Source organism: Rattus rattus, chromosome 7, assembly GCF_011064425.1.
Source record: "Rattus rattus isolate New Zealand chromosome 7, Rrattus_CSIRO_v1, whole genome shotgun sequence".
Classification (NCBI taxonomy): domain Eukaryota; kingdom Metazoa; phylum Chordata; class Mammalia; order Rodentia; family Muridae; genus Rattus; species Rattus rattus.
Genome location: NC_046160.1, coordinates 114,681,030 through 114,750,565, shown reverse-complemented (window position 1 = coordinate 114,750,565; position 69,536 = coordinate 114,681,030). Strand labels below are relative to the sequence as shown.

At 48.3% G+C, this 69,536-nt stretch overlaps 4 protein-coding genes and 1 long non-coding RNA gene across 7 annotated transcripts; 3 read left to right on the top strand and 2 right to left on the bottom strand.

Moving 5' to 3' along the window:
• The first annotated feature begins 10,392 nt into the window (after window positions 1-10,392).
• Window positions 10,393-11,955, top strand: LOC116905868 (interferon alpha-inducible protein 27-like protein 2A). Its single transcript, XM_032908857.1, has 4 exons — window positions 10,393-10,522; window positions 10,631-10,660; window positions 11,153-11,314; window positions 11,747-11,955. Exons 1-4 carry the CDS (start codon window positions 10,516-10,518, stop codon window positions 11,833-11,835), a joined length of 288 nt encoding a protein of 95 aa, XP_032764748.1. The 5' UTR covers window positions 10,393-10,515; the 3' UTR covers window positions 11,836-11,955.
• Window positions 11,956-13,830: 1,875 nt separating this feature from the next.
• On the bottom strand, window positions 13,831-20,218 carry LOC116905373 (interferon alpha-inducible protein 27, mitochondrial-like). Its single transcript, XM_032908311.1, has 6 exons — window positions 20,085-20,218; window positions 18,957-19,108; window positions 18,107-18,238; window positions 16,327-16,356; window positions 14,493-14,654; window positions 13,831-14,100 (listed from the first exon to the last, which is right to left on the bottom strand). The coding sequence occupies exons 2-6, from the start codon at window positions 19,072-19,074 to the stop codon at window positions 13,991-13,993; spliced, it is 552 nt and encodes a 183-aa protein (XP_032764202.1). The 5' UTR covers window positions 19,075-19,108; window positions 20,085-20,218; the 3' UTR covers window positions 13,831-13,990.
• Window positions 20,219-28,849: 8,631 nt separating this feature from the next.
• Window positions 28,850-46,493, top strand: Ddx24 (DEAD-box helicase 24). Of its 2 annotated transcripts, none has more exons than XM_032908309.1 (9): window positions 28,850-28,958; window positions 30,280-31,002; window positions 35,124-35,642; window positions 36,386-36,539; window positions 36,797-37,312; window positions 38,311-38,386; window positions 43,326-43,514; window positions 44,510-44,639; window positions 46,018-46,493. In XM_032908309.1, exons 2-9 carry the CDS (start codon window positions 30,285-30,287, stop codon window positions 46,278-46,280), a joined length of 2,565 nt encoding a protein of 854 aa, XP_032764200.1. In that variant the 5' UTR covers window positions 28,850-28,958; window positions 30,280-30,284; the 3' UTR covers window positions 46,281-46,493. The 2 variants fall into 2 exon arrangements, with proteins under 2 accessions (XP_032764200.1, XP_032764201.1); XM_032908310.1 differs by having other exon boundaries at window positions 28,911-29,362.
• A 2,722-nt stretch (window positions 46,494-49,215) lies between these two features.
• Window positions 49,216-66,262, bottom strand: Otub2 (OTU deubiquitinase, ubiquitin aldehyde binding 2). Of its 2 annotated transcripts, none has more exons than XM_032908306.1 (6): window positions 66,069-66,262; window positions 53,625-53,720; window positions 52,858-52,976; window positions 50,998-51,082; window positions 50,471-50,665; window positions 49,216-49,697 (listed from the first exon to the last, which is right to left on the bottom strand). In XM_032908306.1, exons 1-6 carry the CDS (start codon window positions 66,069-66,071, stop codon window positions 49,491-49,493), a joined length of 705 nt encoding a protein of 234 aa, XP_032764197.1. In that variant the 5' UTR covers window positions 66,072-66,262; the 3' UTR covers window positions 49,216-49,490. The 2 variants fall into 2 exon arrangements, with proteins under 2 accessions (XP_032764197.1, XP_032764198.1); XM_032908307.1 differs by lacking the exon at window positions 66,069-66,262 and adding an exon at window positions 60,949-61,218.
• Window positions 50,664-53,984, top strand: LOC116905371. Its single transcript, XR_004388518.1, has 2 exons — window positions 50,664-50,751; window positions 53,703-53,984. It is a non-coding gene; the product is annotated as an uncharacterized LOC116905371 (long non-coding RNA).
• Window positions 66,263-69,536: the final 3,274 nt, after the last annotated feature.

The following is a 69,536-nucleotide window of genomic DNA, read 5'->3' as shown; positions in this document are numbered from 1 at the left end:
CTGCTTGAGCAGAGGCTACAGATGGAGCTGTCCAACAGGTGGAAGCTAGAAATGGTGGAACACCTCAGGAGAGGGCAGCTTAGAGTCCCTGGGAGACTGAGCAGGGAAGAGCGGGTCCCCAGGTGAGGCTGGAGGCCAAGGGAGCAGGGGAGGGGGCAGTACTCAATGAGCTCCTTTTCCCAGCCAGCCTTGGGAGCTCTAGTGAGCAGCTGATGCTGAAGAACAGCAGCAAACCGACCTCCTGGTGATCAAGGTGGTGTGGAAACACTGGAGCCCCGAGAATCCTCAGCCATGGCCCAGCGCTCAGGAGTCCACAGCCGTGGGCTGTAAGGACAAAATCCGATAAAGGAGATGGACCTAGATGGTCCAGGACAGGGACGCGGGAGCCTACACAGGAAGGCACGGTCACAGGCCGGCTGTTATGTCCCACTCTGGAAGGAGAAAAACTGAGGCAGCTTGTGTGAGGTGGAGGCCACTGTGCTCCCGACATGGGGAGGGTTGCTCCGGCTGCTCTCTCGACACACACAGCACATTGTGAGAAGGGAGCAAGATGTTCTGTAGGATCAGGGACCTTCAGCTGAAAGGTGTGGTCATAACTCAAGTGGGCCATGTAGGAGGCTCCTTCCCTCTGGGCCGGCTTAGACTTGAGATGGCGAGAGCCTTGGAAGACACTGAGGGAGAGGGCCAGTGACAGGGAATGGGGTTTGTAGGAGCTGGACCAGGGAGCTGACACCATCTGAGGCACCTATGCTACAACTGGAGGGTTGGCCCTAAAAATAGTCTAAACTTACCAGGCTCATAGGCGGACATTAGGACCTCACAGACAAGGAAGGACCAGTGCTTCTCAAGGGCTCGTTCAGGTATCTCCTTCCGAGCCAAAAAGAGCAGAGACTCACCATCTGAAGAGTCATCCCTGGCCCATGAGACAACAGTACCATATGCGAGGAGGAATGAGCTGCCTAGGGTTAGCTTCCCACCAGCTCTCCATACCCTGCAGCATGAGAGGGGCTGGGGGACACGGGGGACAGAAGCAGACATTCCAGCGCCCTTCTGGTCACACCTTAGGTATGTGGGTTCCTGACCTCCAGCTCCAGAGATTCGAGAAACCTGAATGGCAGAAGGACCGGATCCCTTGGGTCACATAGAAACATCAAAGGCTGAAGCACAGAGAAGCCCACGTGGCCGCCAGGGCACAAATAGAAACCAGTCACAATGTGACATCCAAGCCATAAACACGATGGCCTCTCAGTATTCCAAACCCCTAGTTCTAGGTTTTAGCAGAGAGTCTCAAGGCAGATGAGGTCCAGGCAAAGTCTAGACCAGGTTTAATGTATGAGAAGAGCAGTCCCCAGGACTGTCTGCCCCAGAACTGCTCCCCAGGAGTATCCCTCCACCAGGGAGGCCCCTCCCAAGACTGACCCAAAGCGGTGTGTACGGCAGACTGCCAACATCTCACCAGAGGTTCATCCACCTAGCCATATGGAGGGAACACTCTCAGTCAGTAAGGATTCAAGCATGTGACCTGAGGCTTCTTATAGCATGCCTCGGCCATGAGTGGATTCACGTGGGAATGGTTCCACCTCTCAGTCAGAATGCACAGAGCTTAGAGAGTTCAAGGGTGGGAGGACCAGCAGCTGGGGACAGTTTCTGCCTAAAGGGGTAAAACCTGAGCCAGGTCTGTAACTGGGATGACCAGAGACAGGTGGGGAGCAGAGCTACATGTGTCTTGAGAGAAGTGGGTCTAACCCTGGGCCACGCGCCTCTCTGCAGCTGCCCTACCTTTTCCTGACCTCAAGACTCCTTAATGCTTGTCTCTTGAATCTCACATCACAGAGCCTGCCTGGAGATTCTGGGTGGCCCTTCTCTCTGAGTTCTGTCTCTCTTAGACATCGACAGGTTCTCCCTGCTAATTCTGTACCTGCTAATTCTACATCCATGTATTTGCTCGGCTCCGTGTGTGCTTGTAAGAGATCTTAGTGTAGTTCTCTTTTTCTGAAATGCTGGTGTCTGGAAATGGGTGTCAGGCTCATGCTGACAGCACGGCAGGAACTAGAAACATTCTCTCTCGTTTTCTAAAAGAGCTCACATAGAGCAAGTAGAAGAGTTCTTCCCTAAGTGTATGGTACATTTCATGTGTTCATCTCCCGGGGCTCAGAATTTCCTTTGCCAAGCACAATTTAATTATGAATTAAATTTCCCTAGTGCACATAGCTGGGAGACACCACTGGGCATCCTGTGCTTCCAGACTGCGTGGAGACGGAAGGCTTGGGCCTCAGCAGACTCACTGAATTCAGGTTTTCCGTCTCCCTCAGTCAGGCTGATAACGTCTCGATGAGTTTTTCCATTTTTTTAATATCATCAACTTTCATATCATCATGCCATCATAATACCATTATGCCATTCCTTCCTTATCCTGCTTATTGTTGTGGGGACTGATTTTATTCTTGATGGTGGCTTATTCATAACTGCTATTAATACTTAACGTACTTTACTTTTCCCAGTATCCTTTTCTATTTTCCTTCCCTGTGTGCGTATCTCTTTGACCTAAAATCTCACCTCCTGGATAGTCTCCAGTTTCCTCATTTCCATATGAAACAATCCACTTGAGACAGATATTGAAAGCCACCCTGATGAAGCCAATTCAAAGCATGTGAATTCTTTACTTTTGATCGGCAACCAAAAGTTGATCTGAGCCTGCCTCAGAACCTCTCAGGGGCTACCACGTTCTTAAGGCAAAATTGATGATCGCCTCAGGGTTAGCTAAGAGTCATGGTCATGTCTCGACTTTCGTTTTGAGAGAAGGTGATTATTTCCAACACAATGTGACTTTTTTTTTTATTCAGATCTTTTTCAGCTATCATAGTTTATGTTTAGGTTGTATAAACATTGATTATTCTGGTCAATACACTGGATCATGGTCAGAGTAATGGAAATCCCAAATGTGTTGCCAAGGCAGAGGTGTCTGTCAGGGTACACAGAGTCAAGGACTGTGTTAGCAAACACAGAATGAGTCAGGACAGGATAAAGTTGGCTCCGTCTCTTCACGTAGAGGTAGTAGTTCTAGCTTTCCCTCCCCTCTGGCTTCCAATCTCTCTAACCAATACGTTTACACAGTCCTTTTATTAGGTTCAACAGAAAAGTCAAAAGTTTTCGATAATTCAGCCATGTAGATCATTGGTGAAACTTTCCATCAAGTGTTTCTTTCCCTGAGTGTGAATTACACTCTTGTTCCTCTATCCTATAATTTTCTTTCAATAGATGCAGGCGGTCAGTGCTAAGAAGGAATTAATCCTCCAGTGTTGGGCGTCTCAGATCTCTCATTCAGGGCTCTTTGCAGGCTTTGAAGTAGAATTGAAGGCAGATTCAATGGCTCAGCAGATAAGGACACGGACCACAAACTGATATACAGGTGCTACCCATTGTATGGTTGCATGCACATAGAATTTTCCTGAAAGAAAAAAAAATGCCCTCTAGCCAGAGAGGTCAAGACTGTCACACACACACACACACACACACTCACACACACACACACACATATACACATTTATGACATACACACCCACATATATACATATATACACATGCATATGTATATATTTGTTCATTATACTCATACACGTTCAGAAAGTTCTCTGCCTGTCAGGGTCTGAGAGTTACTGAAGAATGATAATTCTAGTAGCTTGCTCCTCCCGCTCCTGCTCCACGGAGTGTAATCCTAGCAGTACTGAGGGATCTCTGAAGCAGAACATTGCCTGGGATTGGGCCTTTGCCTTGGTACATCTGCCTGTCACAAATACCTCACACACACAACTTGACAAGACATCTGTCAAATCACATAGATATGTATATTGTGGCAAAAGTCATGACACCAAGTAAAACAGATTTCATTTTTTTTTTGTTACATACACATGTATGTCACCCTTGCCAGAAGAACATCAGCCTGGAATTAGAGTTAGAGAAGATTATAAGCTGTTGTGCAGGTTCTGGGAATTGAACCAGGTCCTCTGGAAGAGCAGCCAATATCTTTAACTGATGAGTTATCCATATGGCCCCATTACAACAGATCTTTAATCTTCATGTTTTAAAAAGTGTGTCCTTGGACTATCACAGGAAATGTCAAACCTGGTATCCTGGTACTCACGCGCGCACACACACACACTCACACACACACACATATACACATTTATGACATACACACCCACATACATACATACATACACATGCATATGTATATATTTGTTTGTCGCGCGCCCAACGTCTTGCCAGCAAGAACAATGCATGGCAACAGGATTCTTCTGCGAACAAGCCTTTATTGTACAGCTCTCTTGAACAGGGACAGGGGACCCCGAGGGAGGAAAAGGCACTGCTTATATATGCTTAGGAGACTCGTGTCGCTACCCAATTGGTGCAAAACCCAAGGCCCAATTTGCATGCCCGAGAATGGGCTGTGGCGTGCTTGGCTCATGCGACTTTCGTCCTTGGTGGACAACAGCTGTGCCTGTTGACTCACTCACAGGAATCGCCCCATCGTTGGGCTTTGGGCAGCTACTAACAGACAACAGCTGTGCCCTGCTGACTCACTCACAGGAAATCGGCGCCATCTTTGGGCGCGGTACGGGCGGCTACCAACATTTGTTCATTATACCCATATACATATACACACATACATGTGTATGGATACACATAGGCTCCCTCCACACACACACTAGTATATGAGTTTGTGCGGGAAAATGAAACATAAAACGAATCATAAAGATCGCTTAATAAACTGTTGGAACAATGGGGTAAGACATAAAGAACTGTGTGAAAAGCATTTTTCGTGAGCCAAATTAAATGCCAATGACAAGAGCACCACCTTGAAAAACTGACTAGAGAAGAAGTTACGATGTACCTAATGGCTAGCAGGAACAGTTTTTCTTTTTTTAATTAGGAGCCAAAATAATAGAGTAAAATTATTTTCAGTTTGAAAACTTATTATAAATATTTCTGGGTTAAAACAACAACAACAACAAAGAAGTAACAACAAAAATAACCCAAGTGGGGCCTGGGGACACACACTGATAATTTCAGCACACCTAAGGCTGACAAAGGATGATCTCAATTCCCAAGATAGCCTGGGCTACATTGCAAAATGCTGCCTAAAAACCAAACAAGACAACCACCACAACAAAAACAGACAGTGACAAGTGGAAACTAAGTTGGTACCATGTATGTCGTTGGATTAAGGCTATTCATGTATGAATGAAAGACCCCCCCATGAGTCTTAACTCAGAGCTGCAATAGGCTTGAACGAGCCCAGGCACGCCCAGATACCTAGGGCCGAGTCACCGTTAAAACTAACAGACCATAAAAGGAAAGGAATACAGAACAGACTAGGAATACCGGCTCTGACTCACAGGCCAACTGGCAGGAAGGGATAAGCCCCTAGCCCCCGACATTCAGGACGTCCCAGCCCGCACGTACTCTCTTACCACGTTACAACCTCATTCGAATATGATTCAAACCTGCCAATGTGTGTAGCTATACCTTATTACCTCATCGTGTGAAATAACCAATCATATGTGAACATGTCTATATGCCTCGTTTAAATCCACCAATCCCCATAACTATGCATCTGCTTCTATCGCCCTTCTGCTTCCCCAAACCCTATAAAAGCCCCATGCTGGAGCTGCTGGGCGCACAAGTCCTCAAGAGACTGTGTGCCCGCGGAGGCCTGTGTTTTCAATAAACCCTCTTGCTGATTGCATCCGAGTGGCCTCGGCTCGGTCATTGGGCGCTTGGGTCTCCTCCTGAGGGAAAGGTCCTCTCCGGAGGTCTTTCATGGTGAACACAGACAAATACGTCAGCTTTAACAGTTTTACTTCCATGTACACGTGTGTATGTGCTACATGTGTGCCAGTGCCTGAAGGGGACAGACATGGTGGTCAGATCCCCTGAAGCAGGAGGTACAGGGCGTTCTGAGATGCCTGCCACAGGTGCTGTGTTTTATAAAAAGATAAGGAGAGAAGGAATATGCTTGGTGGACGAGTAGTCAGGTGTGGGGGAAGGGGGTGTCTCTGCGGGCCCAGGATGAGGCATCCGTTCCCCCTGAGGCCCCTGAGGGACCATCCACATGGTGGTATGGTACAGAATAGAGTTTACTCATGAGGAGGGGAGGAGAGAGAGAGAGAGAGAGAGAGAGAGAGAGAGAGAGAGAGAGAGAGAGAGAGAGAGAATAGAGGAGTAGAGGCCAGCCATGAGCATGTGGAGAGAGAGGGGGAAGGGGAATGTGGAGAGGGGGAGCAGAGTAAGGGAACAAGGGTAGGAGAACGAGAGAGAACGAGAGGGGGGCGAGCAGCCCCTTTTATAGTGATCAGGCACACCTGGCTGTTTCCAGGCAACTGTGGGGCGGAGCCTAGACTAAATGCTGGCAACAGGTGCTGAAAGCTCAGCTCAGAGTCTCCAGACGAGCAAGAATTCCACACCTCCCATCTCTCCAGCCCCCAAGGAAAACGATTTCTGTAGAAAACAGGTACAAGAATAAGAAAAAATGGGCTGAAGAAAGGGCTCAGTGGCTGAAAGCACATATTAGGGTTCCTCTTGCACACAACCTGGTGTCAATTCCCAGCACCCACATCAAGCAGCTCAAAACTGCCTAGAACGCCAGCTTTATGGAACTGACACCTCTCTCTCATCTATGTGAAAACGCCCACACATGCACACTGAAAAGATAACTCACAAAGTAAGTTCAGAAGGAATCCAATACAGTTTAAGAACTGTTTAATCTCACTAGGAGTAAACAGAAACATAACTCTAGTAAGAGTTGGGATCGGCGTCAATTTAAGTTCACCATGCTTGGGATGGACCCCAAGGCCTTAACGGACTTAAATGAGTGCTCTAATATTGAGCTATGCATCCAGCCAACAGTAATTTGTAGGCATAATGTTTGTGACCACAATAAAAAGATTATCCTTGTATTAGTTGAGTGATGACTTCTCTCTCCGATGTCTGGTTTCAGTCCTGACATGGCATTGTACTGCTTATTCTGAGTAACTCCTGCCTCACTGTTGTGTCAGCATTGTCCCCCATTGATTCTTTTTTTTTTTTTTGGTTCTTTTTTTTTGGTTCTGGGGACCGAACCCAGGGCCTTGCTTCCCCCATTCTACCACTGAGCTAAGTCCCCAACCCCCCCCCATTGATTCTTTGACAAGTCAATAAAAGCTGATCAGCCAATGGATTGGACAGAGGAAGGTAGTGTCATCTTGTAGTGGGTCCAAGAGGCCTCACTGGAAACGCACCTGGAGCAGAGAGGGGCCAATCAATACTAAAATTGCAAGTATGGAATTTTAATTGGTAGGTGGACAGATTAGCTCAGAGGACTAGAATAGATTAAGAAATGTTCAGCTCTGGGCTGGAGAGATGGCTCAGCCCTTAAAGGATAGGCTCACAGCCAAAAATATAAGAAATGCTCTGGTCCTGTACTGTAAAGCTTATCAAATCCATCTTGTAGTCCCTTTCTCATTTATTTTGGAGCTTGTCAAGATAGAGAAAAATTATCATTTTTAAAATGCTAATTTTAAAATTGGAATTAGAGTTTTAGAGATGAGGACCATCTCCGCAGCGGACTTGACAACAGGCAGGAAGGCATGCAGTCAAGTATGCAGCCAGGAGGGCAGGCAGCCAGGCAGGTAGGTAGGTATGCAGCCAGTCAGGTATGCATCAGCTTTATTTGATGACAAAGCCAATTGGTGGTAAGGAACAGAGGACAAAAGGCCTCCCACACACTTGTAGAAGAGTGTAAATGTGGCAATTTGAAAGAGAATGGCCCCCATAAGTGCATATATTTGAATATTTGTTTCCCCAGACAGTGGAACTGTTTGGGAAGGATTAGGAGACAAGGCCCTGTTGGAGGAGGTGCATCACTGGAGATGGGCTGTGAAGTTTCAAAAGCCCATAGCTAGCCAAGTTAGTTCCCCCTCTCTGCTTCCTGCTTGTGGACCATACTTAAGCTCTCAGTTGTTGCTCTAATGCCATGCCTGCCTGCCTGGCTGCATACGTACCTGCCTGCCTTCCTGCCTGTTGTCATGTCTGCTGCCAAGATGGTCCTTAACTCATCTCTGAAACTATAATTCCAATGAACTCTGTCTTCCATAAATTGCCTTGGTGATGGTGTTTCTTCTCAGAAATAGGAAAGCAAGTCATACAGAAGTTGGTGTCAGAACCTGGCTCCTTGTTCTGACAGCCTAGATGGGCTGTCTTGGGAGAAATATTTGAGACTTTGGCCTAGGAAAGCACTTAAATGCTCTAAGCAGGGTAACAGGCCATTGCAGTAGGAGCCTGGAAGACAGTAGTGCTGATGTGGATTGTGGAGACGAGGCTCAAGAGATTTGGGAGGGGAATGATATTAAGCTGGGATGGAGGCCATTCCTGTGATCTTATGTCAAAGGATGTGAGCATTTTTCCCCTTTGTCCTAAGAGTATTCCTAAGGCCAAACCTGGAAAGTTCTGAACTAATATCACTGGCAGAGGAGATTTCAAGACAGCCTAATGTTGACCCTGTTGCATGATTACCAGTGCTCATTCTACTGTGTGTCTACAGGGGAAAAGAGCAAGCCAGTAAGCAGCACTCCTCCATGGCCTCTGCATCAGCTTCGCCATCAGGTTCCTGCCCTCCTCGAGTTCCGGTCCTGACTTCCTCTGTGGTGAACTGTGATGCAGAAGTGTGAGTGAAATCAATCCTTTCCTCCTCCCCAGGTGTCTGTCCATCATTGCATTTCATCGTGTGGCAATAGGAACCCCTAAGACAGAAATTTACCACACTTTCTGCAGAACAAGGGTACTAAGATACGGATTCCCTAGAGGAATACATCACCAGGAGCGACTGGTGCACCACGGTAGTGTCAGCAATTCGGCCTGGCCAACTTACAAAAGCCAGTGCTAGGATTCACACGCTTAAAGGAGAGGCTGGGACAGTAAGGTAGAAGATGAGCAATGTGCAGAGTTTAAGGTGGTAAAGGTGGGTAGTCTGGAAGGACAAGTGAATGGAGACCAAATGGGAATCAGCGGGGGAGGGGGAGACTCGGGGAGATGAGACAATGTAGGGGAGAAGTCATGGAAGTTTCTAGATCCGAGCCAATGTTTGATTAAGTAACTACATTTCGTCTAAAGTTAGAGAAGCTTGCACTAAAAGTGTGACACCTTTTTCTAAGTTATGCCTCAGTAAACTTGATGCCTAGGAACAGCCCACACAGGTCTAAAAAGCCGGTTGAGTGGGAGGAGGTGCTTGCCCACGGGGTGGTCAGACTGGGTCTGCAGCTTTTAATTTTCCAAAGCCTACTTTTCACGATGGTTCTTAAATGCTTTGACCTCCCTTCTAGTGAAAGAAAGGATACAGGGGACGTGGACCTGTTTAGAAATGGTTCTTTTGGAGCACATCCCAGCTGTGTTGTCAGGAAGTCAGCAGCTCAGCTCGCAGGTCCGCAGCTGCAGCTCAGGACACTATCAAACCCTTGACGTAATATTGACTCCAGGTCAATAGTGTCGGGATGGCAGCAGTGGTGGCATAACCTAGCAGAGACAGCCAGGCCTCAGCCGAGTCAGCACAACTGAGCAGGAGGGTTTCAGACCAGCAGGGATGCCAGGAGAAGTTCTCTGCTGTGCCTGCACAATGAAGTGAAGATCAGCGAAGACGCTAGACCGAGAAGCATTGCACACTTAGCAGCCCTTAAAAAAGCTATTCAGTGTCCCTGTCTATACAATGTCTATACCCAACCTCAAGTCTTTGGAACCATCAGGCAAATCCTTATTAATACACAAATACCTGGCTACTGCCAACCAAAAAGGGGGATACTGGTAGTTAGCACGCCAGGCCTATGACAGAGGCTCCTCCACTGGCTTCATCCTTCCCACTTAATGTCCTCATGAACATATATGTATGTGTATGTGCCTGTGCGTGTGTATGTGCCTGTGCATGTGTATGTGTATATGCATGCTTGTTTTAAATGCATATGTATTTTTAAGTGGCTTAACTTATGACTGTTACTGCAAAAATCTCATCCAAACTCTACTGTGTAGAACGTGGCATTTTGGGTAACCTTATCTGGTCATACAGCCAAGGCTCTAGAATAAACGGTCACCCTCTTTCAGGTGAGAGTAGTGACTTTTGTGCCCACATTCTTCCTGCCGAGTTGTGAAGGTATGGGCGTGTTGTTTGTTTCAGTTTCCATTTAGCAGCAAACAGCTGAGAGAGAGAGAGAGAGAGAGAGAGAGAGATCAGGCAGGAGGTAAACAGATAGGTGGAGGGCAGGTGCTTAAACTTCCTATTGATTTCAAACCTCCAAGAGGAAGCTGACCCTTTTTTTTTTTCTTTTACAGCCCCTCCCCCCTCCCCCAAGCTGACTCATTTCAAGGGGCGGACCATGACCCTATTGGTTCACAGGCAAGAGTTTCTCCTGCTTGCCTCAGATTTAAGTCACTGTCTAAGTAAGCAGTGTGCTATCTACCAGGACTACTCGCCTGCTACCAGGACAGCTCATCATGTGGGGTTAGTAGCCCCTGGGTAGATGGGAACTGGCCTGCCTGACCCAAACCCGCCAAGAACTCACTGCCATCAACAAATTCTAACCTTCTCTACCTCCCCATCTCTCCCTAGGAGAAATGTTGGGCGCTGCTATAGGAGGAGGTTTGTTTCTTGCTCCAACTGGTGAGGGGGTGGGGGGTGTGCTTTGAGGTGGGTGCCACTCCCAGCACTTGTCTGCTGCCGCAATCTGGGGCTGTCTGGGTGCAGGGCAGGAGCTACCCTTACTCCAGGGATGAGCTTAAGGTTTCCTGTGCAGCTGCTCCTCCGGGCCTTATAGATAATGAGCAGAAAAGTAGATGAATGTGGTGAAGGCTGGGACGGGGAGCTGATGAGACCTGCCGGCTTGTTTTCCCCTCACACCCACAGGCCCGGTGAAGGATGATGCTTCTCAAGTGTCACTGCCAGACAAGACCATGGCTCTGTCACATCCTCCACTGACCTCTTTGCCTCCACCAGGCTCCCTGCCCCTCCCTTCCTCTTTTTCTTGGGACCCCTTTCCATGCTCCTTAGAATAGAAAGACCGCAGAAACAGTCAAAGCATTCACGGGTGGGTCATTTCCCTGAGCCTCCCTCACCGAGCTCCTCTCCCTGCAGTTGTGGCTGTGGCAGCTGCACCCGTCGTCCTGTCTGCCGTGGGCTTCACTGGGTCAGGCATTGCAGCTGCATCCATAGCGGCCAAGATGATGTCTGCTGCAGCAGTTGCCAACGGGGGCGGAGTCGCAGCAGGAAGCCTGGTAGCCACACTACAGTCAGTAGGTAAGTGTCAAGCCAGGCAAGTTGACCCGAGGCTAAGCCAAGGACTGTAACTGCCTTCCTAACCCTACAGTCCCACCTTCTTATGTGTTCTCCTTCTGTTCCTACCTTCTGGTTCATTCTGAGTGAGGTGGGAGTGTGGCTCGGGGGTGAGGGGTGCTCATTGGTAGAGCCGGAAGGAGCCTGGTGAATGTTACTGGAGTTCTGAATCTTTACTACCTGGCTGTCTTCCTCTACTGAGTCTTTTCTGTCATGCTATGGCGGGGCGGGGCGGGCGGGGGGGCTTCCTGCATCTGGCTTTACCCACATCTATCGTCTCCTCTGGTCAACTTTAAATATCTCTGTCTAGAGCATAGACCCGGGGTTCAGACAAAAAGAGGTGGGGTGTCTCTAAGCTTCAGGCCACTGCCTGTCACTGCCTTGTCTTCTTCCCAGGCGTACTTGGACTCTCCACATCAGCCAACATCATCTTGGGGTCTGTTGGGGCAGCCATAGGAGCTGCCGGAGCCTCAGAAGCCTCCTAAGCACAGGAGCCTCCAATGCAAGATTTGATCTTAGGAGGTGACGTCTCCACCAGTTTAACCCTCGATGAAGTCAGAGAATGACGGAAAAATAAAGGTGGTTTGTTGGTGTGGCTCTTTGAATCATGTTGTGGCCTGATAGTTTCATGTCTTCAGGCTTTCGTGCCAGCCTCAGCCTGGAGATCAGAGGGAGGGGACAGGTTGGTCAGCACACAGTCAGCAGGCAGGGGGTTTTATGTGGTCCCTGCAGTAGTGGAAATCTGTGTGGAGTGGGGGCTTTTTGGAGTATTCGTGGACCACACTTTATCCATTATTCAAGGTCAAGTTGACAAGAGGATTCTGTCATGAGGCAAAGGTGAGAGGTAGCCAGGACCATTGACCTGAGAACTCTGAGTCCTTCCTCATCAATGGCTCTGGATGTCCAGGGCTATGAGCAGCCTATAACTACCCCCACTGTACTTCTGAGAGGCTGGCAGGAAACCACCAGGGAGTTAATTCACTGGGCTCAGCAAATGCACTGGTACCTCAGGAAGGAGAGGGAGTCAGAAACAGTCACCAGCATTTGTAATGGCTATGCCATGGAAAGGAGACACAAATTCCTGCCTTACATTCTCTGACTGCACCTTCACTCAAGGCCGACAGGCATCACCCATGTGATGTATTATGCAGTGCTGGATAGGGTCCACACTGACACCTTGAAGTCTTGAGGCAGGAGGATACATTTGAGCAATCTCTTATTAGTTCGGTTCCATTTATAGCCTCAAACCCTTCTAACTTCCTAAGTTTCTTTCTAAAATTTGGGGGTGCCTGAATGACAAAATCAATGTTGGTTGCTAGCTGGCTTTCTGGTGTTTGGGTGTAATGGAGTGAACAAGGGATTAGGTTTACACAGGCGTTCTGGGAGCCCAGTGTGGGACTCCTGGGACTCTTGGGTTTTCCTAGCAGCTGTTTTCAATCCTTGTAGAAGGGCTTGGCAAGACCTGTTTAGAGCCTCCTTATCCTGGGCAGCATTCACGGCTCCGTTGGCTCACACAGATTAAACCCATTCTAACTGGGCTGCACTGTCTGGCAGTGATATTTTGCCAGGCCCAAGAGTGGTTTGTGCTTGGGATTTGTGGGCATTCATTCTAGGCCAGCTGGTGGGTATAAAAACCTCACTCTTGAAGAGACGGATGAGGGTCTAAGGATTTTCAGAGAATGGTGGGTTTATATGGATCACTGCTTGAAAAGGTGACATAAATCCGGAAAGGGAGAGTGGGACCCTTTGGGTCTTAGGACACTGCTGTGGTGGCTGCTTTCTTAGAGGGAGAATGAAGACTATGTCTGTCCCAGGGAAATCCCTCCCAGAGCCCCCAAAGCTAGAGCCACTCTGCATGTGAGGAGTGTAGGTGGGTCCCGATGGGAAGAGACTATCTCTTCTCCCCTAATTCACATGACTGTTAAATTATTTCTTCTCTTCAAGCACAGCCTAAAGGGAAATTCAATTTTCTTAGTCGGGCTGTGGAACAGAAGTACAGGCCGAGATTTTGCAGTGCTTTGGGCCGCCATGTGTCTCAGACAAAGGTTTTGATCCAGGCCACCAGCAATAATCCCTGAATACATAGTGGGGGTGTTGGGGGGAGGGGAGCTCTAAATGCAAACCAGGCTCTGGCTTTGAGATGAGTGGCTCAAAGGGTGCCATGAAAAATTCCTCACGGGAATCGAGCAAACCCCATCCTGGCTGGCATCCGAGACGTCAGTGAGGTCAACTCCTCATTTAGGGAGGGGCATAAGAAGGAGGTGACATTCTCAGGGTTATGGATCAGTAGCAGGGCAAAGAGCAGCTTCTGTTATGACATTTAGATTCACTACAGCTGAGCACACTCCTACACCATGTAGGTCTGAGACAAGATGGCAGCAGGAAGGGTGGAGCCTGACCCACCCCAAGCCCAGGTAGCAGAGAGCTCAGGTTCCCTACTTCTACTGTGCAAGCATCACACAGGAAGGGAAACAAGAAGATTGGCAAGCGCTTGGTTTTATTTCTTATTTCCACGTAGGCAATCTGTGATAGTAAATTGTCCCCTGGGGCTAATTAATCCCTCTCCGGATTAGAGAAGTTGAGTGGCGACACCTCTGTTCCCATGTCTGCCTCCTCTCTTGCCTTGGTTTCCAAGTACAATTATCGGAGGAAGGAGTACAAATGCTTATAGACACCCATCACACTGGCCACGACGGCAGACCCTGTAGAGCCCACGAGGACCTTAGATGTCATGGAGAGTCCAGCAGCTCCTGGGAAGACACAGACGATGAGCAATAGGAGAAGGGGTGAAACTTTGAGGTCAGAAGGGGTCAGAGTTGCCAGGACCATTCAGGATGGTCTGAGACGCAGGGTCTCCACCTTACCCCCCGCTACCTCCCAAAGCATCTAGGATCCATGTCTAGCATTGTTATTTTGCAGGGGAAACTCCATACACTGACACTAGGTAATAGTCCAGCTAGGTAACATTCCCCTCTGCAGGGAAAAGGCTGAACCTAAGGGGTGGATTAAACCCGGGTAAACCATCCTGCAATCCTTCTCTCCCTCCTCCATCCCCCTCTGGTAAACACCAGAAAGAAGGGAAAGACAAAACAGAGTGGGCTGTGACCTGTCCTCCCTCTGGTCCTCCAGCCAAAACACTTACCAGCAGACTGCAGAGTGGCCACCAGGCCACCAGCTGGGACTCCGCCCCCATTAGCAATGGCTGACACAGACATCAGCTTAGCTGCTAGAGAGGAGGCTGCAATGCCTGACCCAGTGAAGCCCACGGCACTCAGCACAGGTGGAACAGCAGCTACTGTCATGGCTGTGGGAAGAGGAGTTATGTCAAGTGGGCTTGGGAAGAAAGATCCCCCACCCAATATCCTTGGGTAAACCTGGAGGACTTCCTGGTGTCTAGAGGAAACATGGGCAGGAGGGGGCTGAGCCAGGGCATCTCCTCTCTGTATCTCTCAGGAGAAACCCTAGAGCAAAAGGAAGGAGCAAAGGCAAGGGCATCTCTGAATTCAGTGCTGGTCGTCAGGATTTTGCAGGGAACAGGAGGAGGAGCAGGTCCATTCATTGAGTTGAGTTCTTGCCTGGCTGATTGGCAGGACCTTCAAAAACTGATTATTGAGTTCAGTGTCTGTCTTGGTCGAATGCTGGGATAAGAGAGCAGCCCTGAGTAAGTGTTTCTACAGGAGAGCGTCTTGCCCAGGCATACATGGAACCTAACTGGAGTGACTGGAGGAGGCATCCCACAGTCCTGCTGGGTCCTCACCGGGCATGTCAGAAGCCATCAAGCTGATGGTGCAGGCAGAGTGTTGGCCCGGATAACTGCTGCTTGTCTGGTCAGGCATTTTAAGCTGTTACTAGGAAACTTGCTCCTTGCAGTTAGTACTGTTACAAGGGAACTTTGTCCTATGCTGTTTGTACCGTTACTAGGAAACTTTCTCATGCCCGATTGACTGCATATTCTGTAATGTTCTGTGCTTCGGTGTTCTTAGGAACCAATCACGATAGATGCCAGTTAGAACTGCTTTGTCTGTGTAGTCTCTAATAGCTGCAGCCTGAGCCAATGTACAGCTTACTTTTTGCACCTGTGTATGAGCCTTTATAGATTTTCTCAATTTAAGTTGCCCTGTGTACAGACCTCCACATAAAAGGAATGTCTAAACCAATATAAGAAGCCAACTGGAACAAGACTACCACCTTGAGTAGGGGTCAAATAATGTTTTAAGTTCCAAGTCTTTCCTGAGAATTGACATCCTACTTGGTAGAAGAAGCATGACCGTGGGTAACTGATGTCCTGGATGACAGGCTAAGACATGAATGTTAGGCAAGGCCAGATTCCTCCCACAGTTGACTATCCATACCCAATGGGAAAAGGATAAATGTACAATAAAGACAAGTCCCTAAGGAAGACCCCTAGCTCTAAATCCTGATTGGTGAAATAACTTGGCACAGATGTTTGTGGACTTCCGTCTGAAGAGCTCTGTAGGATTATGGCTTAGGGTAGCAGTCAGCTCCTGAGTCTGGTCTGAGGCCATGATCAATCAGTCCTGGGGTGAATGCTCAACACACTAGCCTTCTCTGACTGAGGTCAGTGGTCATGTGGTATTTCAGGCGACTCCTGGACCCCAACACACAGTCAATCTTTGTACATTCCAAGTTCCTTTCCCCTTCCTAGAGCCCCCTTGGTAAATACTAGATGGGATAAACAGTCCCAATTTTCTCTGTTAGGAGCGCAAAAGAATTCAAACCATGCACCAGGTCACAGGAGGTGGGCACCGGAGGAAGATATGGCCTCTCCTGCCTCTACACCACTACACTCCTTCCTTTTCTCTACTTCCTTCTTTCAGTCAGTTCCCTCATCCCATCTCCACCTTTGCCCCACTACCTCCGGGGAAGCCTACTGGGACAAGATGGGGTGTGTCCTGGCTCCATGCTTACATGGAGAGTAGGAGGGGAACCTACACCCATTCCATGACATCACTTACCTCCCCCAAGCATGGCGACAGCAGTCTTGACTAGAAAGGAAAAAAAAAAATCCTGTGAGAACAGTCACTGTCCCCTACCCTATCCAGCTCACAGGGAAGAATGAGCCCTGTATGTCCTTCCCTAAGAGAGAGACCCAGCACATATCTCTGCCCTGAGCAGGTCCTGACCGCTTGCCTCTAGAGAACTCAAGATGCTTCAGATAGATCTTGCATTGTCCTTCCTTCATCTGCCTGTTTGCTGTTTTGTGGAGAAGTCTGAAGTTACTTTTCTTCTCCCCCTACCACAGCATGGTCCTTTCAAACAAAGCAAAGCAAACAAACAAACAAAAACAAACAAAAAAGCGGGAGGCTTGGGGTACAGGTTGGTAGTAGGAAGACTGCCCTGGCTTCTCTGAACAAAAGGAAAAAGAACAGTAGTCATGTAGGTATAGAAAGCATATGTAGCCTCCCAGGGAGTACAGAGTACTAGCACTGTAATTTAGGACTGGGGCCTTGACTGATGTAGGGATGGTGACAGGGTACAGGCAGCAGGCAGGTAGTCATGATGCTTTTGAAACTCAATCCCTACCCCCAGTGACCCATCTTCTCCAATAAGGCCTCACCTCCTAATCCTTCCTAAGCAGGCCCACCAACTAGGGACCAAGCATTCAAATATCCAAGCTTCGAGAACCATTTTCAGTCAAACCACAGTAGCTAACATGATGGATTCTTTCCCTCAAGACAGGACTACTAGCTGATTTGAAGTAGGGTCAGTGTTTGCTAGTGCTGATTGTCAGACGCATTCCTTGGCCCCACACAAGGCAGCATAACACATGGGCTCAGTTCCCGACAGTGTGAGCCACTTAGGATCCTGAACTCTACAGTCATTGGGGCCACATTGAATTCTCTGAGGTTCAAAGGGTCAGAAGTTCAAAGGTAACCTGGAGAATTCAGCCAGGTCTTCAGTGGCCTCGGGTAAAAGGTAGGGGAATGAAAACCAGACTTGCCCAAATCAGGTGCTGAGTGGACAGAGGTTAGAAGACATCGACTGCTCACTGGTACTGGCTGACAAGCAGGAGAGCAGGTTACCAGTCTGTCTGGGAACTGTTTGCATACGGCCCATGAGACAAGAAGGTCCTCCCCTAAAAAGGGGTGTTATCTGTCTGTTTGCCAGCATGCTGGACGCCATTCATGACCACAGGGAGGGCCTAGACTCTTGTGGGTCCTCAGAACTTCTGCCCTGGGCCTCTTCCCACCATCACTCCCACACACATGTTGATTGTACAACTCTGAATTTCTTTTCTATTTATTGTCCCTGGCAGAAGGAAAAGCCCTACAATCCCTCCTGCGCAGGACCTTGGAAGAGTGGTTCACACTGGTCAATAAAGAATAAGATTGACAGGTATGGTGGTGTCCACACTTTGAGCAGTCAGAAATTAGTCAGAAAGATTGTCCCAAGCTTAAGATCAATTGTCGTGGGCTATATCCATAGTGCTCTCTGAGCTAGCCTGGGCTATAGATTGAGTCCTTATTCCAAGAGAGGGGGAAGGGGAGGGGGAGAAGAAGGGAGGAGGCTGAGAGGGAGAGGGAAATGGAGAGAGGGAGGGAAGGAGGGAGAGGGAGAGAGGGAGGGAGGGAGAGTAAGAGGGAGAAGAAGAAGAAGAAGAAGAAGAAGAAGAAGAAGAAGAAGAAGAAGAAGAAGAGAGAGAGCAAAGGAATGTGAGAGGTGGCTTGTCATAGTTCTCCATGTAGACCTGGGTCCCAAGTAGGATTGTCAGATGGACATGCAGGGCCAAGTTACCTCCAATGGGGCAAACAGCCAAGGCGGAGGCAGGGAGGCCAGATAAAACGGTGCCAGCCTTCAGTGCTCCCAATGCAGATCCAAGTGCAGAAGCTCCAGAGCCCAGTGTAGTCCGGGCTAACAAGTTGAGCCCTAGAGGGTGAAAACATAGATCAGAGAGGGGTCAGAAGCCCCATTCAAACCCTCATGAAGAAACTGCTGTGGGGGCTGAGTGTGTCTGCCCTGGGTGACAGAAAGGAAAAGAAGCTACACAAAGATTCTGTATACATTTAGAAGGCCTGATCCTTTATTCTCTTCCAGAAACAGTGGTGGGTTTTTAAGAGCCTCGTTCTCAGTGTGAGGAAAGCATCGGGAGGACCTAACGTTATCCATTGAGAATGTTGTATCCATTGCCCCTTCAGTCAGGCAAATGATAAAGAAAATCTCCACAGCAGGCTGGAAATTTGGGGCTGAGAGGGAAGATTTGTGCAGGGAATAAAATAAATAAAAACAGAGAGGCCTTCACAAGCTGGAGGAAGGAGAGAACTTTAAGTCCATACCACGGCTTGTACAACCCAGCTGGACCAACAGTTCCACAAAAGGTGAACTCTGGTGGGGAGTCCAGGAGAACAGATGGGAGGGACCCAGCTCCAGACCCCAGGCCAAAGTCTCAGAGGAAGACCCTATGAAGCATGTAGGTCTGAGTTTTCAGGGCCTCAGGGCCAGCCTCATACACTAGTCTGGTCTCCCTCAGACCTTTCTCAGAGACAAGACTGTGTTGGATGTGAGACAGTGGGCAGCTCTGAGGTCAGGATGCCGCACGCTCCATAACCGCCCCCTCCCAGTCCACTTTCCACCCGTGGTCACTCACCCTGTGAGCTAGCTAGGATGGTGCTGGATACCGCCCCTCCGGCTTTGACCACGGCCACTGAAGATGCCACCTTGGAGGCAATAGAAGCCACCAGCGTACCTGTGCCAGACAATGCCATGGGGACCGGTGTGCGTTCCAGATAGGAGCCAAACCTACGAAAAGAAGTGGAGCTTTGATGAGGAGATTGGAGACCAGGAGCTCCAACTTGGAAACACTGAATGGCTCCAGGCTGGGTAGAGAGGCCACTCAGAGGTGGCAGGAAGCAGTGGGCTTGGCCCCAGCCTTAAGGTGCAAGATCCCATTCAGTGAATGTGATTTCCTCCAGGGCAGAAGGCTCCATAGCAAAGACATTAGGGCACCAAACTGGCCACACCCAGCTGCTTACAAAAGGCAGGCTCTGACTACATTACTTACCCTTAGAGCTCACTTCACCTAGCCTCTAGGCTGCAGGGTCTAGTGGGGCCTGGGGTCCCTTCCTTCTAGGAACCCACCTCCTGTTTGGAGGAGACTGAGGTGCATATTTTACATATCAAAGCAGACCCAGCCTCCAGGTTCTCCCAGTACCCCTCAGTTCCTCGATGGCATACCCTGCCCCAAATCCTGAACTGTCCAGCCCGGAGGCTGGGCTGCTCCTCCCTCAGGTTTCTTCCCTGTATAATTCAGACACTTTGGTGGCTAATTGTCTCTTCCTCAACTTCCTTTCTCTCTTGGTGCATGCACATTTTTCTCTGTCTCATCCCCCTCCCCCATAGTAACTTCCCTGAGCTTGGTCCTTGTGGCCAGTGATCTTGCCTGAGAGCAGCTTCCCGATAGACCTGCCTGTATATAATCTAATCTGGCTTGAATTGTCTCATTCTGCCAGCTCAGGAAAGATAACCTATCACCTTTAAAGATAGGTGCCACTGTGAGAGCTAGACACTCCCCTTTAGCCTCTGGGGATTTTTGCCTCCTAGGTCTAGGGTCATCTGAATAGGGTCTCTGTGCTGGCCCTACCCACTGAAGATTTCCTGAGGATCCCAACACACACCCCCACCCTCACTACAACCAGAGCTGGATTTGGGATTTGTTTCTGCAAAATCCAGTTCTTCTCAGGGTGGAAAAAATCCACTGTGGTTGAAGAAGACATACCCAGTGATGTAAGTGAGAGGATGAGATAGGTTTTGGTGTCCCAGTTCCCTCCAGGCCTTAGAAGTCCACTCTGGGTGAAGATACACCTAGTGACTGAAGACAGCCAATGAGGTAAGTTTCCATTTCCCCAGCTCTCTTTAGGAATGACAATAAAAAACAGTGTCTGCAGACAGCCAATGAGGTAAGTTTCCATTTCCCCAGCTCTCTTCAAGCAAGACAAATCCACTCTGAGTGAAGATATGCCCAGTGATGGAAGGCAGCCAATGAGAGGTTTCCTTTTCCCCTGCCAGTGCCTGAAGGCAGCCAAGGAGAGGTTTCCTTCTCCCCTGCTCTCTCTAAATCCTGTTTGGTTTGGAAAGAATAGCTCATCATTCTTTTACTGAGTGCTAATGTGTTTGCAATGTATTATGAAATATACCCGTGATTTTTTTCCCCTTCCAATGACAGTGCTGCAGGAGAAACTTGAAGTAATAAAAGTGAGGCTATAAACATTTATTAATAATGTTGCTTAGGGGGTTGGGGATTTGGCTCAGTGGTAGAGCACTTGCCTAGGAAGCGCAAGGTCCTGGGTTCGATCCCCAGCCCCGAAAAAAAAATAAATAATGTTGCTTAGGAAATATTAAGTTACGCAAAGTGCAGTGTCTCCAATATGAAAGGAATGTAAGTGGAACATAACTAGGTTTCTTATACATTGTGGAAAATAAAACTTTGTACCATGATCTAAGTTTAGGTTGCTGAGAAAGTTTTTGTATTGTTCACCAAGAATGAACTCAAATCAGGCTCGATTCCCACAATAACAGGGGACAACCCTGACTCAAAATCAGACCTTAGTTCCCTCCCCATATCAAAGAACAGGCTCTGGGAGAGGGGGTGCATTTCAAGGTCACAACCACCTTTAGGTCCTGTTGTGTCATGAAGCCCCCTCACCTCGTATCAAGAAAGGCTGAATTCTGGAGGCTGGCAAGATAGACTGGGTTGCAAACATTCAAAAGGAACAACACTGGTTTAATAATTCTGATAATACATTTGCTGTGTAAATCCATCTGCTCAAGCTGCCTGACTTTCAGTCTCCTGTCCCTGTTTAACTGTTCTAAGTGTACCCTGGGGCTGGGACTGAAAGAGACTGAAGGGTAACCGTTCCTGTGGAGAGCTAAGCCTACAGTATAAATAAGGTAGTAAAATGTATTTGTGCCAGCTCCTCTTTGTGCATTAACCAGAGCCCATTGTTCTTAACACTGTTACTACAAATAGTAGAAGTCCTAACAGGGAGCCTTTTCCCTTAAAAAAAAATTAGATTTATTTTTACTATGTTATGAGCATGAGTGTTGTGTCTGGATGTATATCTGTGCACATTTGTGCTTGGTGCTGGAAAAGGCAGTGAGTACCATGTGCATTCTGTGCAACAAGAAGTACTTTTGACCACTGAGCCAACTCTCCGGTCCACCTTTTCTTTTCTAATCTCCAAGTGTGTGGATGTTTTTCTCACTGGGAAGGCATATAATTGCTATAACCACAGAATATTCAAATAGGATAATACAGGAGTTTATCAAGGCAAAGAGCTTTGTCCTTCTCACCTTCTCCCAATCAGAGGCAAACATACATCCAATCAGGAGAAGCATACAACCAATCAGGAGAAGCATACAACCAATCAGGGGAAGCATACAACCAATCAGGGGAAGCATACAACCAGTCAGGGGAAGCATACAACCAATCAGGGCAAGCATACATCCTGACCTCCTTTCTGTCTATGTTCTTCCTGCCTAACTTGGATCAAGCACATGCTAGGACAGCTAGCATTGTTCACTGAAGTGAAAACACATGTGGCTTGTTATCTTCCATAAACATCAACCCCAGGCCTTCCAGGAAGTTGTCTGACCTTGGACAAGTGGGGCTTATAGATGGCAGGAATATTTGATATCATATCATATATCATATCATATATATGATACAATATATTATATATCTCTGAAGCACAGTAATTTAAACTTAAAACAGAACTTTAGCTTTTACAAGGGTTATGTCAATAAAAAATGTTGAAAAAGTTGATAGAATAAATGAGCATTAGCCAAGGCTAGCCTTAAAATAAGTATGCCTCTGAGGATGATCCTGAGTCTCCTTCTTCCACTTGGACAGTGCTGGGTTACATGCATTTTTCACCATGCCTGCTTTCTTCCATACTGGGCATAAAAATCCAAGGCTCTGTGTACACTAGGCAAGCATTCTACCACCGAAATGCATCCCCAGCCTAGAGGAATGTTTCTGTAGTATTATTTTTCTAATCATTAGATTATTTGGATTTGCTTCTTTATTGCTTTGATCTTGCCTTTGAAACAGAATCTCTCTACATAGCCCCAGCTGTACTGGGAATCACTGTGTAGACCAGGCTGGTCTCCAACTCCTAGAGATCCACCTGCGTCTGCTGAGGTTAAAGTTGTGCATCACCATGCCTGGCCTGATGCATTTGATTGGACAGTTAGAAGAAGCAATGGGCATGGTCATGTACCCCAGACACCCCAGCATTTGTCCACGTGTAGCCTGATGTCATAGGGGTCTGAGACAATCTGGCTTTAATGTCATGGTTACATATCAGACGCCAAAGTTAGTGATGCATCTTGGTGGTAGATTGCTAACCTTGCATGACAGGGTTTATCCTCAGCATTGGGTGTCAGGAGCCATAAAGGGACAAGCTAATAACTAGCAGGTGATCTCCCTGAAATGGCCTGCTTTGGATTATCATATAATCTGTGACAGATTCGCTCTTATTCAGCAAGGCTGTAAGAGATTCATTTTAGGAAAGATTCCTGCTATTAAAATGTTTTTCCTGTTGTTATTATTAAACACATATAACAATAATTAAATAATAGCACACCCCTTTGGAGCAGACCCCTGCAGATCTATGAAGATGTACTGTCTGGTAGTGATGCTATATAGACAAATATATGACTTCTTAAGTCTTAATGATGATCCTATAAGAATTCGTAAAATTATATCAATGATTATTAAGCTCTTTATAGTGGGACTGCTATTAAGTCTTTTTCTGGTAGTAAAAACTGCAGTGACAACTCTGCCAGTCTCCCAGGTATCACCAGTTAATTGATCTTAGATGGCAACCAGACTCTCTCCTACTCAGAACACATTCCAAGAGGTTGTAAAAACAATTAACCAAAGGTCATAAAAAGGGAACTAACGATTTATTATAGGTGCTAGGACAGAAGATAAAATATTGACTTGGTTTATCTATAAAAAACTTCACTAATGACTTAGTTATGGTTTTAAACCTTGGGTTGGGGATTTAGCTCAGTGGTAGAGCGCTTGCCTAGCAAGCGCAAGGCCCTGGGTTCGGTCCCCAGCTCCAGAAAGAAAAAAAAAAGTAAACCTTTTGTGAACCTGTGGAGCTGAGACAGGTGATAGATGCTTAGCCAGATAATTACTCCTAACGGATATGCATGTAAACATTCTCTATTATAACGTTCTATTTCAATTTATGACTTGACTTTTTATGCGAACTTGTGATGAACTCTGTAACATGTGATCATGTATTCTGAATGATGTTTAAATGCTGAGGACAAAGAGAAGAGTCAGAACTGAGCTAAGAGGAACTGATCTGAATTGAGCTAAGGAGATCTGAGCTGAGAAGAACCAAGCCTAGAGAGGAACTGAGTTGAGGAGAAGTTTTTAGACAGAACTGAACTCAGGAAGAACTTGGAAGTACAGGCATAGCATTGGGAGAAAAGGCGTTGAGAGTAAGAGCATTATTGGGACATCAGAGCAGGAGGAGAGAGCAAGATCAGAAGGAGATCAAAAGGAGTGGAATAACTTAGAGACTATAGGTGACTTAAAATACTAAGAGAGCAATATGCAGAATACAGAGGGAAAGAGGAAAAGGAAGAAACTGAAGAGAGCAGAAGGAGCAGGCAGGTTTTCCTTACCATGGGACAGAACTGGTCCTGTCTTAATAGCAAGGCAGTCTTAGTATTATTAAAGGAACAAGCCTTTTCTCTTACAAACTTGAGTCTAGTTCATTTTGCATTAAAAGGGCAGAAACGTTTTCCTCCTCTATGCAATAAAGATTGGAGCTCATCTTTCATCCAGAATGAGTGAGTTCTTTCTGCACCAGTGCTTGGTCTTTTGCTCCATATGCATACGTAAGTATGGACGTGTGTAAGGATGTAGTTGTGAGAATGTATGTAAGTTGGACGCAACTGATTTGAATGGGAATGTATAAATATACATTTGTGAATCTATATATGAACCTATATAAGCTTATGAATATTTGCCTATGTAAAAGTTTTTCCTTCTGCAAGTGCTATTCGCTTCTCTTGGTTCAACAGAAGTTTATTACTCCAAACTTCCCCCTAGCCTGACAAGCAAGAGGCATAGGGACAAAGGGAAAAGATTCTATCAATCAATCTTCTACTTTATCTCCTGCTGTTTTAGAATGAGGTGCTAAATGCCAGAGACTGCAGTTTACAGTAGCAGAGCCTAGTGACTTTGACATAGATAAGTAAATCAGCTACAGTAACATAGTAACGCAGACTTAGATAAGTAAACTTATTATTACACAGCAACCCTAAGTATCTCGTAGGACAAAGTCTTAACCCCCTCCCCTGCCCCGTATTTCATAAGACAAAGTCTTACCCTCTGCCGACAATCTTCCCCTTTTGCTGCCTCAAGAAGAACCAATGAGAAAAAAAAGACCCATGGCCGGGGCTAGCCCCAGGCAATTGGGAAGACAGAGAGGAATTCCGTAATGAGAGTGCCAGAGTTTTATACGCCTGTCATTACAAAAGCAGATGAATAGGGACAGGATTCCAATCTGTAAGCCACATTTTATCCAGAGATGTGAAGATAGGAGAGAGTAGCAGGTTGACATAAAAAGAAAACGACTCATTTATTCATTTTATATGTAGAGATTTTTAGTGTGTGTACGTCTGGTGCCCATGGAGGTCAGAACATGGCACTGGATCCCCCAGAGCTGGAATTACAGTTGTTTGTAAGTTGCCCTATGGATGCTGACAAGTGAACCCAGGTCTTCTAGAAGAATAGCTAATACTCGGAACGACTGAGGCATCTCTCCCACCTCCAGCAGGTTGACAATTTAAAAGAAAAAATCAAATGTTCAACTACCAAAACCTGGAGCTGGGAGTTGGCCCAGTGGTTAAAGATCTAGCAGTGCAAGTGTGAGCATTGGAGTTGGGAACAGCACTCAGGTAAAAGTCAGGCATGTGTGGCAACCTCTTGTAGTCCCAACACTTGAAGGCATAGATTAGGAGTCCCCAGAGTCATCTGAGAAGCCAAATTGGTGAGCTCTGTATTCAGCCAAAGACCCTGCCTCAAAACTTATAGTGGAAGATACTTACCCTGGTCAACTTTGGTTTCTCATATACACATGTGAGCTTTTATGTCTGCACAAGTACACACACACACACACACACACACACACACACACACACACACCTGTCGAATATTTAATATCTTATCAGCAACAGCCAATACAGTTTCAAAGGATGGGGAGGTGGGAGGGAGCAGGAAGGGCTGGAACAAAGACAGTCCATCAGTTTGGAGTTCAGTCATGGCCCTAGGGTCAGATGGCTGGTCACAATCTAAGACTGGTGAGGTCCATTGTCTCTCTCATCCCTCATGCTCATGCCGGACTCCATGGATGTTTGGGCTCAGACTTTGAAATGCTAAAATTCATTAGTGTCTACTAGTGTCAGCTTGATAGTCCTCAAGGGGCATCAGGCCTGGGAGAGGTTAACATAAGATAAATAAGCCATCGACAGTATGTACGAGTCAAACTAATATCAACATACACACGCAGCTTTCCTTTCACAATATGAAACACAAATAATTGGGCTTTTCTTTTCTTTGTTGTTTTTATATTTTGCTTCCCCCCCCCCAGAAAAGTTTTCTCCGTGTAGCCCTGCTGCACTGGAATGGGCTCTGCAGACTTACCCATCCCTGGCTTTGAACTTAGAGATCCACCTGTCTTTGCCTCTTCCACTGCTGAGATTAAAGGTATGTACCTCCCCACAATGCCTGGCTTCAAATATGTTTTTCTAATACAAAATATTAATGTGCTGGGGGCCCATTCTTCTTGTCTGCTGTAATTTTTCTGTAGATGCTGTTTCTAGGTATGCTGAAACACAGAACCCTTGAACAATGGCCAATGCTAAACACCTCAAAGGCTTTCATAAAAACTCTACAAAGGCCTCAGAGATGATTCAGGAGTTAGGCACACTGGCACTGGCTACTCTTCAAGAGGACCCAGGATCAATTCCCAGCACACACAGATGCCATCGAAAACCAGGCATACATGTGGTACATTTATACACAAAAAAGTAATGAGTAAAACCTTTAAAAGTCTCTTTTAAAAAGTGTTCTTTTCTGGTTGAAACTGAGTTATATTTTTCTGGTGGATTTGAGGTTTGTGATGTCTAATGAAATTGTGGTGAGTGAACTGCACTGTCTACCAGGAGTCCATTGCACAGAGAACAGGAAGGGGCTATGTGGCCTGTTATGTTCAGTTGCAGCACTTGACAAGGTGGTTGAAGACTTCCTGGGTAATCTGCCCTCTGCAGTCAACCTCGCACGACTATTTTCTGTAGCTCCTTATGGCTTTCCAGTGGCTGTCCTTTCCTCACGTGCACCACGCGGGTCGTTTTGGGTTTGGGTATTTGTTGTTCCATGAGACAATGTTGAACTTGCAATCCTTCCTGCTTTCACCTTCTCAGTGAGGGGAGGAGAGCTGCATGCCCTGTAACCTGTCTCTCGTTCCTTAAGTAGACTTGAACTTTTTTCTTTCCTTTCTTTGTGAAACTTTAAATCTACAGGACTGAGGAGATAAGTCAGCAGACAAAGCGCTCAGTGTACAAGCATAATGGACCTAGAGTTCAGATCCATAGAACCCAGGAGGATACTGGGTGGGTATGGTAACCGACCTTTAATTCCAGCCCTCAGATGGAGGAGACAGGCAACCTCAGAGAAAAATAGTTAACCATAGGAGCCTGTACTAAAGAACTCCAGCGTTATTTAAGAGAGAGACCGCACCTCAAAGCGATAAGGCAGAAGAGACTTAACCTCAGGCCTCCTCTCTTGTGCACACATGTGCACCCACACTTTCTCATGAATTCACATGAAAAATGAAAATAGTTTATTTTAGTGGACACATAAAACCCACAATTGTGCACATCTGCAGTGCTCATCGCGGTGTGGTAACATTCATGTAGACTGTATTATGTTTCCATTAGCTATTCACGCCTACGACCACAGGCATTTACCATTTTTAAGGGAAAATATTAAAACTCAGTTGTAGCGATGTTTTGAAAATAAAGTGAATGACTATCTGTTATTTGTAGACACTGTGGTGCAGTTCATACTGGAACCTCTCACTTCTGGTTGGAACAAGTACCTGCCCCTTCTCTTCTCTCCTCATCCTCCCCGGTCCCTGACCTCCATAGCTGTTTAGTGCATTACCAACATTGTCAGGGGCCACAGGAGTCCTGCACCATGTTGGTGTCTATACAAATTAAGTACCATTTTTCTGCCCAGACTTACTAGACTTGACATTGTGATCTCTGGTTGTATCCACATTCTAGCAGAGGTTTTCAGTTTTGATTTTTTTTGGGGGGGGTGGTGTTGAACAAATACTATTCTACTCTGCTTGAGCACCACATTCCCCGAATGAATCCACTCATTGGCTGATGGCTCTGTTCATTTCTTGGCTATCTGGAAGCGTTTGATGCATGCAGGACTGTGGGTCTCTTTTCAACAGACCACTTGCTTTGGATATATTCCTGGTCACAGGCATACATTCTGAGCAGATGGTAGTTCTAGTTTCTCACTCTTCAGGAATTTCCATGATGGCTGTACTTCGTTACATCCCACAACGATGTGCCAGGCTTCGTTCCCTGTCCCAACAGCCCCCTAGCCAACACTCATGTCCGTCAGCACTGGTCAGCATTCTCACTGCAGTGAAGCCATGTCTACCTGTGGCTCTAGTTTCCATTATCCTATTGACTAGAGGCTCACTGAGCATCTTTTCTTGTACCTTTTGAGAAATGCTTATTTATGTTTATTGCCCATTTTGTTAAAAGTGTCCTTTTGCTATCGATTTCTGAATGCTTTTTCCTGCCTAGTTAACCACATTCTGATGTGTAGTTTATAGGATTTTCTTCACTCTAAGGTCCTGGAATTTGCTCTCTAGACCAGACTGGCTTCGAACTTAAGAGATCTTCCTGCCTCCCAAGTGCTGGGACTAAAGGCATGTGCCGTCACTACCTGGCTCCTATTCTGTTTTCTTATTCTTGTGTATCCTCATAGCCCTTAAGAAATTTGTTAATTTAATCTAATTAATGTTTAAGCCTATTTTGTCCGGGTCTAAACGTTGCGTTTGAGACAGGCAGTTCCATCTTGACCAGTTCTGTGAGGTAGGGAGGCACTACCGAACCGGAGAACATGGCCCTTCAATACAGGCTTGGGTGGTTTGTAAATTAGATAAAGAAATGTTTTAAGGCTCCAGGTAGTCAGTTACTCAAGAACATGCTATTGCACGCAAACCAGACCAAGATTACGCGGATAGTTGCGCTCCCTAGTGTCGAGGAAACAGCTCCGAAACACTGCCTGAGCCATAAACAGGAAGCGTATCCTAGGCTACGCAGGGCACCCTAGCCCAGCCCTCCAGGTTCCGGCCCAAGTCCTGTGGGAGTGCCAATCAGATAGACGCTTCCGCACAAAGGCGGGACTTCCTTCTGCAGCGCGCACGCGTGCATGGAGCCCCGCCCCGGAACTGTGCTCCGGAACTGCAGTACAGAAGCTGCTGCAGTTCCGGGTCGGGTTGGCGCAGGCGGTCCGGCGTGTGAGGATACTGCCGCGGTAAGTGTTCTTTGTGGATCCGGAGCTGGCAGGCCTTGGCTAACTGCGGATGTTTCCTCATTGTCTCCGAAGCATAGTGACTCACGGGTGTCTCTACAGCCTTGGTTCCCGATGGCTCACGCCTTCCCTTAAGCATCAAGGCCCAGCAGCCTCCCTTGAAGTCTCTATCGGCTATAGTGCCCGTGGGACTCTTGGAAGCGGTACCGGTCACTGCCAGCGCCCTATTTCTAGTGACGTTCCCGTTCTCTCGTCAAAGTGGGTCCGAAGTGCGGTGGGGGTCGGGGGTCCCATACCAGAGACTGCTGGGCGAGCCTTGCCTGCGAGTCAACGTGCCTCCACACAGACGCCATGTTAAGTGATTTTTGATGTACGTCACTATTTCGTATTCTTCAATGACAACCCAGGTGGGATAAATATCTCATTATCCTCAAATTGTAGTTAAGGAAACTGAGGCACAGAGATGTTCAGCAAACACTCAGAGTTGGCAAGTCCAGGATCCAGATTTGAATCGAGTTTTACCTAATGCTCTCCACAATATTCTTTTTCATATAAAGAGGGCCAATGTGAAGCTTTCACTCAAATGAGTCATGCATAGAGTCATGCATAACTGCCTTCCAGACTTTAAAGACAGGGTCTTGTGTAGCCAAGGCTGGCTTTGAGCTCCTGATCTTCCTACTTCCGTTTCCGAGGGCTGGATACCCACTATATACGGTTTTACACAGTGCTGGGGCTGGAACCTAGACTTCCCGGGTTTTAACCTATCTGGCGAAGGCCAGAATGGAAATGGGACTTGTCTGGTTCTACTAGGGAAGAAAGCACAGTGCACTTGTTTAAAAAAAAAAAAAAATCACACTCTCTCAGACTCTTACTCCGTGTTCAAAATGACTTCTGTAGTAACTAACTGGTCAAGCATCATCCTATCTCCTCTTTTTATACTTTCAATTATTTTGCGTACAGTTTAAAATTACATATTATTAGATAGTACCACACCCCTCTCATTTAAAAAGATTATAACACTAAATTCTGAGAGGAGTAGGGAGTGTGGTTGAAGGTTGCAACAAGTTAAGTGTTGGAGCTAGGATCAGAACCAGAGTTAGCTCATGTATCTTTTTACTCTGTTGCCTGCGTCCCATCTGTTCCAAGCCCAACTACCTATTCTGTGAGTGGGTTTCATTTTCTGCATGAGAGCATCTTCTCTATGCAGGTTAAACCATCTTCATGTCCTCAACTGTTTGCAGGGTTGAGTGCATTTTAGGAAAGTGTGTGTTGCCCTCGAACCTGTGCTCCACAGTCACTAACCCAAAAGAGCATTTCTTTTCAGCAACCATGAAGTTGAAGGAGACAAAATCGAAGCCCAAGTCAGCAAGCTGTGGCGCATTTCAGAGGAAGGGCATCAAGGTTGTGGGGAAATGGAAGCAAGTGACGATCGACCCAAATCTGTTTGCAGATGGACAGATGGATGACTTGGTGTGCTTTGAGGAACTGACAGATTACCGCTTAGTCAAGAATCCCTCCCGTTTGTTCTCAGATGAGACGACCAAGAAGAGAAAGGCCCAGGCAGTGTCTGAAGAGGAAGAGGAGGAGGAGGGAGAGTCCAGCTCCCCAAAGAAAAAGATCAAATTGAAGAAGCAGAGAGATGCAGTCCTCGATGCTGAAGGCAGCGCTGCCCAGGATGAATGTGAAGGGAGAGCTTCTGAGCCAGGGGCTCAGGGAGAAGTCACTGTGTCTTCTGATCAGAAGGCAGGAGGAGCCACATCGCAAAGCCTGGCACAGACTGTTCCAAGAAAGAAGAAAAGCAAAGGGAAAAAAAAATTAGACACTTTTCAGAGCACTGCCCCCAAAGTGCCCAAAAAAGCTAAGACGTGGATGCCTGAGGTGCAAGACCAGAAGGCAGACGTGTCGGCCTGGAGGGACCTGTTCGTACCCAAGGCTGTTCTCCGAGCTCTCAGCTTTCTAGGTTTCTCTGCACCCACCCCAATCCAAGCGCTGACTTTGGCCCCTGCCATCCGTGACAAACTGGACATCCTTGGAGCTGCTGAGACAGGTAAGGGATGCTCTGTCTGCCCTAGGTAGAGCCCCTGGAGCCAGCCTTTGGTTGCTCATAGGCTGGGAAACTAGGAGAGGGGATTGTTGGGAATGTGACCACAAAAGCCACGGAAGGTGTTAGAACCATCCAGCTCTGGGCTGAAATCTGTCCTGCTTGAATCTGGTACTCCGCTCTGTTTCTGAGGCCCCGTGTGAGATGGAGGTGAGAACACTACTTCGTGTCTGCACTGCTGGACCGCGTCAGATTGAGAATGTTCTCTCACAACTCTACCGAGAGTTTTTAAAATCAAAAATGCATGTCAGAGTTTTTACACATGTTCTTATTGTATGTATTGAGGTATGTAGGTTTTTGGTTTTAGTCTGTTGATAAAGCAAATTACATTGATTTCCAAAAGTGAGAACCAGACTTTCCTCATACATAGTGAGCTTGTCACAGTGTGTTTATACATCACTGGCTTTGGTCAAGTGCGGCTGTGGCATTAGAATAGTCATCTGTAGTTTTCTTGTAGTGTTGGCATTAAACTGGTCTCATTAACTTGAAGTGTTGTCGTTTCAGTTATCAGAAGTGGGTTTAAATAATTGGTGTTTTCCTCAGCCTTAAATATTTGTTAGAGTTCACCTGGACTTGCTCTTTCCTATCCAGGAAGGTTTTTAAATATGGAATTAAATTTTAAAATAAGAGCATTGTTTTCTTTTAGTCATTTCCCCCTGAGTGATTCTTTTCCACTTAAAATATCATCCAACTTTTTGTTTCATGTGGCTGACAGTCTGTTAGCAGGTTTATATATTAAACATGAGGGGTAGGATCCAAGTCTATATATGCAATTCATGTATTTCATACACTCCTTAAACAGAAAGCCTGCAGGTCATGGTGGCACTAAGAATGTATAAAAATTTTTAGCATTTGGGAATTTGGATGTTTGGGTTGTGGTACTCAACTTGAATTAGGAACTTTTTGAAACCAAAAACCATGAAGGTTAATGCCTTTAAGAAGCAGAAGGGTCTGTGAGTTTGAAGTCAACCTGGTCTACAGAACAAGTTCCAAGCCAGCCAGGGAGATGTAGACCCAGTCTCAAAACAACAGAAAACAAGATGTTTGTAACTACAATGCACTTCTGATAGAACAGGTTCTCTGAGGTTTTACCAAGCCAACTACTTCTCTACCTCAACTGGAGTCAGATGTCCTATAATGCAGCTCTCTTCTGACATACCTGGAATGAAAGTCATTCCCCTGTGAGCTCTGTTCCGAGTCTTAACAAGACTACTTCCTTATTGAACAGCCCCTAGTCCTGATTTATTCAGCTTCAGATTAAGGAGCCCATGTTACCCCCCACCCCCAAGGGTTTAATACTTTTCTCAATGACTCCCAGACTTCATGGAGAAGTGTTTACAGGCTTAAAGGCTATATAACTTGGGAATAGCCTGGTAGAGATTGACAGGGCTAAACATTGAGGCTAGTAAGAGGGCAAAGGGCTTCTGTGCACCCATTCTGGGCATGTCACCTTCTTATGCAGTCACCAGCCTGGAAGCTTTTTAAATCCCATTGTTTGTAGTGTTATAGGGCTTCCATTATATGAGCATGATCGATAAAAACCTCCATCTTTGGAGATTGATCTTCAATCCCTCTCTCTGGTGGTCAGGAGGGGTGTGTGTGTGTGTGTGTGTGTATGTGTCTGTGTGTCTGTGTGTCTGTGTGTCTGTGTGTGTCTGTGTGTCTGTGTGTGTGTCTGTCTGTGCGTCTGTACGTGCATGTGTGCATGCATGCGGGCAGAAATTCCAGCCCTGCAGCCACCAGTTCCTATCTTGCAGTTTTCTGGAGACAATTAGTCTTTAGCTCACAGTCATCTAATTAATTTACAAAAAGGCCCTTTTGAGCGTCTGTGTCTTACACCAGGAATGTAAGGAAAACTAAATACCACAACTAAATACACATATCAAAAAGTGCCAAGGGTTTCATTTCAGAGCTGAGAATGAGACCCAGTATACACTCAAGGCACTGTCTGGCTCCTCTCTTGTAGCCAGGCCTTTGCTGTGTCTTTCAGTGTTTGCTTTAGGGTCACAGACTATGTCACAAGTTGTACATATGCATCTACTGTAGTTTACCCTCGAGTGATACAGTGCCTCACGTGTGGCATGAGAACCTCTCAAGGGCTAATTTCCATCTCCCCTTCCTTGGTGCTTTTTGTTTTGTATTTCTATTTCTGTGATGGAAATTCCAAAATATGCTTTTACTGTTTTGCTGTAAGCAATTTTTTTTAAAGAGGTTTAAAAAGAAAACAGTTTCTTTTGTTTTTGTAACTTCTGATACACTTCAGTTCCTGTGTGGATGGATATTTCCATGGCTGAATGATATTTTTCCTAAACCACCATCTTTTGTCTGCCTGGAAGACTTCGACTTGCATTCTTTATAGCACAAAAGTTGCCTTTGTTTTGTATTTTGTCTTAAAGGAATTTTTTCTAGATAGTTCTGATTGTCAGTTTTATTTTTCTGAGATTGTTAAATACAGATGCTGTTATGATACCTTTCGGCTTTTACTGTCTTTTTTTCCCTTAAATTTTCCAGGTGTTTTGTGGTTTGTTTTTTTTTTTTGTTTTGTTTTGTTTTGTTTTTTTGTTTTTTTTTTTGAGCTTTTTCTTCTAATGCTTTGCTTCTTTGGTTTTTTTTCACTTAGAACCGTCATTTTTTTTGAAAACTTCATAAAAGTTTTTTCTCCCTTTTTTCAAAGTTTTAAAAAACATTTATTTCTGTATGTGTATACATTGATGTATAAATTTGTGCAAGCCAAGGCCTGTTTATAGAGGCCAGAGGACAACTTGTGGGAGTCAGTTCATAACTCCCACCATGTAGATCTTGGGAGTGGCCTCAGGTGCTCAGGCTTAAGTGGCACCGGCTGAGCGGAGGCTGAGCTGAGCCGTCTCACCGGCCCATTTGGCCCGTCCCCATCAGAGCTCTCCGAAGCTAATGGCTGGGACTGTTTTTCTTCCAGAGCTGGTGCATTGACTTGGTCTGGGGCATTCTTACCTGGCAACTTCAGTATCCAGGAAGGATACCTTTCAGGTCCCCTAGAAGATCCCCCAAACACAGATGAGATAGATACTGCTGAACCCTGTTTGTATTGTTTCCCCTGAACATTTATAGATTGAATGTGTTTATTTCTTGAGCATTCATGCTCCATGGTCATACTTTCTGCAGATTGATATAACAGCAAAACTAACATAAACTTCTTTACAATTTCATGGAAAGAACATTCATTCATATTGTAGATCTTAGTAACCAATTCATGACTTTTTTTCTCTAAGTTCGAGAATTTCGAGAAAAACACTTTACAGCTTCTCTCTAGCCTGTCTGAGTTGCTCATTGGGGTAACTACTCTCAGGTGGTAGGACCAGTAGATAAAGTAAGAGCTACCTGAACATAAGCAGGGCGCATAGTCTGATAATATTCATGGGTGGGTAACATTTATAGTGGGAAATCACTGGACAGAAGGAAGACTCCTGTCTTGTGTAGATGGAGCCAGGCAGTGTTCGAGTCCCCTTACTATTTGGAGTGATATATGGCTTAAAACTTTTGAAATCCTTCTTTATGGGATTATCAGTTTAATAACTTCTTGGACCATAAGAGACCACGAGTAGCTGAAATGCAGAAAGTAAAATGAGTTAAGGAGAAAATCTCTACTTCTAATTCCTGGGTTGGGGTGTCCTGTTTGTTTTGACCCTTAGGTGTTGTGGGCTCCATTATGTCTTTAGAGATCAGTTTGAAAACACTCACGCATAAAGTCAAACATGTTAAGATTTCTGAAAAGAGTGATTTATTTTATTCCTTCCTTCACTGAAAAGGGTCTTAGGGATATGTGCTGTACAGATTCTCCACAGGACAAGACTGACCCTTCAGGCTTTTATGGTTTCCTCACTTGGGTGTCTGTTCTTCGTCTCTGGTGACTTCACACTGCACCATGTGTGCTATCCCTGTGCTGGAGGGCCTGTGTAGAGTGCTGGTGCTTTCGGTCAGTCAGGGAGGCACGTGGCTCTTTGAGGTTTCCTTATTTCTATGCAAAGGCAGGAACTTCAAACAATGACTTGCGCATCATGGATTTCTGTTGGTCTTGCTTTACTTCTCAGGAAGCGGGAAAACGCTGGCTTTTGCCATCCCGATGATTCACTCAGTGCTGCAGTGGCATAAGATGAAGGCTCCACCCATCCCAAGTAGCGCTGGAGTGCCACCAAGGTTAGGAGCTGCAGCCCATTGTGGCTCACCTTGCAAGGATGGAGCGAAGTCTGGAGTATTGCCTGAAGAGGCCACAATTGAGACAGAAGCACAGCCCAGTGACTCTGGGGTCCAGGCCACAGCCAAGACTGGCGCCTCTGCTGCCTCAGCCCAGGCAGGGCTCTTCTGTGATGATGATGCTGGTGAAGGGCCTTCTTCCTTAGTCGAGGAAAAGCCTGTCCCCAAGCAAAGTAAGGACAGAGAAGAAAAGTTGGATGAGGAGCAGGCTGGAAAGTTAAAGCAGGAGTTGTGTGACCAAATTGCTGTTTATAAAGTACACCCAAGGCGCCCTCTGCTCGGACTGGTCCTGACTCCTACCCGAGAGCTGGCTGTCCAGGTCAGACAACACATTGATGCTGTGGCCAAGTTTACAGGTGAGATTTAGTTTCACTTAGTAACTGTTTCTAAGCAGGTCTCTGAATGCCAGATGACAAGAGTAAGAGTTGTGGCTCCTGTCCTAGGGGAGCGTTCTCATCTGCTGGACTATTAAGTCCTTTAGAAATCAGTCGATATGTGTTTAATTTCCTCAAGGGGACCAGATCTATAACATGTTTGTGAGTAGCCGGACCTTTTAAGAACAAAAGGTCCCTGCTTTGAGATAGAAGCATAATTCTGTTCCTCGGGGAAAGGTTTTCACAGTGTGGTGTTTATCGTAACTAGAGCCACATTGCAGGGCTGAGTTCTTGAAGTCCAGCGTACTTGCTCAGTGCCTCAGCTGTGTTAGCATGTGAGTTCACTTCTATCCAATGGCTCCAGAGCGATTCTCTCTTAGCGAGAAGACACCCCAGACCCTAAAGGGCTCCTTATAGCGTGTCACATCATAAACATCCTTCCCGGCATTCTGGTCCAACACTGCTCACCTTCAGAGCTCTGGAAATAAGTGACGAGGTTCAAATGCAGCCTTTCTGTTGTGGTTAAGGAGAGAATGGGAAGAAATGGCAAAGTAGACAGGGTCCAGACCACAAAGTGCAGACTACTTGGTAAGCCTCTAGAAGTCAGGCCAGGCCAACTGTGGCAGCATTTCCTTGGCATAGAAAGCTGTGCTGGGTAGTGCGTGCTGATCCATAGGATGAGCAGCCAGAGGGAATGACAGTATCTGTTGGTTTCTGTCCTGTAGGGATCAATACAGCAATTTTAGTCGGTGGAATGTCCTCACAGAAACAGCAAAGGATGCTGAACCGCCATCCTGAAATTGTGATCGCCACCCCTGGTCGGCTCTGGGAGTTAATCAAAGAAAAACACCCTCATTTGACTAACCTTCGGCAGCTCAGGTGAGAGGTGGCCCCTCCCCCTTCCCCCTTAACCATCTCTGAAGTAAGCCTGAGGTGGCTGCATGGTTGGTGTGTGCAATGCTTTCTCACTATTACAGAATCTTGTGGCCATCCGGGCCCTCTTCTCAAAAACTGAGCATGCATGAGAAAAGTTAATGGGTGCCTAGAGGTGATGGCAGGGTGCTGTGTGCACCACGGTTGAAAGCATGCAAGTGGGGTGGAAGCAGGATGTCTTATAGAGGTTTCCTTCCCTGCAGGTGCCTGGTCATAGATGAGGCTGATCGGATGGTTGAGAAAGACCATTTTGCTGAACTCTCTCAGCTGCTAGAGATGCTAAATGACTCCCAGTACAACCCCAATCGCCAAACTCTTGTTTTTTCTGCCACACTAACCTTGGTACACCAAGCTCCTGCTCGAATCCTTCATAAGAAACACGTGAAGAAAATGGATAAAACTGCCAAACTTGACCTTCTCATGCAGAAGATTGGCATGCGGGGCAAACCGAAAGTCATTGACCTCACAAGGAATGAGGGCACAGTGGAGACGCTGACAGAGACCAAGATCCACTGCGAGACAGATGAGAAAGACTTGTATCTCTACTATTTTCTCATGCAGTACCCAGGTCGTAGCCTGGTATTTGCCAACAGCATCTCTTGCATCAAACGCCTCTCTGGGCTCCTCAAGGTCTTGGATATCATGCCACTGACCCTGCATGCCTGCATGCACCAGAAGCAAAGGCTCAGAAACCTGGAGCAGTTTGCTCGGCTGGAAGAGTAAGTGAAGTCTGTCTCCAGAGGCCTTGAACCATGAGCCACTCAGGAGGGCAGTGGGGCAGGGAACTAGGGACTCCACCTTCTGTCATAGGTACCCTAGCAGCACAAGGCAGGCTAGCTCTTTTTTCCTTAATTTTATCTCTGTATTTGGCAAAGTCATTCATTCATTGCGTTTTTTTGCTATTAATGTTGTATAGAGACTTCCAGTAATTAGACAATAAACGAAGTCCTGGACATCCCCTTAACTTTTAGCATCCTTGGAAGCAACAGAATAGGTTGTGATTGAGAGAGAGCACAGCCTCCAGAACCAGAGTATCTAAGAGCAGATCCTGACCCCTTCACTTCCTCGCTGGTCAAGGTAGCCAGCATGCCTGTGCTTCACTGCCTCACATGTAGGGTGACAGGCGTGGGGTTGCAAGAATGGGAGCAGGGAAAGTGTGGGCAGTGCCTCCCAGGGTGGCCTTCCATAACCACAGTGACCCACTACTGCTCATTTCTGTTGCCCTTCTCACTTCCTTAGATGGTCAAATGACTCTTACAGCATGGAAATGACAGCTGGGTCTCAGATTTCTGTCACACTCCAGAGCCCATGCCTCATCTCTTCATGTTTGTCCATCTGCCTGTGAACCAGTGGTGCAGGGAGTGGGCATATGTTGTCTGTCTAGGAAGAGTGAGGCAGTCTCTCAGGATGGAGGAGAATAGTGAGAAGGTATTAGGAGACAAGGACAGTGACCCAGAATGGATATGGCTTCACTTCATTCAGAGCACAGAACACAGCATGTGCTTGAGACAGTAAGACCCAGGTTTGGGGTCCTGATTTCACAACAGACTAGCCATGTTCACACCATGGAAAGTGAATCTCTCAGTCTCGGGTTCTTGATTGTAGAAGTGAGATACTAGTATAACCTGGTAGGGCTGTAGTGTGGAGAGCTTAGCAGGTGCTGAGCTGACTGATAACTACTGTTATTTATAATTATGGTGTGCTTATTTCCACACAGCTGTGTTCTCTTGGCAACAGACGTGGCAGCTCGGGGTCTGGATATTCCTAAAGTTCAGCATGTCATCCATTACCAGGTACAGCTCTTAGTGTTAATGCTACACACACACACACACACCTGCACCCCATCCCCTGTCTCACACACACACACACACACACACACACACACACACACCCCACACACACACACCCTTGCACCCCATCCCCTGTCCCACCCCTGCAGTGAGTGAGGAAATGTTAAAGCAGAAGTCGAGCAGAGGGGAGGAATGTTCCTCCTCAGGTTCCCTGTAACAGGTTCTCATTAGCATCAGTGCCCACTGTTACTGCTCTTCAGATACTTGGTGAGAGCCCTATCAAGTAGCCTTTCTCTTCAGGCTACTCGATATCGACAGATGAAAGTGTGAGCTTAGTGTTTTCTGTCACTATGACAGAATGCCTTAAACATGGTAATTTTTAAAGAGGGTGTGTCTATTGATTCTGGGGCTGCAAAATCCAAGGGCGTGTCACCAGCATCCGCTCAGCCTCTGTGGGAGCCTTGGTGGAAGGACAAGCAGGAGGTAAGCAGGAGGGAGACAGCCTTGCCGTGTGTCTCATGCCAGTCCAGACCCTGGAGAGCAAGAACTCTAGTCCTCTTTCTGCCCCATCCACAGACACCTCCCACTAGGCCCCTCCCAACACTGCGTACTTGTAACACCAAAGAATTTAGCTTCAGCATGAGTTTTGGTGGGGATAGACCACAGCGACATGATTTTGGCTTAGGATTTTTAATAATTTTAGTTTTTATTGAAAATGGATTTTTTTTTTATACACTATATTCTGATCACAGTTCCTCTCCCCCAGGTCATCCCAGATCTTCCCCACCTCCCATCTTCCTTACCCACCCACATCTGTACTTTTTCTTTCTCTCTCATTACAAAATAGGCAACTGAAACAAAGCAAAGCAAAGCAAACAAGCCAGAGTCCAACTGTGAAATACAAGAGACACAGATACAAAGGCACACACTCCCATACACAAAATCCCAGAAAACCACAGAATCAGAAACCATAATATATAAACAAAAACCTGTAAAGGGAAGGAGGGGAGCATTTTAAGACCAAAAAAAAAAGAAGAAGAAGAAGAGGAGGAAATCTCTGAAAATACTGTCAAGTTCATTTTATGTTGGCCGTGTACTGCGGGGCCTGGGGCCTGACCCTAAGCGTGGTTTGTATACCCAGTGAGACTCTGCTGGAGAAAACTAACTTTTCTTATGCCAGGGGTTGTCAGTCGAAGACAGATAGCCTCCGGGTTGGAGATGGGGGCTTGTATTCACCCCTCTTCTCGGCCCCAGGGCCCTTGGCTTAGATCTTAGATCTGTGCGGACCCTGTGCATGCTGCTTCAGTCTCTGAGTTCACACGTGTGTCGGTCCTGTTGTGTCAGGAAGGCCTCATTTCCTTGTGTCTTCCATACCTGCTGACTGGTACAGTCTTTCCACTTTTCTTCTTCCACAATGTTTCCTGAGCCCTGAGAGGAGGAATTTGATGGAGACATCTCACTAAGACTTAATGTTCCAGTGTCCAGTTGTGTGTCTGTATTTGTTCCCATCTGCTTCAGGAGAAAGCTTCTTTGATGATAGCTGAGCAAGACACTGCTCTGTGAGTACAGGAGGATGCTATTAAAGAGCCATTTAGCTGCTGTGCTCCTTTAACAGAACAGTAGTATTTGGTTTGCCCCTGGGTATGTGTCAGTTTCTTGGCTGCCTAGCAGTGTCAGACATGGGTTCTGTCTCAAGGTGTGGGCCTTGATTCTAGTCCTATACGGCCAGTCACTCCCACAGTGTTTTTGCCACTCTTGCAGGTCACCATGGTAGATGGAGGGGTTGGTAGCTGGGTTGCTATTTACCTTTTTCTTCTGGTAACATGCAGAGTACTTTCTCATACTGTGGACATTAGTCCACATCGCACTGGTACATAGGGATTCGAGTAGTTCTAGGAAGGTTCTAGGTAGGCAGCACCTCCACTTCTCCATGTTCAGTGAATTCTGTAGGTGTGGACTTCAGCAGAAGGGCTTTACCGTCAGTTTGTGGAGAGCAACAGTTAGTCTTGGCAATAGCCTGGGTTTTTTTTGGGGGGGGTGTGTGTGTGCAGGGGGTCTGTAGGACTCCTCACACACAGCTGTGTGTTAAATGGCTGCTGTGCAGTTCAAGGGCAGTGAACTTAAGACTGTCCTTGGCTAAATCCTGGCTGTGTGACCTTCAATAAATAGTTTGTATTCCTTGGTTTTCTCATTTTGTAAATGACAGGGTTGTGCATCTCTGGGTTAGTAGGGCACAAAGGTAAAGAGCTTGGGCAGCCAGTTTGGAAACACTGACTACATGTTCCAGGTCAGTAGTAGCAGTAACATTAGTGATTGTGACAAACCAACAGTACCATGTAGTTGTAGCTGGGAGCGTGGGCTCCAGATCCTGCTGCCAGGAATTGAGCACCACTCTGATGCTTTAGTGTCTATAGCGTTGGTCAGGTGAGAGCCCTCCCCCACTGAGGGCATGCCCGCTGAGGTATGGTTTCACATATTTACATCTGCTTTGCATCCTACTAAATATTCATAAGGGATGCTGTGACTATCACCAGAAACTAGCAGTCAGATTTAAAACACAGAGGCCCCTTCACACCCTGTAATGTGTTCTAGCAACTGGTTAAGGTGGCAGCGGGGCTGCAGACCATCTCACGGCTGGGAAGGAGGTTCTGACACTCGGAGCTCCATCTTTGGCTCTCCGCACACACAGGTACTTGGGACCATTCATTTCTGTACGTCACCTGTAAGCTGGAAGCAGCACCCACTCCTGCCCCGAGGGTTGTTTTGAGAGCTGAGTTGAGTGAATGGTGACACCTGACACTGTAAGTGTGGAAAGTCCGGCTTCTAGCAGGATGATTTTAGTGCTTTTCATCTTTAATTTCGTTGCGTTTAAAAATCTTTTGAGGGTGTAGATTTCAGAGTAGCACATTTCTGTGATAGAGGGACTGGGTCTGCTGTAGAAGATGTCATCACCACACAAGACAGTCCCAGCCCTAAGAATTCACCACATCCTGTAGAGGAGCAATGAGATATGGCCCCACCATAACAGGAGGCAGGAGATATTAGAAAATTACCACATGTGATACAATTTGAGAGGGCGCTGAGTGCTTTCTAGAAGATGCTGGCATTCTGGGATGGAGAGGTTGGGACATGCCGAGGGGGACAGGTAATGTATGGAGGGAGCATGCTTGGGGGATGTCTTAGGGCCCTGCTGCTGTGCTACATACCATGACCAAAGCTTATGTCTTTACATAAGCTTTATGACCTTACAGCTTATGTCTGCATGAAGGGACGTCGGTGCAGGAACTGAAGATGAGACCACAGAGGAGTGCTGCTTACTGCCTTGTTCCTCATGGGTTACTCAGTTTGCTTAATACAACCCAGGCCCTCCTGTCCAAGGGGCATTGCCACAGTGATCTCACTGAGGCTGGGTCCTGTTCCATCTGCCATAAATGGAGAAAATGCCCCCAGGCTTATCTATAGGCCGGTCATTCTGATGGCAGCATTTCTCATCAAATTGAGAAAACCTAGCAAGCACAGGGTTACTTAGCCTGGGGAGAGCACAGGACTTGGTTGGGAAGGGAGTAGGTGAGTAGTTTCTGAGCCAGCAGAGTAAGCTGGGAGCCGGTGGCTGCAGCTAGAGAGTCATGGGAAGGAGCTGGCCCTTGATGAAGAATGGCAAATCTCATTTCTAGAATCATGGTAAATGGTTCGTAGTGTTACTGAGCCTGCTGCACTTAATTAGTGGTGGTGGTTACAGGAGTCAGGGAAGAGGGGCACAGGTACCCATGTCATGTGCTTGTGGACAGCACACCTGCTATATAGGTCATCCTGGGTTAACGTGGTCATGGAGTTGGATAACCTAGAGGAAGTGGTGGATCTGAGTGTTCTGTAGTCTCCTCGCCTATAATATGTAGACAGTGATGGAGTATTTCATATGACTAGGATAATAGTCTTTATCACACTTCTGTTGCTGTGGTAAAACAGTGTGATCAGGGTGCTTAGAGAAGAAACGACTTATTTAGCTCACGGTTCCAGAGGGTTCCAGAGGGTGGAGCTCATGACGGGGAGTGGAGCTAACAGGTGGGAGTGGGTGGAGCAGCAGCTGCGAGCTCAGCTGGAAATAGGAAGCAGAGAGCGAGTGCTGGAAATGGAGTGCAGGCTTTTGTGAGCTCAAAGCCTGGCCTCCAGTGACAACTTCTTCAGCAAGGTTTTTGATGCCTCCTAGGCCTCAAAAACACAGTTGCCAGTTGGGGACCAAGTGTTCAAATACCTGAAACTTAACAGAGAACTTCTCATTCAAACGAACACATACGAAGTATTTTGTGATTGGTTGGCTTAAAGCAGCCACTCAGTAACTGTTGGTTATAAATGTACCATCACTGGTCATGCAGAGCTGAGGAGTCTGTGGCGTTTCAAAGTGGAGACTGAAGTAGATGGTATTGGTCACAAGGGGAGTGAGAGTGGAGAAGACGAGAAGAACAGTCAGATTGAGTGTAAAGAGCTGGACCAGTTTGGAGGCCATGGGGGTGGGGTAGAACCTGTACAGCGGGTAGACTGTCGACTTACGGACAGTCTGAGTGTCAGCATGTAGGGGTAAATTTTCTGTCCCTCCGAGAGCAGAGCCAGTTTTGGGTGTGCCCTGAGGGAAAGAGCAGTGTTAGGCACCGTCTGTCTGTGTGCTGACCCTTGTTGGGCACCGTCTGTCTGTGTGCTGACCCTTGTTGGGCACCGTCTGTCTGCGTGCTGACCCTTGTTGGGCACCGTCTGTCTGCGTGCTGACCCTTGTTGGGCACCGTCTGTCTGCGTGCTGACCCTTGTTGGGCACCGTCTGTCTGCGTGCTGACCCTTGTTGGGCACCGTCTGTCTGCGTGCTGACCCTTGTTGGGCACCGTCTGTCTGCGTGCTGACCCTTGTTGGGCACTGTCTGTCTGCGTGCTGACCCTTGTTGCTGCTTTGGCAGGTGCCTCGCACCTCGGAGATTTATATCCACCGAAGCGGTCGGACGGCTCGTGCTACCAGTGAAGGCCTCAGCCTGATGCTGATTGGGCCTGAGGATGTGATCAACTTCAAGAAGATTTATAAAACTCTCAAGAAAGATGAGGATATCCCACTGTTCCCAGTGCAGTCAAAGTACATGGACATGGTCAAGGTAAACACGTTAAACTCCAGTGCACCGCCTCCTCACAGAGCACCTTACCCTAGGGAACTGAGAAATGGTTCTGCCAATGGCTAGACAGTGGCTTTTGTTAAAAGGCTGGAAGTGCCAGCTCTGGGAGAAAGTCAGAAAGGGGGAGTGACCAGAAAAGTCTGTGTTTTGCCCCTCATTCACTTTGATATCTGGTCCTGAAATCTCCACCTGCTTCTGCTCCAGAGCTCAGCCACAGAGACATCTGTCAGGGAGCTGTGAACCGGGAGGTGAATGCTGAAGGCCTGCTCCCTGAAGCAGGGACCGTAAGGCTCAGGAGCATTCGCTGTGATGGCTGTGTACCCCGGGCCCCAGTGTATTAGGGCGTATTATGGGGTGTTTTTCCGAGGCTCACCAGTGTGTGTATAGGGTAAGCCCACAGCACAGTAAGGTGTCTGTGAAGCATGGGTCTGATAGGTGTGTGGTTATGATGTGGGGAGCAGAACCTTCGTTCTACTGCAGAGATGAGGGTGAAGAGAAGATGGGAGTTATGGGCATTGAGGGCGTGAAAACAAGGGGCGATTTAAGGGTATGTGAGCACTTTGGCATGAATGTTGGTTGTGTGAGGATTTAGATGGGGCTGGTAGAAAGCGGGATTGTAGAGAATTCCTGGTAAGGCTCCTGGAAGTCACCCCACTTCCATGCTTATTCCCACTACACACGGTCTCTCCATGTCAGGATAAGCACAGCATCGTCACTGCAGTGGGACCTCAACACCCATGAGAAAGGACTGAGGAAAGGGGAGACAAGCTCACTCTGGCACCTGGGACAGAGCTCTAAGGAGGTGCAGGCGGGCTTCTGTGGTTGTGATGGTCACCTGGGCTGTTAGCAAGGGTTTGTAGGATCTGTGTTGGTTCTCACTGCTCACTGGCCACATTGCAGTTTAAAAACTGCTTCAGTAGCTTGCTGAGAGGCCCAGCCCCTTATCACATGACTCTTTTGTGTCACTGTCCCCTCAGGAGCGGATCCGTCTAGCCCGGCAGATTGAAAAAGCTGAATACCGGAACTTCCAGGCTTGTTTGCACAACTCATGGATCGAGCAAGCAGCGGCGGCCCTGGAGATTGAACTAGAAGAAGAGATGTACAAAGGTGCCTGGGCAGGGTGTTTGTTTTCCCTTTTCCTTTACCTGGTTCACCCAGGTAAGCTACTGGAGTCAGGCTCCCTTTTCTTATGGCTGCTTATTTTGTATGGGCCAGATGCCTTGGCCTCTCTTGTCTGACTGCCTCATATGGGCGGCCCTTGGACTCCATGACTAGGGGTAGATCACAAGCAGAGTATCCTTGTTAATGCAGCCTGTCCTTTTACTGTATGATTAGCCTTTGCTGTGCTTCTTCCTTCCCTCATCTATAAGACAGGTAAGAAACTCCCTACCTCCTGACAAGGTTGAGTAAAGGAAACTAAACTGGATGCACTTATGCTTGAAAAATAGGAGGCATTGACACTGCTAAGTCGTTACTTATCATGGTAGTTAATGTTGAGCAGCACAGCACCTTCGTGTCCCATCTAACTTCTTCAGTTGCTTGGCATGAATTTAGTAGGAGCTACTGTCCTTTTACATGAGGGATAAAGAGGGATAAATTAATAAAAACTACAGAGAGCCAGGCAGTGGTAGACTTGCCTTTAACCCCAGCAGAGGCAGGTACATCTCTGTGAGTTCAAGGCCAGCCAGGGCTACATAGAGAACCTTATCTCAAAAAAACCAAAAAACAAATCGAAAGGCTCACAGAGAAAAGGAATTTGTACATCAGAATAGCTCTACTGCCAGGCATCGCCTAAATCCTCTTCTGTCTGTGGGCCAGAAGCCAAGGAAGAGAATAGAGGTGAGGGGCTGCATGGCCCTGCATAGCAGAGCTGAAAACTGCATCTGGGCCTCTGACAGCATTTATGGCTGGTACCCCTTCTTCCATACCAGCAGGGCAGTTCAACTGAGGTGTTGACTTCTCAGTACCCAGGGAGCAAGTTCTCAGGCAGACTGCTGCTCAGTGTAGGAGCCAGGAGTTGCCAATAGTGTGCTCCTTGGAGCTCAAGTCTGGAGCTCAAGTAGAGATGTGAGTCCCTACCTTTCCTTGCTGAGGTCAGGCTTGGGTGGGGTTGGGCTGTGTCCACCTCTGTGTGCACTTACAGTGTTGGTGGGCTACTGTCTCCCTAGGAATTTGTGGTCAGCCTACCCCAGGTAGCAGTGTGTGGCTACAGAAGTAGGACAGTAGACTTGAATCAGATGTGAGTTCTGATCTCTGACACTTCGCTTTGTGACTGTTATGGGACTCTAAGCCTCAGTTGCCTTACCTGTAAATGGAGGAGTTTCTGTCTTTACTGGTTTCCTGAACTGTGAAGGACGGTGGTCTACTGTATCCCTCCTAAACAGGAGTTATCCACTTATGGTCTGAACTCTCAAGCCAGCACAGCTTAATTTAGTCTAAAGGGAATATTTGTGTGTAACATGGTCTTCTAATTGTGTGTCTCAAGGAGGAAAAGCTGACCAGCAAGAGGAGCGCCGGCGACAGAAGCAGATGAAGATTCTGAAGCAGGAGCTACGCCATCTGCTCTCCCAGCCACTGTTCCAGGAGAGCCTGAAGACCAGGTACCCCACACAGTCTGGCAGGCCGCCTCAGCCTGTGGTGGCCCCCGGGAATGTCGAGTCTGCGCTGAGCTGCCTCTCCAGGCAAAAGAGGAGGAGAAAGAAGCCAAAACACCAGGCACCACCACAGCCAAGTTCTAGCACGAGCTAACTGCCTGGTCAGTGTAGTGACTGTTGAGCGACGTCCTTCCGTTTTCTGAAGGCCTCCCCTCCCTACCCTCCACACCACCATCCACCTGGGCAGACCTCCTGTACACTGTTGTGGAGTGGGAATGTGGTAGGCAGCGCCGTGTCTCTATCAGTGTGCGCAGGCTTCTTGTGGTCCCCTTATTTCCCACATTAAACCAAGGAGGAGTTAGAGTCATCCTGAGGGTGTTATGGTTTATCATCGGCTGAGATTTCCCCTGGGCGGACAGAATGCTGTTTCCTTGATAGGGAAATGGCGTCATGGGCCCCTGGCCATGAGTCCCTGCATCACAGTGCTGTCAGGTCTTCTGCACATGTCCCTGTCCTTCACAGCATACAGTACCAGCTCCTGTGCTCTGTCACACTGCCCTCTGCAGCTTACCTAAGCTGTCCTGGAAGATGGACAGGGAACATCTTGTTGACCGCCCTCAACTCACAGATCTGCAGGGATCTGGCCCAAGCTCCTGGACATGAATCCACGTGGTCTTTTGTAGAACGGATTCTCTGCCTGTTCTGGACTCCCTGCCTCACAGTGCTGGCCACGATTGCTCCAGAGCTCCAGGACCAGAGGCCTCCAGTCTTACATTGGGGCCTAGTGTGCACACGGTGCTAGTGTACATACAGTGCAGGAACAGCCACCCATGCTGCCCAGCTCATGGCCAGTCTGGCTGTGTAACTCACTTATGCCTGGGACTTTGAGACAGGTTCATGGGCCTGCTTCCGATGTTTGCTCTGAGGATTCCTGTGGACTTAAATACAATACACAGGCATGCCTGGATATCTTATATCTAAGAAACACGGTGTCCCTCAACTCTCAGCAAGGTTGGGAGGTGGCCATGAGGCTTGGATTCTGGTGTCACTACTGATTGAGTGCCTGGCATTAAGATACTTTCTAACCCTCTGTGCCTCATTGCTAGCACTCTCACTGGTTATCCGTATCGCCAACCCCCACCCCGCCCCTTTTAACTTAATATGGTATGTGAGGGAGGATGGAGGCTGCTCAAACATGGAGATAATTAGTCCCCCCTGCCACCCTCACCTGGTTCTGGGGATCTGGGTTGCCAGGCTCGGGTGCCAGCTGAGTTGATAAGCAGAAAATGGGGTCACTGTCAGACCCCATCTGTGCCCTCTAGTATGATGAGGCTCTGGTCAAGTGTGCAGAGCTCACCGAGTCTACTTTTAAATGAAGGACTAGTCCACTCATGGTGGCCTGTGGGAAGATGGGGTGGTCTTACATAACCAGTTACCCAACATGAAGAAGCCAGACTGAAAGTTGTTCGTAGAAACAGTTTTAATGGTAGGAAGATGCTTTCACCTAAGGGAAGCTCACTGAGCCCAAGCCCCATTTTCCCAGGCTGGCTGTATACTGGGCGCTCAGACCCGGTTCACCTGCGGGTGCCATGCTTCTGTGCTTCAGAGCTGAAAGGGTTTGGCCAAGATCACACACAGAGGGCGGAGAGCAGGCGCCCCACTCTGCGCTGCCCCACTGGCTGCTCTGGGAGAGGAGGAATTGGAAGCATTTCGAGGATGAACTCAGCACCTGCGCTCCCCTGCCTCTACCAAGAGCTGGCAGACTTGTGCTGTAACCTAGCCTTGCTATGCTCAGCCAGGTTTTAGCGTTTTCCCAAGCCCATCCCCTGTCCCTAGACCCAGTGGAACTCCTGTGGAGCAGCCCAGGCATCCATCAGTCAGGTTTCCTGTGCTCACACCATTAAGCCTGGAAGTGGAGACTAATGGAAGTGGAGACTAACGGAAGTGGAGACTAATGGCTGAAGACAGTCATGGGGATAGGTGCCCACCTTTGTAGGGTACCTGTCAGAGGTACCCACATCAGACTGCGACACTGAACACATCAAAAGATGAAGGGCAGATTTACACTCCTGTGCCAGTGATGGACTCACTTAGCTGGAGCCTTTGGGTCTAGATGTTGGCAGAGGTCCCACACTGCACAAACATCTAGGTGCTTTCAGCTTTCCTCGAACAAAAGGACAGGTGTCTAAGCTGTGTAGACTCAGGTCAAGATCCTGCGCCCAGCCCTGTGTGCAGGCTGTCGGCAGACCCTCACAGTAGCACCAATTGTCTAATTCCTGCAGAGTGCAGCATGAGGGAAGCCCTGTAACCAAGGAAAAGTTGTCCCATGGTTGTCCTACATAGGAGGTGTGGCTAGCAACAGCTGGGTGGGCCCTCAGGTGGACTCCTAAAGGTCTTCGGGCAGCAAGGCAAGGCAAGGGGCTATTAAGGGGCACACAGAGGAGGAAACATCCCTGCTGCCCATGTCTATGGCTTGTTTGTCCTTCCCTGCCCAGCTGCCTATGAAGCTGGGCTGGAGAAAACCAAAGATCGTTGGGAAACCTGTCCTCAGCCCTTCTAGGTTCTGTGCTGCACATACCCAGCCGATCACCTAGGCCCTACTCCTAGAATTCACTGGGGAGGATGGGTAGCCGTAGCCCTTTGGTCCCAGACATGGACCCACTGAATTGGGCACAAGCCATTGTCCTCAGCAAGCCTTATTCAGCTGGGGTTGACAGAACCCTGAAGGGCCTGTCCTCCAGAGTCAGGAGTTCTGGTCCTGAGGTAGAGGACCTCACAACCGGAGCATCATGCTGAAGGCTAACGTCCTTCTCTGGACGGTGGTAAGTCTTTGTTCTCTCTCCTTCAGTGGATAGGCAAGTATACCACCATGAACGAAAGTATACACACCCTCACGTTCAGACAGTTCGCCATGACCCATCCACATAGCCGGGCTGGACTCTTCATAGGTCTGGTAAGTCACCTCAACACGACAGCTGGCCTAAGCGTGTCTTCCCTATGAGGGCCACTGCCCTGGGTGAGGACAAGCCCGATATCCCCATTTTCACACAGCAGCATATCAGCACTGTCAGGAACCTCTGCCAGATAAATAGGTCCAACGAGGTTCTTGAAGTAAATGGGTACAGAGACAGGGTTTCTGGCCTTCTGCTCCAGAGTTAGCAGGCATTATATATCTATCAAAATAAATACTAAAATTCCTATTAAGTCATCACAGTCCATAGTGGGCACAGGTCTCAGTTCAGTGGCTTTACCCAAAAGGCTATATGTTTTTTAGTTGTCTAAATCACTTAAAAAATTGCCAAGGCAGAAATGTTCCATTCAGAGTGCAGTCCATTAGATGACAGGCTCTGGCATGGCCTAATAATCAGTGTTTTTCAGCTGCATAAAGGATGTTGTAGTGGGATGTTTTATAGAGCAGATAAACGGAAGGGGTGGCAGCCTCGGGGAACACGTGGTGGTTCAGAGCTGTGTCCATCTCATCCACATACTCCACCTGCAGAGCGATGTTCAGTGCCTGCGACAGGGCTGTGATCTGTACATGGTCACACTCCATGGCCATGGGCTCTACTTCCTGCAAAGCCAAAATAAAATACTTAGGAGGGAGGCCAGGGCAAGGGGGGCACGTGCAGCCCTTGCTCCCAGCATCACGGTCACCCCTTCTGTGCAAGGGTGGTGATGCCCACCTGTCACGGAAGCAACACAGCCAGACACTACTGGGGTTGCAGAAAATGAAGCGAAACCATTTTTATTCCAGACCCTTGACAGAGTGTGCAAGAGAAATCTTTCAGGCTGGCATCAAAAACTTAGGACTAAAAGGACCCTGGTGTCAGGCTTCCAAGCGTAAGCCTGCAGAGGCTGAGCCTGGTGTGAGTCCTGATGCTGCATAAACAACAGAGAGGCAGAGACTGGCAGGCCAGTGTGTGCATCCCACAGAGGGTGGCTGCTCCTGTGCCTATAGAAACCGCCATTTAAGTTAGGGCCCAGTACCTCCCAATTAAAACAAAAAATCCAGATAGCGTATGAAAATTGTCCATTCCCTAACATGTGGGCCACTCCTTCAGATAAACATTACATCTGAAACGAGCCCATCCTAAGACAAATGTGACAGGAACTGTTACTGTGCAATGCAGCAGCATAAGTCGAGCGATCCCAGAGATTCCTTGGGATTACACACAGCCAGAGCTCAGGCCAATCAAGGAAGATGTCTCCAGTGGGCTCACCTTGCTAACTGGCATTGGAAGGGTGTTCTTGTGGGCAGAGACAGTGGACCTGGACTGTGTAAGGGACAGACAAGCAAAGCCCAGGATGGGAGGTACATCGCCAAGGAGGACCCTAGGGACCTACGTGGGTGCAGAAGTCTTTGATGTCCATCTCCTCATCGATGAAATGTCGGAAGAAGTCAGCTCGGTTCCTGATGAAGGCTGATGTGAGGAGGCGTAAGAACTGCACTATTCGATCCGAGGAGCTCTGGTCATTGAACACCTTCAGCAGGCTGGACACTGAGCTGTCCTTCTCTACCAGCTCTACCACACTGTAAAACTTCACATCACCCCGCCGCCATCAGGGCAGACCCGGCTAGCACCTGCCTCCAACACCCCACAGGACCCCTCATTTTGAGACTGCAAGTGAGTATTGGTGTTGAAGCCCAGAGGTACATCTAGGGCCCTGGTATGGAATTGAGTCCCCTTCCACCATACATTGAGAAGGGCAGGAGGCTGACAGTCCTCCGAACTGAGGTCCCCTGTATTCATATATCCCCATAAGTAGAAAATGACCCTGCCCTGTCCCAGCCCCAACCGCACAGCTGTCCCATCTGCTCTGCCCATGTAGAGGGCCTTGGTCCTCAGCCAGTGTGACCCAGGGGAACTCACAGCATTAAAGAAGTTTCTGAACTTATGTTCCTCAAAGCCAGCAGCCAAAAGGTCGTTTGGGGTCTGTAGCACACGCTCTTTGAACCTGGAGGGAAGGAGACCTGATGGTCACAGGGGAAACACAGGGTGCGTGCTGCTGTGACGGGCAACTGCCAAGTCTACACCAGCATCTCAGAAGCACTTCCACATGTGCTGCCTTCCCTGCTGTAAGTGATCCCATTTCTCAGATGAAACTGGGGCAGTCACAACATTCTCCCCCAGATATGACAATTCCCTTTCAAAAGCTTCTTCCTTATCCCTGTGGACCTCCAGAGCGACAACACTCCTCCCACGTCACAAGTTTGCTGGCCTCTGCCCATGACACTGCTCACTGGGAAGCATCTCCCTCATCTTCAGCCCAGGTTGGCAGTCCATCCACAGCCAACCCCCATTTGCGCTTTACCTGGGCAGGGCCTATTAGGGCCTCAGGATACCCCTCTTTGAGAGTTGCCAGTGTGTGGACTACTTTAAACTAATGAACTGTTATTTCAAAGACTTTTACCTGCCGGGATTTAGCATCCCTTACTAAAACCCCAGTACAAGGAACTAAACCATACTGGAAACCAGATGGAGATGGCTCTTTGTTAAGGGACACTTGTTCTTGCAGAGGATCCAAGTTTGATTCCAAGCACAAGTTCACAACCATCTGTAAATTCCAGTTCCAGAAGATCAAATGCCCTCTTCTGGCACCGAGGACACATACACAAATGCAGGCAAACACTCGTACAATAAGTAAATGTAATTTTGAAAATAATACTCAGAGCCCAGGTTCCTGTTTAGTACTCACTATGCTTCTAAGTGGCCGGGGAATGTTACACACCTGAGGTGGGAATGCCATGGGCCCCAGCATGTGCTTCTGTCCCTCAGATCTCTGCTGCTGGCTGCTTCTGTGGGGTAGCCAGTAATCCAGTAATCCGTCCTAATACCAGCTCACCTATCATGTCAGGCCTCCCTGCTCTCAACCCCAGCTTCATGACTGTTAATCCACATCCCTGCAATACAAGGCCCATCCTGACACAGGCCACAGGGCCCTCACGAGCGTGGTGAGACACCTGACCTGGCCACCAAGCAGCTCTTCATGAACCTCAGGACCAGCCTGGCACTGGGCTGTCCCCACTCTCTATCGGGGTCAAGGGCCAGCAAGAGGGCTTGGTAATGTTGCTGCCCCTCCATGCAGTGGAAGGGAAGAGAAGATTCCTAAAGTTATCTGCTGGTCTCTCTGCACACACCACAGTGTGCTCACCACAGTGTGCTCTGTCTCACACACACACACACACACACACACACACACACACACACACACACACACACACACACACACAAACATACAAGAACATGACCAAGGCCAGCAGGGACAAGCTTCCCCCTTTTGTATTCTTTTTCTTTCTCTTCTTTTCTTCTTTTTCCTCTTCCTCCTCCTCTTCCTCCTCCTCCTTCCCCCCCTCTCTCTGTCTCTCTCTCTCTTCCCCCCTGTCTCTCTCTTTCTCTCTTCTTCCTTTTCCTCTTCTCCCTCTTCCTTTTCTTTCTCTTCTTCTCCTTCCTTCCCTCTACCTCCTCCTCTGTCTTGTGTTGGTGTTTAAAACAGGGTTTGACTGAGTGCCACCACGTCTGTTTGTCGTTGTGCAGTAAATACCAAGCGCCCACCCAGTGTTGGTGAGCCAAGCCTTCAGGCAATGCTGGAGGAAGTGTCAGACAGATACAGACACCTTCCTGAGCCTCTGGGCTGCCATCAACACTGGCACAGTGGCCAGCTCTCAGCTCCCCTGCTACACAAGCCGGGTCTAACAGAGAAGCAGAAGAGTCTACACAGGCCCCACTCACTTGAGGATCTCTCTGCCCTTGCCCAGCAAAGACTCCAGGTAGGAATAGCCCAAGGCCCTGTAGAAGCAGTTCCCGTCTCCTTTGGTCTTTCGGATTGAGGTGAATCTTTTGCTGAGTTCCTAAGGGGAGAGGAGGACACATGGACCTCAGCAGCAGCCACACCGGTGTGGGTCAGTCACTGGCCTGGCCACAGCTCCCTCCCACCAGGGTTCCCACCCTCATCCATCCCACAGATACACTGATACACTGCAGTGTCAGACACAGAGGATGTCAGTTCCTGGGCACCAGCCAGCCTCCAGTTGGGGGAGGTGCCACAGAATTAGACGATGGTGACAGAGATTGAGGACATGATTGGGGTGTCCTGGGCCAGAGACAAACATACCAGACTCTGGCAGTCAGGGAAGGCTTCCTGGAGGAAGCTGGCAGTTGAGTGGGGTGGGCGATAGGGAGGCTGCAGAACACTGGGCAACCTCGGCAGTTCTATAAAGGTTTCTCAGGGGTGCGAGGAGTGCCGGACCACACCAGAGAGAAGACTCAAGCAAGTGAATCCAGTGCTAGACTGGTGCTCAGCTTTAAAATATGTGGTGTTCCCACAAAGAGAGGCTGGCTCTCTGAGGCAAATGCACAATGTCAGAATGGTCTAAGTGTGTTTCAGTTTGCACAGGAACCTGGCCCAAACTCCACGCTGACCAGAAGCTGCCCCCTTCTTTACTCCCGACCCCAGCCCTCTTTGTTTAGGCACTTGGCCCCTCTGCCCTCTGCCCCACCTGGATTTTCCTCTGGTAAATCCTGTTTTCAGGATGATCCCGAAGAATAGATAGAATGTCACATTTTTCTGATATTAGGTTGAAAGATGTTTCGCTCTGAAAGAGAAAGAAGAGATGCTGAGCTGGCTTCAAAGACACCCGCAGGGCTCACGGAGCTGATGGCCTCTGAACAACCAACGGGGTACACAACCTGGAACATGCCCTGTCCTCTCAAGGGAAGTGTAAGCCTTTGACCAGGACAATAAGGACTGGCACCAGCATGAGGTAACCTGGCTACAAAGAACTAACCTTATAGCTTGCTAACCGGTTCATTTCATAATATTTAATACCTCAGACTTAATAAATCTCTATGCTGGAGTATGCTCCCGCCTCTTCATTCATTCATTCATTCATTCATTCATTCATTCACTCATTCATTCTTTTCTTTACTCACCCGAGTCCCCCAGTTCCTTAACATGCAGCCTGTGCCAAGCCTAACATCACCACATGCTGGCAATACAGGGGTATTCCCATCCCTACACAAAAGCCAGTGATACCACAGGGTGAAGGTTAGCTATGGGGTGACCCTATGTGGCACTGGGGGGGGTGTGCGCGAGGGTTCAGGGAAAGGGTAACAATCTGAGTTTACACAAGGGCTGAGGCATTGAGGACATCTTCCCATATTGCCTACCAGTGTAACCCAGCTTTGAATCAAGGCCAGAACCAAGTCTGGGCACGTGCGTGTGGGGAGCCATGGTCTCCAAATCCTTACAAAAGCAGGTGGGAGACGGCAGAGGATGCCGTGGATGGAGGAGTGGTAGTCACCTCCCCACCTCTGCTCCTTTACTAAGCTTGGGTGAGAGTGCTCAGGGCTGGGGCTCAGCCAACTGGCCATGTACCTCACCACCAGCCACCAGGCATGGTGCTCTCCTCAGAGCAAACCTCAAAGTGTCGGGCTGCAGGGCGGTGGTGGCACACACCTTTAATCCCAGCACTCAGGAGGCAGAGGTAAGCGGATCTCTGAGTTCAAGGCCAGCCTGGTCTACAAAGCAAGTTCCAAGACAGTCAGGGCTACATAGAGAAGCCCTGTCTCAAAACAAACAAACAAACAAACAAACATACATTCCAGGGCTGGTGAGATGTCTCAGATTGCTAACAAGCCTGACCATCTGAGGCTGATCCAGGATCCCACATCGGGGAAAGGGAGAACCAACTCTCACAAGCTGTCTTCTAACCGTGTCAGTGGTTTGTACACACACACACACACACACACACACACACACACACGCATTTTCTTTCTGACTCGCACACACACACACACACACACACACACACACATATATATACACACACTCTCTGCCTCTCTGTCTCACATACACATACACTGTCTTACACACACACATAAATATACATATACACACATTCTCTGTCACATACATGATCTCTCTCTCACACACACATTCTCTCACACACATTCTCTCTCTCTCTCTCTCTCTCTCTCTCTCTCTCACACACACACACACACACAGAGAGAGAGAGAGAGAGAGAGAGAGAGAGAGAGAGTCTTCTTAAGTGCTTTTTGACTCATATAAAGGATTTTCCAGCTTAAAATAAGGTTTCTGTGCTGAGGACATGACTCTGTAGATACACCACTTGCCTTTTAAGTGTGAGGATCAGAGTTCAGATCCCCAGAGTACGTATTCAGGCTAGATGAGCAACCTGCCTCTGATCCCAGCTCTCAAAGGATTGGTAGGTACAGGGGATCCTTGGGACAAGCTGACAAACTAATTACCCAAATTGGCGTATTCTAGGCCCATAACAAAGCCTGCTGGGGCTTCTGGGATGAAAGAGCAGAGATGCTGATGCAATGTCTACCTTACAGCAGCCACTCTGTGACCAGAGGTTGAAAGCCAACATTGGGAGGATGGTTCAATGATCTGCTGCTACTCTAAGCCCAATCAATGTGTGACATGGGTGACGGGTGTCATCACTGGGCACTACCGTGTGCCAAGATCGGGAGCAGAGGCTCACATGGCCCCATTATCTCAATTATCATAACACTCCTATGAGGTGGCGATTATTATACCCACCGCCAAGGTCAGGTTGTGTGAGCTAGGAAGTGATTCCTGCAGGTCCCTGTGAAGTCAGACACACCAAACTGCTGCGTATGCACAGCCCAGATGCCAGAGTTCTCAAAGGGCTCAGCTGCTACAGCACAAAGAACTGTCCTATCCGGGGCAGTGTGTGGCCTTCTTACCCAGAGGCTGGGTCCAACTTCTCGCTTCTGCAGCACCCCAAGAGACACTGTTCAACCCATCCCACCCCACTTCCTGATGGGAGTTCAGTGTGTCCAAAAGCCTGGCCAGTGTGTGATGCTTACTGCAGAGTGTCAAGGGACAGTTCCTAAGTGACTCCGGGCACAGCCATTGAAAGGTATCAGCAGGCTGAGGGTGTGGCTGAACAGTGGGTGAGCTGCTCTGGCATGTGCAAGGCCCTGGGTTCATTCCTAGCTCTGTAAGGCAAACAGAAAGACAGGAGAGCAGGGCCCACTGCCAGAGGGGGAGACGGCCCCTCCTCCACCTGCTTTGAGCCCTTCTACCCGTGCCAAGAAGGTACCAACTTCTTCCTTATGTTCTTCCTTCCCATTTCCTAGTTGTCTCCCTTTCAGAGTTTCACAGACCTCGGGCTCATAGCTTGGATAGGCTCCATTCCATTTGCAGGTTTAGAAAAACCTTAGGCCAAGACACCTTTGTTGACTTCATAGATGTGTATGTATGTTTAGAATATAGACACATGTATATATAAACATACATTCATATATTTAAATATATATGTAAAATAATTATGTGTAGAATATATTTAATATATTAATAATAACTATACATATAGCTATATATATATAACTATATATATATTGTTCAGAATGATGGAAGTGTGACATCATTTACATAACACACAGCTGCTGGTGTGTGGTTAAGTCTGCTAACACCGTGTTGAAGACACAAATCCCCATGGGGCGGTATCGTTCTGAACAGCCCTCTCCACACCCTGTGTGCATGGCAAGGTGACCCATGGGCCCCTTGCCTGGCAAGTGGCCACATGTTCTGCTCAACCAAACGCCTTCTTGCTCCCTTGTTAATTCATTCGTGTCTTGCTACCCGCTTCATGACTGTTTATAGAAGTATTTTTACAGGTGGATGACTTAGAACAGTGCATGGGGTTTTCCAACAACAGGCTACAGAGCACGACGCCCCGACTGTATCTGGTGAACCTGCACTCAATCCTGGCCCCAAACAAACACCAGCAATAAAGATGCCAGGGGCATAGGGGACACAGAAGGATACCCAGCCAGCAGCCATATTTACTTGACCGTTTCTGAGAAGGCATCAGGGAGCAGGGGAAGAGGACTCCACTCATCCTCAGAGAGGAGTCCTGAGGGGCGAGGCACTACACCAGGGCCTGTATCTGCCCAGTGGAGTAGGGAAGCTTGCTGCCGTGGTCAGATTCTCTGTAGCTATCTGCAGTCACACAGAAAAACAGTATCAGGACTGGCTGCGAGCTGTTGAGCCGCGCTCTTCTCAATCTCAGAGAGTGTCCCAAGTGTATCTCATGTGTCCCTAAGCTGCGTTGTGTCCCCAACCCCCTGCCCTTCGCTCGTGCCCCGACCTTCAAGGTCCATGTGGCGTGTCTTTTGAAATGTATGTCTTTAAAGAGCATGGTGGTAAAATGTACGTAACATGAAACATACCATTTCAGCCATTTGTATGCCCATGGCTCTGCTGCCTTAGGTACCTCCCTCTTCTCCCCTCCCTATCTTTGGAACCCACCTCTCTGCTACAGATAAGATGTATTTTCCAAATGTTTTTAAAAATGGAGTTGTTATATGTTTTAAATTTACATATATATATAAAACACTATAACACTAACACACACACACACACACACACACACACACACACACACACACAAACTTTACTGGATACTATTTAAAAACTGGCCCTAGCTGGCTATGGTGACCATAGCCTGTAATCCTATTGCCCAGGAGGCTGAGGCAGGGGGATGGTGAAATTGAGGCTACTATAGGCTACACTGCAAGACTACCTCAAGGGAAGGGTAGAGGAGAGGGAGGAAGGAAGGTAGATGGATCTTGGGGTTGGCATCTGGTGTCCCTCCAAGTGTATTTGTGGACACTCTAGTGACAGGCTGGTTTCCACCCTGGCACTGGAAGTCCCTGAATCACCTGAGTCCCCACCCAAACGCACCGGCATTCCTGGGTGACACTAGCCTCAAGATCCAGGAAGAAGCTAGGAGCAGTATCAGTCCACTGGTCCGCGACATCTGCAACGATGCTCTGGGTTGTGACCTTGGCTAACATTAATTAGTGTTTGCTTTTAAAGCCCTGGCTCAAGACTTCCAGGTTGTTCTGGAGCCAAGGAACACAGACAGGTCACACCTGACTGTCCTGTCAGACCTCACCAGGCCACAGCAAAGACACCGGCTCTTTAATTGCTGGCTTGCAAATAGATGATGATTAATTGAGCTCGGCAGGCAGCACCAAGTACACTTGGAGGGACACCAGATGCCCAGGCACCTGGGCAACTGATTTAGCAGTGGAGGGGAGAGGTGTGTTTCACAGACCAACCCACAGCCAGGCCTCAGCTCACACCCCTCTCTGCCAGCCATTCTGCTGTGCATCTGAGCATGCGCACATCCCAGACCTAGCAGGCGGGCCATCTTTCCCTGGGCAGGTTGAGCAGGGTTTGACTCACCAGCCAGGCCCCAACATCACCGCTCACCACCCAGCCTGACCTCAGGTACCTGGGAAATGCCAAGCAGGTTCAGAGCCTCAACCTCTCCTTTAGGAAGGTCGCCTCCTTGCCAGAGGCCACCCAGAGTTGAACCCTGGCCCTACCTGCTCGCCCGGAGTCTCCACAGGCACTAGAAGGAGTGTGCTTTGAAATGCCTACTTGGGGACTGGGAAGATATGGAACGGGTAAAGAATTCACTGCGTAAGCATGAGGCCCCGAATTTTGTAACACAGCAGTTGTGTAACCTGCATCTGCCGTGCTCCTGTACCTCAGCACTGGGAGAAAGATGTAGAGACAGTGACAGGACGGATGACTTGCCCAGTCCAGCCAGCAAGCGAGCTTTGGGTTCAGTGGGGAGACACCATCTCAGAAATCAGAGGAGTTAGGGAGAGGCCTCAGTGAGCAAGGCGCTTGCTACCCAGGAAGACAAGAGTTCAGGTCCCCAGAACTGACGTGTGGCAGCTACCTGCAATCTCAGCCCTCAGAAGGCAGAGGCAGGATCCCTGCAGCAAGCTGGCTACCCTAGAATCGACAAACTCCAGGCTCAGTGAGAGACCCTGTCTAAGTAAGCAGGGATCGAGGAAAACACCCAGTGTCAACTTTCCGGCACCTGCGTGCAAGAACACATACGTGCATGCAAATCCACATACACATGTGCCCACGCACTTATGAAGCAGGTTCATATGCACACTACACACCCATGCATATGTTATTTTTTTTTAAAGAAAAATAGAGGAAGGTATCTGATGTCAATGTCTGGCCTCCACATTCATGTGCACAGGTTGGTACAATCCTCTATCACGAACACATACATACACAGGGATACACCACACACATAACCAAACCTCTCTCTGTCCTCTCTCTCTTTCCATATATATATATACACATATACACATATACACGTATACATGTGTACACGTATGCATGTGTATACATATTCATGTGTACATGTATGCATGTGTATATGTATGAACATATATTTGTATATATGAATATTCGCATATGGATCTTCATATGTGAATATATATGTGTATATATGAATACACATGTGGAGTGTTCAAACGTCCATTATTAATGAGGTGACTTAATTCAAAGATCACTGAAGCCATGGGTGCAGGGAGACCTGTCTCCCTGGAGGACCCATTCCTGCTCCAACACCTGGGGACAACTGTGGTGTCACAGAATTTCACCATTTGGCTTCTTTGCAACTGGAAGTCAGAATTCAGTCTCCTCCATCTAAGGCCAGCTATGGACAGGCTGTGCTTTCAAGGCCTCCTGGCAATGCAGGCTGCTTTTCTCAGTTCCTAAAGGCTTCCTAGGCGCTGCCTGGCTTCCATCCTTGGGACCTACGCGGTGGCAGGAGAGAACTGATTCCTGAAAGTTGCCCTCTGACCTCCACACATACTCCCTGCATGCCTGCACCACACACACACCCTGACACACACACAAAAATAAATCCACATTAAAGGCTGTCTAGCTTCCCTGATGGATAGCCCCCCTTGCACCTTGTAACCTTTCTTTCCAGGGTCCCCTTCCCTTCCCTTCCTCCCTCTTGTAGGGACCCTAATGGTGACCTCTCTGTGCCATCCTTGATAACGAAGGGTAATCTTCCACTTCAGCCCCTTAACTGAATCACACCACCTGTGGTAATGTATTCAGTCACTAGGGAACGGGATATGCTAATCTTTGCTGACAATCACTCAGCATACTTCATGACCCTTCTCTGTAGGGGCCCCAACACCTTATCTTCCTTGCTGACTGTTTTCAGAGCTCCTGAAGCTGGGCTCTGCCTCCCTCAGATAACGTGAACTTGGGTAACATCTTTGAGCAGCCCACCTCCAGCCTCACCTCTCCCTAGGACTCCAGCCTCAAACAGCTGGCAACCTCTCAGACATCCAAACAGCCCCTTCTGACGCATTACTCTGTGGCCTCATCTGTCTCCACCAGGCTTCTCTAGCCCCTTGGATACTCCTCCACCCACCAGAGTGCACCCCCACCAGAGTGCACTCCCAAACCCAGGAGCCCTCTTCCATTGCCTCGTCCTGCCCCACTAGCTCCTGGGTCTGGCCTGAGAGCCCTCACCTTCTCCCACGAGGAGGGCACAATGCACCCTGCCCAACTGACCTCGGGGCTTCCTCTCCCAATCAGCCCCACATTCTCTCTGAGCAGTCAGCACAGGCTACTTAACAAGCAGGGTCTTTCCTCAGTACTCCCTGCTGGGTTTAGATGTTTGCTTAACTGCCAGTGTCACAGTATCAAAAGGCAGCACTCTGCCTTCATGACCAGACTAACATCGTAGTCATGAATTGTATCCAGTGTTGGCTCAGTTTCCCTAGCCCCAACCCCTTCTGCCAAGCATTGCCTTCCCTCATGGTAAGGAAGCAGGAAGCCCAAGGCCTGATGCTGGCACCTCATTTTAGGGCTTCCCAAGATCTGAGCCTGATAAAGCCGTTTGGTATAAATGGCCCACTGATAACCTATTACCACAATACAACCAGGCTAAGACATAGGTAGGAGGCAGGAGCTCCTGCTAATACCTGCAGATGTGAAGGCTTCGGGGCCGGGGAGTGGCTACAGCCGGGACACTTCCCAGGCGGATGCTGGAGCAACCTTCGAAGCTGTGAACAGACCACGAAGGGCGATTTTGGTGTGGGTAAGACAGGACGGAGAGCGGACCGTAAAGTGGGAGTCTTCCCAGAAGATTCTGTGCGAGAACGCCGGCAGGAGGTGGCATAGAAAAGGCCGTGAGGATGTAGCCTCAGATGGAAGTGGGGAATGAAGTCCTGGAGACTGGAAGGAAGGGCCATCTCCTCAAGTGGCAAAGAACGTGGCTGCAGGGTGTCCCCAGGTCTACATGGGAAAACAGAACTTAAGAACAATGAAGGACCTGGGTAGCAGAAGCCTAAGGCGTGGGTTCCTGTAACTTCATCTAGTAAAACGTGAGAGGAGAGACACGGTGTGGGTAAAGACGGGGTTCATGAGTGAAGAAAACAAAGGTCTTGGAAAACTCACAGCTAAGTAAAGGAGTGACACAGCATCTTTACACCAAGGGTGTGGCCCACCGGGTAAAGGTAATAGCACAAAAGGGAGCTTGGTGTCACTCAGGGAGTCGGGGTAGAAGCCCCCCACCCCCAGCATGGCATAGATCCATTGGGTGGCTTTGCCTAGAGAGCACTTTCCAGGGAGCCTCTCAAGCGTTCCCACACGTCAGGGCGGCAGGCCACCTGGGTGACCAGCTGTGACAGGCCCCGGGAAGGGCTGCTACTCTAGTGGCCAAAGCTGTGGTCTCAGTGGAGAGTCCACATGGGCCGGCCCTAGGCCAGCAGAATGACAGTGGGGGTGCAGTGCACAGCGTTGGGGCCCAGAGTAAGCAGACACAGTCTCCACTAGGGTGACACCCAAGGGGATGTAGTATGGCTGATGAGAACTGCTGCCTAGGCGGAGCCCAGTAAATTCCAGAGTGGGCAGTTCCAACAGCCACCTGAGTGGCACGGACGCAGTGCAGACTCAACCATTATTCTGGAATGCGATCTGCTGAATTGGGAGTCAGACTCACGTATGATGACTGAAGCCTTATTTCTGGCCAACTTCCCACTCTGGGGACTGGGGGGGTCTGTCTCAGGTCTGCCCACCATCATGCTTGGGGTGGTGGGTAATTTTCAGAACTCAAAGGCCCTCGGCTGGCAGGACAGAGACTGGCCAGGGTCTCACCTCTGCCTGGCTCATCTGTGCCACAGCTCTGAAGAACTCCTGGGATAGAATGGATGCATCTTGTATGTGAAAAAACCGTGTGTGTGTGTGTGTGTGTGTGTGTGTGTGTGTGTGTGTGTGTGTGTGTGTGTGTGTGTGTGTGTGTGTGTGGGGGGATGAGTAGAAAGCTATGGTTTGAATGTTCTCTCCAAACCAACTTGTAATTCAGCTGCCGATGTGACAGTTTTTCAGAGGTCACTAGGTCTGGGGTCTCCCCTCTCATGAAATGATTAACACAGCCAGGGAAGGGTTTCCTTAGACCACTCTCTCCTCCTAGCATACTGTGACCCAGCAAGACGACATGTGGGCTAGCACCTTGATGAACTTCCCAGCTGCCTGCAGAACCAGAAGCCAATAAATGCCTGCTTATTACAAGTCACCCACTCTGTGACATTGTGAAACCTCTTAGGCTACACCGGCTTGCTTACTCCATCTTTGACAGCAACCTCCCCTCTGGCCCTCGTACACCTAGGTGTACCAGTCACAGCGGCTGCCCTGTTCCTCCAACAGGACATACACTCTACCTCAGGGTTTTTGCTCCTTCTGCGTCTTCTGTCTCTTTACATGGCTTGGGGGATGCCACCTCAGAAGAGAAGCCTCCCTGCCCTCCCCCACCATTCTATCTACTTATCTTGCTCGTTCGAGACAGGATCTGACAGGTGGGCTCACTGGCTGGCGTGTGCCCCTCCACTCCCATGTCAACTCCACAAGGGTAGGGGCCGGTCATCTGTCACTGCCAGATCTCCATGTCCAGGAATGTTGGAATGCATTCTAAAAATGTATCCCGAGTGCTTCAAACCGAACTACTGAAGCCGGAGCTCTGGGCCTCAGAATGATTTTTCTTTTTTAATTTTGGAATAGGGACATCGGTGATATAATTAGTTAAGATGAGGTCACAATGGAGCAGGCTAGGCCACCGGCCCCATGACTGGTTTCCTTATTAAAAGAGGACCATAAACACACGCACAGGAGAGAGCCATCTGTGGAGGAGTTCCAACGTCACAAGGCAGGCTACTGCGGGAAGCTTGGGGAAGCTGGGGGTAGAACATTCGTAAGCACCTTCAGAGGGACTCTGCCCCTCCCTGCACATTCACCTGAGACCTCAGCCTCCAGACTCATCGGAAAAGCAGTCCCTGTGCATCTGGCCCACGGAAGGGTTTTGTTGCAGTAGCACCGGCAAGCATGCTGAATGAGCGAGCCTGCCTCTCCCTCCAGCTGGCCACCCACAACCCAGCATCAGACAGACAGAGCTAGCAACCATTCCATATTCATCAAAAATGCTAACAGTTCCCTCATGTACAGACAACCCAAACTAAACAGCCCGCCCCCCATGCAAAGCCCTGATCCTGTCCCCTTTCCCAGATTCACTGCCCTGGGCTCCCCCCAGCCTCCCCCAATCTGTCTCTTCCCAGGATGCCCACACTTGACCATGTTCCAAGGCAATCTCCCTGCTACCTGCAATGTACTCTTTGCCAGTCCTTCCTGAATGTTCCTATACAACCTTGAGCACCAGCTTTTTCCTACGGGTGGAGTGTGCCGTGCTCCTCTGTTCAAGGCCCCTGTTGGGCTCTCAGGCCATCTCAGTAATTCAGGAGCTGTGACCCAGCCCAAGAGTATGGACTCCGGGAGAGGGCAGGTGTCGTTCTTTCTTATCACTGCCCCAAAATAGGCTGCGGATGCCAGCGTTGGTTTCTTTAATGCAGGAGAGAAGAAGGCAGACAGGAACGGGTGCCCGGACTGCCTATACTCACACTCACTCATCCCCAAGAGCAAACACACACATAGTGAGGGTGAGCCCCTCACTATCTGCAGCCCTGACTCCCAAGGACTCCATGGCTTCTGTCTGGCACTGACATGGAAACAGAGGAAGATTCTGTCAGTCCTAAGACTGCATCCACCACCCATGCCATGTAACCTCAGCCAACACTTAAATGCATTAAACACATTACAGGTAAATGAGCCATGGGCCTCAGGACTTAACAAGGTGGCGAATACACAGTGGGTGTATAATAAACACAATGTAAACAGTCTCTAGTTCTGTCCTCGTGCGTGACTCCCAGGCAGATGTCCTATTTGGTGGGTTTTAACTATTATCTCTCTCTCCTCTCTCTTTCCTCTCCTCTCTCTTTCCTCTCTTCTCCTGTACCCCTTCCCTCTCCAAGGCACCCAAACTCCCCAGAGGGGAGTTGCTTTGGGTCCCAGCTGCTGGTCTCCTGGGTTCAGGTCAGATCCAGCTATTCAGTAAGGGACAGAAGTTGGGGTCCCAGTCCCTACTGCACTGATCTGCTATCTGCTACCCACCACTGGTGGCCAGAAGCTACACAGCCTCCATCCTCCATCCTCCAGCTTCTGCATGGCTAAAACTGTCATTTCAACAGCCCGATTCTCTGGCAGGTGATGCAGAAATACCTGGGCCGCTTTCCAAGAGCAGCAGAGCAAGTAAACCCTTGGGTTACCAAGAACAAGCAGGAAACTGGTGCTTACAGTCCGTCCCCAGTTTCGAGTTACACACACAGACACACACACACACACAGACACACACACACATACACACACACACACATATACACACACATACATATACACACATGGACACACACAGACACACACACAGATACACACACACACACACACACTGCACCCCTCCCACACAGGGCAGGAGAATGACTTGTAAGAAGATACCCTGGCTGTCTATCCATACCAGCACAGGTTTGACGCTGGCCCTAGCCTCACAGTGTCCCGAAGTAGTGACCCAAATGTAGGAGGAGGGGCAAGCACAAAGAACCAGGCACCTGCACCACCCAATCTCTGGATTTCAAACACCCTAGTTGAAAACCACATCCACCACCACCACCACCCATGCCACTCCCTCCCCCCCCCCCCCCCCCCCCCCCTGCACTCCCTGCTACCCCCACCCCAACTCCCTCATAATAACCATTGGGATAGCCCAGACTTAGTAGACTGGAGTGTAGCTTAGCAGTCAAGCCTTATCTAGCATGCATGAAAAACGGTTCAAAACCCAGCATCACCAAACAAAACAGAAAGAGCAGGCGATCCCAGAACTAAGTGACCCCAAGTTGACCAGTAGCACTAGATGGTCAGGCTCCCTGGAGCCCTTTGCTGGAAGTTGAATAACATAGGCTAACCAGCATATCCAATCCCCTGTAGGAGGCCTGACCCCATGGCAACCTGGAGGGTAGGCTGATGCAACACAGAACACTGGACCAGGGGCTTGGGTCCAAGTCCTAGCTGTTGCACCACCACAATCCCTACCAGCTTTCTTTTCTCCCTGTCTGGCCTCGGTTTCCCCACTTGCCCAAGCCCTGGGTTTGACCGGGTTTGACCAGCCCAGGATTTCTTGGGTCTCCTCTGTTAGGAAGTTCTTCCAAATCACTTTGCCTGGACTCCTAACTCATCTTTCACAACCGGGGGCTACCTCTTCATGTGTCCTGACTCTACAGACCTGTTGCCATTAGGAAACTGAGTTTACATCAAGGAGTATTAAGGCTTGCCCGGGTGGTCGGATCGTTCGTCCCTGGGGACAATTGGCTGGGGTATGGTCTGTCTGTGGTGGCTAAGTCTGTGATGGGTGGACTGCAAGCTGTCTACACGAGTGCTACTTAACAAAGAGTAGAGACCACAACCCTAGAGGTATCCCATTCCTTCCCAGTCAGGCACAAGCATCAGGACTTAAAGGAGGTGTCTGGGGACCACCTAGAGTGGCCACGAGGCAGCAGGGCTCAGCCTGGGCTGGATCTTCTGGCTGTGGGTCCCCGAAGGGATAGCGCGGCGGGCGCACTCCGATGTTCACCATCCCGAGGGTGGAAAGGGCTAAAGTCTCGCGCCCGACCGCGCGCACGCACACGCGCCCTGCGCGGCGCCCCCTCCCCGTCCCGCCACCACTGACCATAGTGACCGGAGCCGTCGGGCCACGTCTCGCTCCAGCGAGGAGCGAGCGGGTGCCAGGGGAGGCGCTGGGCGGCTCCGCCGTTGGGTCGGGCGGCGCGGGCCTCGCGGGTGTGGGGTGAGTGCAGAATACACCCGACCGCCCCTCAGACCGGAGCGCAGACCTCCACTGTGTCCCAGCAAGACGCACGGCCCGCGATTGACGTCGGAGGCCCGCAATCAGAAGCCCGGACGCGGGACGTCACAGAAAGTGGGTGGGACTGCACTCGCCTTCGGCCTATGTTTTGGGGCCCGTTTGACAGGAGGCCGCCCTCCTTTTAAAGACACAGAGTGCTTTTAACTAGCAAAGGAGTTAGCCCAATCCAGAAAGCAGGTCCGGTTTGCAAAGACAGAAGGACTTTTAACTAAAACTGCAAATTGAAAGCATCTGGAAGATTAGATGGCCCTCATTAATTAATCAACGAGTTCACATACATAAGTGTATTTCTTTCAAGATCAGAAGACACGCGCTTAGGAAATACGCACCCAGTGTCAGACATTTAAGTTACCTGCCGGCTGCTGTCTAGCAACAAAAAATATTTTACTTCTTTGTAACTCATGAATCAGACAGGCATTCAGGTAATATCTGTTGAATGGATGAACGTTCGAGATGGTTGAGCGTGGCTCTGTGGCTGTAGGGGTGTGTAGAAAACACAATACTGAATCAGGTGTAGGTGAGTCACCCTGTATACAAGCTCATAATTACTGGACATCAAAGAGGAAATATTATTAAAAGGTTTGTTTGTCAGCCCTTGACCCCTGAAGGAGTTATTTTGAGTGCTGTGTGGGGCTCCAGTATATAGCACATAACTATTTTAGTAGGTTCTGGGACTTACATGGTTCTACTTCACTTCGGTGTAAAAAACAATAATGTTAGATAGACACTGTTTGCCTCTTTTCCTGAGCTAATGACAGGTGACTCTCATATCCTCAGAAAACTGAGGCTCAGTCAGCCCCACCAAAGGAGACAATAGACACACCCCCAATATTCTGTGGTGCAAAACCAAGATGGTTGGTACATTTGGAGTGAGGCAAGCATAGTGCATTTTTTCATTGTATGGGGTGTGTGTGTGTGTGTGTGTGTGTGTGTGTGTGTGTGTGTGTGTGTGTGTACCTGTGCTGCATATGCCAAAGTCAGAGGTAAACTTAGGTGTCTTCCCCTATTTCTTTCCACTTTATCATTTTTTAAGGTTTATTCTTATTAGCTGGGTGTGCTACCACAAGCCTTTAATCCCAGCACTTGAAGCAGAGACAGACTGGACTCTGAGTTTGAAGCCAGACTGACAGACCAAGTTCCAGGACAGTCAGGACCATACAGTGAAACCCTGTCTCAAATCCCTTACCTATGCTCTGTAAGGAAGTCCAACAAACTCACTGTTTCCCCAAAGTAAACTTTTGTGGAATTGTGCTTTGATTTGTCATTGAGACCTTGGGAGGAGTAGGCACATATCTGACCCCTAGGAAGGAATTTTAGCAGCATATGTGTGGGTGTGGATGTCTGAATGTGGGTATGTGTGTGAGTGCAGGTACGTGGAGGCCAGAGGATCTATAGGATGCCTTGGAGCTTGCATTATAGACAGCTGAGAAGCTGCCCGACACATGTTGGGAACAGACTTGAGTTCTCAGGAAAAGCAGGAAGTGCATGCTCTTAACCCAGAACTGTCACCCAGCCCTTCCACCTTATTTTGGGGACAGAGTCTCTACTTGAACCTGGATCTCACAGAATCCATTAGACTAGCTAGCCAGAGAGAGATTATAAAAGCAAGCAACCATGCCTGTGTGTATGTGTGTGTGTGTGTGTGTGTATGTGTGTATATGTGTGTTCCTATATATGTGTGTATATGTATATGTGTGTGCCTATATATGTGTGTATATGTATATGTGTGTGCATATGTGTGTATCTGTGTATATGTGTGTGCATATATATGAGCGTGTGTATGTATATGTGTGTATATGTGCCTATATATGTGTATATGTATATGTGTGTGCATGTGTGTGTGTATCTGTGTATATGTGTGTGCATATATGTGTGTATATGTGTGTGCATATATATGAGTGTGTGTATGTATATGTGTGCATATATGTATATATATGTGTGTATATGTGTGCATATATGTGTATATATGTATGTGTGTATATATGTATGTGTGTATATGTGTGCATATATATGTGTGTATGTGTGTGTATATATGTATGTGTGTATATGTGTGTATGTGTGTATATGTATATGTGTGCATATATGTGTATATACTACATATATGTGTGTATATGTAGGGGTGTGTGTAAGTGTGTGTATATATGTGTATATGTATATGTGTGTGTATGTGTGTGCATATATATGTGTGTGTAAGTGTATGTGTGTGTGTGCTCTGAGGAAATGCTCGGTCCTTATGCTTGTGGGGCAAGCACCTTTCCAACTGAGTCGCCTCCCTAACCCTTTATATTATGATGGTTTAAATTTGTGATTGCTTTAGCAAGCACAACTCTACTACAGAGCCAAGGCATATCTGTGTTAATACTTCCAGGTGCCTATATACAGCTCTCTTCTCTCACCCTCATGTCTTCCATCACCCTCCCCCTCAACCCAGCTAGGTTCTTGTTCAAGCCAGCATCTGTGTCTTTGATGCTGCACCATACATTGAGTCGGGACCGTGGAGTCTGACTGGGGTTGGGGGGCGGGGTAGCAACATCGACTGACCATTCACAGTCATTTGTGTGGGAAACTCATGATCAGACACACTGAGACCCCAACATATATTCTGTAACTCACTTCCCCATTCCAGCTCATGGAAGGCTGTTGGACCTCCATTCCTGTCCCTGTCTCACAGGGAGATCAAATTACTTGCTCAGTCCAGCTCGATATTGCTCACCTTTGATTCCAGGCAAAGCTGGTAGATCTCTTTGAGTTCGAGGCAAGCCTGTCTATATATAGAGCTCTAAGCCAGCCAAGGCTACAGAGAGACCTTTCTTGTCTTATATGAAAAGAAAGAAAGAAAGAGAGAGAGAAAGAAAGAGAGAGAGAAAGAAAGAAGACAGACAGACAGACAGACTTTGCTTGCCCAAATCTACAGCACATGACTTTGCTGAGTCCTAGTAACCTGAGTACCAAGCTGGACTTGGTGCAGAGAAACCACGCACCAGTGTGAGAGTTGTAGACTACCCCCTGCCCTACCACCGCAGGCTCTTCCTGAACTCTGGGAAGATGATTAGAGGAGAAAAAGCTGTAGAAACCTGCAGCTGGTCTTTGCAACTCTGTGGGTTCTTCCTTTTCCCACCCTTTATCCCCCCCCCCACCGGGATTTCAGCCCCATCACCAGATAAGAGAGAAACAAGGATAGAAGGGGGAAGATAGTGATCCTTGAATGCGACTTCTTTCTTCTTTGAGTACAATTACTAACAAACTGCACCCAATGACCACCAAGCACCAAGC

Excerpts from the sequence above, each read along its gene's own strand:
- Ddx24 (XM_032908309.1), top strand. The coding sequence starts at position 30,285 with ATGAAGTTGAAGGAGACAAAATCGAAGCCCAAGTCAGCAAGCTGTGGC. Across the intron at positions 35,643-36,385 it reads TGCTGTGGCCAAGTTTACAG|GGATCAATACAGCAATTTTA; the intron begins GTGAGATTTAGT and ends TCTGTCCTGTAG. Across the intron at positions 43,515-44,509 it reads AGTACATGGACATGGTCAAG|GAGCGGATCCGTCTAGCCCG; the intron begins GTAAACACGTTA and ends CTGTCCCCTCAG.
- Otub2 (XM_032908307.1), bottom strand. The coding sequence starts at position 61,218 with ATGGCCCTTCCTTCCAGTCTCCAGGACTTCATTCCCCACTTCCATCTG. Across the intron at positions 53,721-60,948 it reads CGAAGCCTTCACATCTGCAG|AGCGAAACATCTTTCAACCT; the intron begins GTATTAGCAGGA and ends TTTCTCTTTCAG. Across the intron at positions 50,666-50,997 it reads TCAGAAACTTCTTTAATGCT|TTTTACAGTGTGGTAGAGCT; the intron begins GTGAGTTCCCCT and ends GGTGATGTGAAG.
- LOC116905373 (XM_032908311.1), bottom strand. The coding sequence starts at position 19,074 with ATGGCATTGTCTGGCACAGGTACGCTGGTGGCTTCTATTGCCTCCAAG. Across the intron at positions 16,357-18,106 it reads GGCTGTTTGCCCCATTGGAG|TCAAGACTGCTGTCGCCATG; the intron begins GTAACTTGGCCC and ends TTTCCTTTCTAG. Across the intron at positions 14,101-14,492 it reads GGCCACTCTGCAGTCTGCTG|GAGCTGCTGGACTCTCCATG; the intron begins GTAAGTGTTTTG and ends GTGTCTTCCCAG.
- LOC116905868 (XM_032908857.1), top strand. Across the intron at positions 10,661-11,152 it reads GGGCGCTGCTATAGGAGGAG|TTGTGGCTGTGGCAGCTGCA; the intron begins GTTTGTTTCTTG and ends CTCTCCCTGCAG. Across the intron at positions 11,315-11,746 it reads AGCCACACTACAGTCAGTAG|GCGTACTTGGACTCTCCACA; the intron begins GTAAGTGTCAAG and ends TCTTCTTCCCAG.